Source organism: Botryllus schlosseri, chromosome 2 (assembly GCF_051294905.1).
Source record: "Botryllus schlosseri isolate E-star chromosome 2, Bs_hap1, whole genome shotgun sequence".
NCBI lineage: Eukaryota > Metazoa > Chordata > Ascidiacea > Stolidobranchia > Styelidae > Botryllus > Botryllus schlosseri.
Genome location: NC_137237.1, coordinates 4,239,544 through 4,294,592, shown reverse-complemented (window position 1 = coordinate 4,294,592; position 55,049 = coordinate 4,239,544). Strand labels below are relative to the sequence as shown.

The 55,049-nt window shown below is 42.3% G+C and overlaps 2 protein-coding genes across 4 annotated transcripts; one reads left to right on the top strand and one right to left on the bottom strand.

The window, feature by feature from the left end:
• Nucleotides 1–10,006: 10,006 nt before the first annotated feature.
• LOC145433077 (uncharacterized) lies at nucleotides 10,007–34,183 on the top strand. Of its 3 annotated transcripts, XM_080309984.1 has the most exons (12): nucleotides 10,007–11,350; nucleotides 14,213–14,287; nucleotides 17,290–17,460; nucleotides 22,477–22,611; nucleotides 23,935–24,027; nucleotides 24,756–24,893; nucleotides 26,480–26,593; nucleotides 27,556–28,701; nucleotides 28,846–28,924; nucleotides 29,333–29,409; nucleotides 32,110–32,325; nucleotides 33,125–34,183. In XM_080309984.1, exons 1-12 carry the CDS (start codon nucleotides 11,342–11,344, stop codon nucleotides 33,197–33,199), a joined length of 2,328 nt encoding a protein of 775 aa, XP_080166110.1. In that variant the 5' UTR covers nucleotides 10,007–11,341; the 3' UTR covers nucleotides 33,200–34,183. The 3 variants fall into 3 exon arrangements, with proteins under 3 accessions (XP_080166110.1, XP_080166111.1, XP_080166112.1); XM_080309985.1 differs by lacking the exon at nucleotides 32,110–32,325 and having other exon boundaries at nucleotides 10,021–11,350; XM_080309986.1 differs by lacking the exons at nucleotides 10,007–11,350; nucleotides 14,213–14,287; nucleotides 17,290–17,460 and adding an exon at nucleotides 18,968–20,596.
• Nucleotides 34,184–45,649: 11,466 nt separating this feature from the next.
• LOC145433075 (uncharacterized) lies at nucleotides 45,650–53,440 on the bottom strand. The gene is made up of 3 exons (XM_080309981.1): nucleotides 52,378–53,440; nucleotides 50,464–51,277; nucleotides 45,650–48,427 (listed from the first exon to the last, which is right to left on the bottom strand). Exons 1-3 carry the CDS (start codon nucleotides 52,891–52,893, stop codon nucleotides 48,342–48,344), a joined length of 1,416 nt encoding a protein of 471 aa, XP_080166107.1. The 5' UTR covers nucleotides 52,894–53,440; the 3' UTR covers nucleotides 45,650–48,341.
• Nucleotides 53,441–55,049: the final 1,609 nt, after the last annotated feature.

Genomic DNA, 55,049 nt, shown 5'->3' with positions numbered 1-55,049 from the left:
ACCTCCATCACAGGCACGCATAGAGGATCAAGTCCCGCACTGTGCTTGGTTTGTTTGTTGTTTTTTTCACACAATTGCGCCCGCACAGTAATTTCATAAGTTCGCGTCTTTTGAGGTCTTGCCGCTTTCTTGCGTACTTTTCCAGGTCTCTGCTGCCGACTTTCTTGAGTTCGGCTCTCTCTTCCTCTGGGCTTTAGAAGGCGCTGTATTTGCAACGGCATCGGATCCGCGATGAGGAGCCCAGATAAACCTCCGACTCGTAGAAACATGGCAGAGCCTAGACTCGAACCAGCAGCCATTGGTGTCGTGTCGCCCCCCCCCCCCCCCCCGCACTGTGCTATTCACCTACACAAGGATAATATGCTTATTTCAATCGGTTTACTACGCGCCAACAACATCAATATTGACGTTATGAAAATAAATTGGCATATATTTTCAAGTTAATCAATGGATTTGGTCAATAATATTGTTACTTGCATATATTGCATTCATATAAGTCAGGGCTCTGCAGGGGTCTGCAACCTCTGGCACGTGACCCAAAAGTGACATGCGAGTTCACTTTTTATGGCACGCCAAATGACTTGACGCACACGACACACGACCTCTTTTTGTATATCACTAGTGGAAATTTCAAAGCTCGCTGAACCCTGCATCATTGAAATTTGCGATTGATTTCACACATACAGGCACTGAACAACAATGTGCGTCCTTATGCTAATATTCATAGCAGGACCGCAACACCCGCACCCCAAACCCTTTAACGGGGAATGGGGTAGGGATGATGTGAATCTCTGATAGGTTCAGGTTCGTGTGAACTCGAACCTTTTGAAAGGTTCTGCGTGAACGCGAACGTGAACGTTATGACGTCATATTGCTACTTCCAACCGTACATTTCAATGAAGTGATAGCCTGTACTGTCTAGGGCAGTGGTTCCCAACCTTTTTCGACTCATCGCCCCCTTTCGAAGCTCCACGCCGATCATCGCCCCCCAAATATTGGAAACCGAGAAATGGGCATACAAACTGGGATCACCGGCGAGTTGACTAATAAAAAAGGTCAACTTTTCGGCGCGACCTCGAAATTACACTTTTACAGCTACATTTTCGTGAGTGGACTAAAAAATGCTCATTTATCCGACTCCACTCATATCAGGACTGTAACAGCACTTCGTCAGCCCCCCCCCCCCCCGCCCCCTTCATAAAGACGTTGGTGTAGGGCCCATATGGGGTGATAAACCCAACCCCAGACCTATTCAGCCAGTGGGCTTTACGTCGCTACATATCAGCTATACCCTATTCCATGTACTGTTTGGTGAGTAGCCTAACCGTATTTCGCCTAAACGCTCGAAGCGCGACAAATTTCTATAATTCATGTTTGAATCGGTCAATGTGGTCGGGAATTGCATACATATTGCTATCAATTTTTCATCCTCTCTCAGCTCGCGTAATCAGATTTACCGGTACAGCTGAGTGTGGTGTGTTGGAAAAGGTAGGACCGGTAAATAATATTTAATCATCTTCGGGCGGACCCGTTGTTATATAGTGACTTCGTTGCATGATGCTATTTCGTGACCTTCTATATCTGCTATGTCAAAAGATATGGAAATCGCCAAAACGTACCAATTTAAAAGACGCACATGGTTTCAAATTGATATTACTTTGCTGGCAAATAATTCTTCTCAGCGGAGATGGCATTTGTCCTGTATGGTTCAGATCGCCAGGACAGGAACATTCGACGCCAGCCATTGAGGCGCCTATGGACAATTAAACATATATGTGTATACTGTATATATATCGGAGTTTTCGGTCAGCACAAGAGCGTTCTTTTTCGGCCAAGGTCTTCTCGCTGCTTATATCGTCCTGGCACACTTCTTGGAGTCGCATGTTACATGGCCTATAACTTCATATGTCTCGGTGCGTCGTGGCGCAGTAATGGCCGTCGCCGAAGTTTCCACATCCATAAATCAAGCGTATTTTTGTTGGGGGATAGGTACCCCAAAATCATGACTTATGACAATATGAAATCGCGCGCAGCGCGAAAAATTTTCGAGAATGTTGCTTGAATTTCTAAGAAATTACTCTATAATTTATGTAATTCAAGAAATAATTTTAGGCATCATTCGATTTCGGCCCCCCAATTGTGGGTTAGGGGTGCAGCAGTTTCGGTCCTGACTCCAATATAGCCGTTTTAACGTGCCATCGCCCCCTATTGCCCCCTTCGTTGTTTTCACCCCCTATCGCCCCCATCGTCCGTTTTCGCCCCCCATCGCCCCCTTCGGCATTTTCGCCCCCTTAAACCGCTAAATCGCCCACGTTGGGAACCATTGGTCTAGGGCAAGGGTGGGCAATTATTTTCTTCTGCGGGCCAAATGAGAAGTAGAAAATACGTTGGCGGGCCGAGTAAAATTTTTTAGGTGTATTCTCCAGCGCATTTTAATTTTATTTCTAAATTACATTGCTACTAAATCTGCTCAGTAAATGTGTTGATGTTAGGTAATGAGAATATGGCGGTTAATCAAAAAAATATATTTGTCGTCATGGTTCGAAACAATGTTAAACATGATACATTTTAACCCTCTTTAAACCCCTATCAACGTCCTTCTATTAAGACATTAGAACAGTGGTTCTCAAAACTTTTTTTGGCCACGCCCCACTTTATGATAGTGAAAAATTTCGCGCCCAACCCCCTCCCTGTCATGCTATCACAACATAGTAAAAAGAGCTACCAGAATGCTAGCAATCCCAACGGATGGTCTGATGGCATGGAAAGTTATGGTTGTTGATAAGAGAATTCTGTAATATCAAAGTAGGACAATACAGAGCAATAACTAAACCATTAGCTAGGGTAAATCGCGCGGAGCGCGGACAAAATGTTCATTCAACTTCGACTTCGCGCCTACCTTCAGATGCTTTCACGCCCCCCCAGTTTGAGAACCACTGCACTGAAATGTATATAGGATAGTACAAAACTTGTCTTGGTCGCTTTATTCCGAGCAGTGTGCAGCTCAAATAGCCATGATGTTGAGCGAAGTTGCAGTTTTTCTGAAATTCGCCCTCCATTGACCTAGTGTTCCGTGTTTTTGTCATAATTAAATCCTTAATCTCGGCGACATGCTCGACAAAAACTAATAGGACGGGTTTACCCCTAACCCCAGTATACAAATATTTAGTGCTCTAAACCATCTTTGAATTTCAGCTTTCGGCTTTCTCTTTTTGACATGCCCTTTCATCCTTTATGGGTGATAGATATGATGAATCATAGTAATCGCAAGCACTGATTGACTTGTTTTACGAATTAGGGATTTGGAAACGCCTCACGGAACAATTTGAAACACGTACCGTATAATGCGTGATGTGACAATGGCAACAAAGAAGGTGTGACCTAAACTATGTGGAAAGAGTGATTTCTTGTGAATTTAATTGTTACTCATACTTTGCCATATTGCCTGTATTTTGAATCTGGATTACGCATATGCGAGGTACGTAGGCAGCGTAATCGTGTCATATTAATGAACAGGCCTCAAAGTAAACGAAGTTCCTGTTTAGTTGACTTGATACAGCCTATGATTTTAGTCCACGCATCAACATTCAAAAAGCAGGTTTAATGTCATGAATTCCAAGCAACCTTTCGCGGGCCGCACAGAATGGCTTCGCGGGCCGCACTTTGCCCAGGTCTCTAGGGATATTCAAAAACGACTTTTTTTCAAATCGTACTGGCTACTTGATAAAATAGTTAGGTTACCTAATTTAAGCCTACACACCAAATTTGGCTCAATTCCAGCCAGTAGCCGCATTGCTACAGGAGAAGAAAGTTTCGATTTGTTATCTAAAAATGAATAACAAAAAATTTGAAAATTTTCTGTTCACCCCATGAAAGTGTTGGGTTGTCTATAGAAACGATGTTCACCAAATTTGATTCAATTCCAACCAGTGGAAGCGGAGTTATTGCCGTCGAAAAATTCGGATCATGAATTAAATAGTATTTACGGTGACCAATTCTTTGATTATTTATTATAGAAATACTATTTACCCGTAAATACTATTTTATTCAAATCTAAATTTTTCGACGGCAATAATTCCGCTTCCACCAGTTGGAATTGAACCAAATTTGGTGAACATCGTTTCTATAGACAACCGAACACTTTCATGGGGGGGGGGGGGGAGAGAGAAGATTTTCAAATTTTTTGTTATTCAATTTTAGATAATAAATCGAAACTTTCTTCTCCTGTAACAATGCGGCTACTGGCTGGAATTGAGCCAAATTTGGTGTGTAGGCTTAAATTAGGTAACCTAACAATTTTATTAAGTGACCAGTACGATTTGAGAAAAAAGTCATTTTTGAATACCCCTTCGTACACGATACCTCGCGATGACTCAGGCCACATAATGACACAATGCCGAAGTACATATTGACGTTCTAAACGTCGCGAAATGTTTCCGCTTGGTAAATCAAATGATATAAAAATCCCATAAAATCAATATCTTCCTTCGCTCTGCCAATAGTTCGACGAGGACTTGCAAGGGAATATAAGCTTACGCCCTAACGGTCTAGGCCAGACCGGAAAATGTATTGCTACGTTGATATTGAGCAGAGTGTAAAACGGATTTCTATACTTACTACTGATATTACCCTATTAACAACTTATACAGCAGTAGCCAACACCCCAATTGCACTGATTAGGTTTTTATGATACAATAAAGATATGAAGTCAAAATAGACCCCGTACGCCTGCTAGATTTTTTACATCCGACAACGACATCAATTTCATTGATTGTTTGAATATTAAGCATCATTCGTTGACTGCATGTAGTGTATTTCGCTCTGGATGTTGTGTGATTGCGGGTCAAGCTCACAGCAGAGAGTCACTAAATATTCACAAACGGAAAGCTAGATATTTCAAGCAAGCTTTTGAGATTGTCAAGGTGCATGCTCTTCTCGTTTATTGTTGATTTTCTTATGCTGCCAGCGCCATGCATAGAGTGGCCCGCAGTTGAAATACAATCTATTCCAACCAAAGATGCTGTAATGAAGTGAAATTTGTAATATATGAAAAAGATTCGCAGTGCAGAACCTACCAAGGTTCGTTTGTGAACGCGAACCTCTAAATTTCCGAGGTTCACACTCAGAACGCGAACGTGAACCCCACGTTGACACTATCCCTAGAATGGGGTGGCAAGCTCGAAGGTGGCCCAAAATTATTACGTAAATATACATAAAGTAGAGTATTTTGGCGCCGATATTCGTTATATTGAAAATTTTCTTCGCACTTCTCCCGATTCATTGTCACCGATGTTGTTTTTTAGTTTTAATTTGGGTGCCCTCCGTAATCCACAAATAAATTTATCAAAATGTTTGGATAATGCAAAGAAAAGCGTCCCAACGTGTCGGTAATTATGAGCGAACGGCATGAAGGCTTCCAAGACACGCACTCAACTCATATATACGGATTATGATGACACGCCAGCCTCAGCCGTTGGTTGCACGCAATTAGGCGCGCAGGGACCGTTGGGTTTCGAAACCCAAACCTAGTCCACCATAAGTGCCAATTTTCTCTCTAAGATTTATAAGCTCATTTGCAACCACTACCTTAAGTCATGTTCAGTTTTATTCATCAAATTCTCGCGGGGTAGCTCGGGTTTGGTCCATTTATTACTGTGTTTAACTGGATATACTGTATTCATATTAAGATTTTCGGATGACACTCATCCGGGGTAACCGTCATCAACTAGTACAGAATTGGAAAGCACCATGTATGAATATAAACAGAATTATCGCCAAATATGACGTCACGTCACGGGCAAGGAAATCAGACCGGAAATTTATCGCATACTGACCGACTCACGCTGGAATATGAGTTATGACAAAGGTATCATCGACATGTCGGCGGCTCATCAATGGTCTGAGAGACTCACGCTGGAAGAGCAACTTGTCGTCAATCCACGGAATTATGGGGCGATCCCATTGCAACGCCTTGGTTAACGTTAAAGCTAAGTTAACAGAACAGTTTCCGGCCAGTAAAAACTCGTCGAAATGGTCACGCGACAACGACCGTGGCGGTAACTTACCGCCGTAAAGAGCATTGGCGCAAATATCTATAGTCTCTTGCAACAAAACGTTCCTAGAGAGACTAGAAATTTCAAATGAGCGTAGGAATAGGCTACTTCTGAATTTGACAAATCGAGGTTTCGTATCTCAATGGCGAAAGCGAAGGAATCGCGTACACATTGTTTGCCGTAAAATTCACAGACAGGTTGAAAGGAAACGTCAAAATCCATTTAGCTAGCTGAGCTTGAGCAGACGTGATCATGGAAAATATTGGTCTCACTATGGAGCGTCATCCTTGTGACTTTTGGAAAGTCATCCTGAACAGAGCTGACTACATTTCGAAAATGGAATCAATATTGCATGACGAAACAATTTATTACGCTCGGATCGGTTTGTTAATTTGATAACGCAGCCAAGATTGGAGCACGGATGCCACGCCGTTTATTAACGAGGAAGAAAAACGATTTCTTACATACATCTCCACCAGGCCCAGAGGATCGCAAAAGGCATACATCTATGGCCACTAAAAAATACAACTACCCAGTGAGGACAATACTTCCCTGATTAGATCTTGGTCTTCGGTCACAAAAGGCCTTGGAACCGGTTCAGTGTGTGCGCAATGTGTGCGCAGTTCCTACACTTTCTCTAGTGAGATACAAAACTTAGATTTGTCAAATTCAGAGGTATCCCTAAGTTCATTTGATATTTCTACTCTCGCATGCTGCACGTGCACCACACCCCTAGAATGCCGCATTCCAACCAGACTTGGACAACTAGAAAATTTTTAGCTTTTCTAAATTAGATTAGAATTAGAATTAGAGCTACATAGTATTTTCCAAATTAGATTAGAATTAGAATTAGAGCTACTAAATTTTTCCAAATTAGATTAGAACTAGAATTAGAGCTACTAAGTTTTTCCAAATTAGACTAGAATTAGAATTAGAGCTACACAGCTTTTTTCAAATTAGATTAGAATTAGAATTAGAATCTCCGAATTCGCAAAGAATTGAAAATTGAACGAAATTGTGAATTATAAATAAATATAGCGAAAATCAAGCTCAGTTCACATCAAACCACAGTACATTCTCATAAACATGAGAATGGTTGTCGTCTGTACATCAAGCTTGTCTCATTTTGCACTATACCAGGGGTCACCTGCACGCGGGCCACATGCGGCCAACGATCTGATTTGTGATTTTGGAAAACGAGATAAACAATTTGAAATGCTGAAATTGATTTCAAATATAAAATCATTGTAGTTGTTTCAAAATATTCCTTTTGCCTGTGCCAAACACCACTATTACTCACTAGCTGAAATGGTTTTGGCCATGGGAAACATCGTTGGAGAGTAAGCTGATAATAGCATATTGCCTTGACGTAACATGGCCCAGACAATGCCAAGACCGAGATGCTTAGAAAACGGCCTAGGGCTTTCCCACAAGATCAACCTTTAGGATGAGATAGTCTTTCAGCTAGTAACATGTCCGCATATCCCCAATATCGATTCGTTAGTCGCTGAAAAGCCTGGTCAAGTATCGTGCGCAGCTTATAGTTCAAAATAAAATTAAGTTTATGATCACGATATTTCATGTTTTATATGTACTTGATATAATATTACTTCTTTTGTCGTAACCAAGGATCGCCCATGTTAGTGAGCACAGCGTTGTACTATCGTAAAGCTTTAAAAACATGGTTGCTCAACTGTGTGTGGGTCATTATGTCTCGATATTGCATTATTGCATGACTGCAAAAAAGCTAATATTGAAGTCATGCCTACGAGTTCTCAAGCAGCAGCTTTAAGATGAAGAAAACTATTTTCTCCTTTCCAGTAACTCAAAACATCGCAGTCCATGATCTCATGCGCTGCTTCGAAATCTCTTTCCACTTCATTCTCTAACATAATTTCTTTGGTTAGATCTAAAGCCACCATCCAGTTTTTACTTGATGTAGTTATGGGCACGAAAGTGAACAAGCCTGTGTAAACTATCTTTTTCATCGCTACTGTACTGTTTGTGACCGAAACTATAATGATGTTCGGAGACTACAAGCTACTATGCCAGCATGGCTATTGTTCGTCACGACAAATACTATGATGGTATGGTGTATGTAAGTAATGCGATGGCGCCTTGGCACTGGATTTCCCTGTGCGAGAGGGATATTCTTGTTAACTCGGTGCAAAATGCCGCGGACAAAGAGGCATTTCCAGGAAAATAATGAATTAGATTAGAACTAAAATTAGAGCATAGAAACATTTACCAAATTAGATTAGAATTAGAATTAGAGCTACTAAATTTTTCCAAATTAGATTAAAATTAGAATTAGAGCATGGAAACATTTCACAAACTAGATTAGAATTAGATTACTGGCATTTCGCTCTAATTTAGTGAAATTAGACAACTAGAATTATCTAGTTGTCCAAGTCTGATTCCAACGACCTCAAGTGACACTAGGAATATACCGCTATTTCATAAGCGCGAATGCAGACTAAATTCTATTGTGAATTTTGTTATAATTTTATTTAATAGTGATTTCTAGGGGGTACCCATATCAAAGCCAGGAAATCTGGAGAAGCGCGAAGAAACATTTCCAGTTGAATAAATCTCCACTTTTTGTTAATGTAAGAAAATTAGCGAGATGGTCTTCGAGAGGCTAGGGCTACGCATATGCATGTTGTAGTTTGTTATAATATCATAATGATATATGTAGATTATGTAGGTCGCGTATAATATAGCACGTGAGTTTTATGATATGCTGTGGTAGAAGTGAGTCTGAATCCTTTACTGGTTATCAACTTTTACTGTACTCAACCCCGTAGTAATCAAACATAATAGTTCCGCGTTAGTTCGTTACCTGACAGCTTCAGTCTTCGACGAAAGGAAACCTACAGTTGCCTCTTTCAGACGCAGATTACTTGAGTCTAATAAAATGAGTACGGGATAAAGCATATGACCAGGACCGTAAATGTCGTTAATCGTCCATAGGCGCCTAAATGGCTGGCGCTGAATATTCCTGGCTTGGCAATCTGAACCACAAAAAGCGAAGGCCATCCCGCAGAGAAAAATTATTTGTTATAGTAAACAAATACCAATTTGAAATCGTGTGCATCTTTTAGCTCAGTACGTTTGGGCGATTTCAACATCTTTTGACATAGCAGACAGGAGGTCACGAAATAACATCATGTAACGAAGTCATTATACCAACGGGGTTCCGCCCGCATAGGTTTGATTATTATTCACGCGCCTTACATTTTCCAAGACACATGACTCAGCGCTACCAGTAAATCTGATTACGTGAACAGAGAGAGGATAAAAAAAATTGATAGAAATATAGATGCAATTCCCGATCATATTGACCGATTCAATCATGTATTATATAATTATTACGCGCTTCGCGCGTTTAGGCGAAATGAACTGAATTACTAAACAGTAAGCTACAACAAATATCGCTGGTAAGTAGCTGTAAAAGCATACAGACTTACGGAGGTATGGGGGGGCTTAAGACCAATGTTTTTTTTTCTTCGGGGAGGGGGGGCAGACGAAGTGCTTATTCGGTCCTGAGCATGACAATGAGAGAGATGTAATTAAACATTCGATAAGAAACGGATGGACAATTGAACATTTGTCTCGCGAGGCAACCGGAACTCGAATCGAATCGTTAAACCCGCTCAGAAGCGAACCAACCGTAAGTGGCGCTGGCGGTGCACTGCACACTGCCCACAAGCGGCGACTACTTTGCTTGCTCGTTTTGTCAGGAGTCTCGAAATGGATTCGCACACGATGAATAAATAGGCCATACACTGAAATTCCGTTTCAATTTTACTGTAGAAATATTCGTGTACTGCATTTTGTCAGTCTGTTTTGTCACACAAGTCATCTTTTAAGCTGCATGATTGCATAAAATTGAGTGGTCGGACTTCCGTGGAACTTTCTCTTTCATCTGCTACCTGAACAAAATTATAGACTGATATAGCGCTATTTCTGCTCAGGCTTAAAGAGGATTTCACCGCACTGGAACATGATATCAGAGATGCGGTTGGGGGATGAATCTGGAATCCCCTTTCGGCGACAGCATCTCGGGGAGTTGGCGGAGTTAGCTAATGCACTGTCGTCGGCGCGAGAGTAGTAGCACAGTTCGCAGTGTCGGAGGTTTATCTGTGCTACTCACCCACTACATCCCAGCTCGTACGGTGTCTTTACAAAGTTCATAGAAAGCCTAAGTTAAGGGCGAACGCAAGGAAGCGATTGAAAAGAGCGGGGAAAGCAGCAAAGAGTAAAACAGCCGAAAGTTCAAGATCGAACATAGGCCGGGCTGGATGTTAGTTTGATTATTATCGAATGCAAACGACCGATTTTCGTCTTCGCTGAGGCTTGATTCGGGATCACCCACTGAGCTATATAAACATCACCTAGCCGGAGGGAATGTAGGATTTCTGGCAACCCAATTGTCGGAGTCCAGTTTGCAGAATGTAATGAAACTGCAGGTGTTGGTCAAAAGCTACCGTCGCACTGATTCCGGCAATATATATTGAAATCTGATCGGAGAACTAGAACCACCCCGGATTCTGAAATACCGGCATTTGTGAATAATCGGACGCCGCAATAGGTCATTCTTGTGGTCAGTAAAAGTACTGCGTTACTGACCGCCTCTGGACGAAACAATGAAACCGCTGATTGTGGTCATCATGAATTTCATGCTCTCTGAACTGAAACATATCGCACGTTGGCGCTATATGACTAGATTGTTATTGTCGTTATGCATCATTGATCGCGCGAAGTTCACAAATTTTGTGCAGGATATTGCTTGAGCCGGCTCAGTCGACATCTGCTTTATCCAGAGTTGCAGATATGGAACGGGTGTCAATTGTCAAATGTATTGAAGAAGATTACTTATCGCAAGCATATTGTGTGGTTTCTCGGTTTATAAATATCACGGAAGCTCTTTATGAAGACTGATTTCAGTCTATACTAGATCCCTTTTTCTTAACTTGCCTAAACTGTGCATTTCATAACTCATATTCATAATCATTCCCGAATGTTTTGTTGATATTCATAGCCGGCAAGATCTCTGTTGACGCAGAAGCACTTATCCGTAAATGAGCTGTGGCTAGTGCTTGCTGATCTCTAATTATCAAATATTTTGTTTTGATATGCTCATATGGGTTGAAATTTGAATCTTTTGTCTGATAGATATGTCTTTCAAGCACGACAAGCAGGCCAATGTGCACTGTTGTTCAGTCTTCTTTTAGGTATAGTTAAAATTTAGTACCCAGCAAGTCGACAATTACACCTTATTCAGGATGGTATTGGTAAGTAAATCTATTTATTGTTTAGTAGGATAATATATCTTCTGTCCCATCTCCATTCCATTCACTGATATTACTATGTTTGGGACTAGGTGAGGCGGTTTTAACTTCTATTACATAGCAGTCCGGTTGGGTTGGATTAGGGTTAGGTTTTGAGTAAAACGAGTGAGAACTGCCTTACTATCTTGATTGTCTGGGAACAGCCAGTAGAGCTCCGTAATTGCTTTTTGACGACACTGACAAGTCACGAAAAATTCAATAATTGTTATTACTACCGTAGTTGAATTCAGTTCCTACGACTTGATTATCTAGCCCAGGGTACCTGCGCCCCGCGGGTGTCGGGTTGGATGGAGAGGATACCTGAAAATATTGAACAAAGTGGATTATCATGTGAAACAATATAAATTTTGACATATTCATGAAGATGGATTGGTGGTGAACTGGTGATCATCTTGGGAGCCACTTTTAATGTATGTGGTGTAGTGTACCAATGAAGTGTCAGAAATTTCAATTTATATTGGTGTCAATCGAGTCAAGTCGAGTCATTTTCAGTTCACCATTGAGTCCAATTCAAGTAGAAGAGGGTCTAGTCCGAGTCATAGTGTTTTGACACGAGTCCGAGTCCAATTCACTGTGTTCACTGTTCAGTTTTCAGTTCAATTCTGTTCAATCCCCTTTCTTTAACTCTTCCCGAGTGATCTAGAATGGCTCACATTCATAATATTGTAATTTTCCTGATTCTTACCAGTTTCTGGCCATATTTTCCAAGTATCAGTGTCTGATACTGGTACTGGTACCAATAATGTGATAACTTTACTATTCTTCGAAGTTACGATGAAATGTCTGTCTTGGCCGTCCTAGTCTCGAGCCGAGTCATTTTACTCCTTTCAAAAAAATTACTCGAGTCAAGTCGAATCACCAAAAAATCGCAGCTCGAGCCATTACAACCCTGGTTTCTAATATGGCTTATAGGGTGAGCTGAGCTTGAGTGCGGTAAGAGGAGGGACAAAAACTAAGATCTTGGCTATGCTAACTTTATGTGTAACGCCCGACCGATTATCGGCTCGCCGATAATATCGAGTCGATATCACGCTTGGAGAGAAATATCGGTATCGGCCATTAAAGGTAAAAAAATATCGGCCATTTTCGTGACGTCACAACATGGTGACAGGGAGTCAGAGAAGTCGATAGAAGACGTGAGGACGGTAAATTATAAAAGTGAATGGCCAAGCTGCATATAGTGCATACTGCATACAGAGCAGTAGGCGTGCCTATCTGAAAAATAATATAGCTAACTAACCCCCGTTATGCCCCACTGACTTCGTGGGAATCCCCCTGCAGTAATCGATCACCAAAGCAGAGAGCAGCTGGATGGATATTGGATAGTTGTCTGCAGAAGATTTCAATCAGTAAGAGAAATGAGAACTTCAATTATGCTGGACTGACCCTCGTAATGATAGAGAAAAGCGTCGCGTCGAAACATTTCTCGATTCGGTACCCAACAGAGCTAATTATTCCAGTAATGTATGAAGTCGTCTGACTGAGGCCTGCGGGCCCACCATGATAGGAAATATGCAAGCATAGAGGGCAAGACGTGGAATAAAGCCAATAATTGATACGAAAATTTTTGATTCCATGATGACATAGGCCAATTCTGACAAAAGAGCGTAAAATGTTGATCAATTGATTGTTGAAATGCTGGTCATGGTCAAGGCCCAAGGGATATGGGTGGAGCAGTTGCAGACGTGGACAATTTGAGTTGTTTTGCACATTCTCTTCAGCTATTTGTTAAAGATGTGTTGAAGGCTCCAGGTGCATTGCTAGAAGAATATCAATATTAATATCAATATATGGTGAAACCATTGAAGGAAAGATCCCCTGCAAGGGAGCGGTGGAACCGAAATGAAGAAAGATTTCCAATTCTTGCTGTGCCACTAACTATGGTACCAAGTGAAAGACTGCTCAATGTGTTTAGTACTATATACATCATCTATGGAAGACCACAGAAGTTCACTCCGAGAAATTGTGCTTCGTGAACTGTAATCTGCAATTGCTGGATTGGTGCTTTTGATATATTTTTATAGTTCCTGGATAATTTATTTCATGTTCAAGCATATCAATGGCTGTAAAGTTGTTGAAAGAAATACTCTGATGCGTTAAATATGGGCCTTGAGCTAGATTCCATATCTTTTGAATATCGGCTGAATATATCGGGGTTATCGGTGGAGGTACTAGATATCGGTCTTATCGGTATCGGCTCAGAAATCCAATATCGGTCGGGCTCTATTTATGTGTGAATATTTTTGACGATATTAATTCTTACTGTGCTGTGCAGTTTGTTATTGAATTCTGTTATTAGTGGGTCATTTTTAATCAAATGAGAAGCCTTGCAATGCCTAGGTTTTCACTGTACAGGCTGCACGTTATTTAAATCTGGCAAACTGATTAAAAAGTTTGTATAGGCTACATATGGTGTAGCCTAATTTATGCATAGCTTGAATATCAAAGTATAAAATATAAATACAAATATCTTGGATTTTATTAAAGCTAATAAATTGGCTCAATCCCATCGTTGAAGCTCGAGTCAGTGGGAAAGCTAAGTCTTTTACTTAGACTTTAGAACCAGTGAAGTGTGTTCTTTCGATAGTGATTGAGAATAGATTTAAAAAATCCGACCATAATAGGTCCCCAAAAATGCTAACTCTAGAAAGTGCTATGATATGCTATGCCATGTTCTGTAATGCCGAAATATTAATATCATTCCAGGTGATATCTTCACAGCATTATCAGTTCTTGACCATTCTCAAACTATGTGGGCTAAGTGCACTTACTATTTGTAGTGAAATTACTATATAATTATTTCAGGGAACTGGGAAATCTTCGCAATGGATTCATAATCCTGATAGCCTTGTCAACGGACGAATAACATATTCAGTTAAGGTGAGATTTTATAGCTTGGTGCTAACACGTGTTACAATGTCAATAAGGGAAGCTGTGTATTTCCGTTTTCGTAATTGGATTTGAACAATGAGATGTCATCTTGGTGACGACATCACTTTTATCGCTAGAATTGTTTACCAACCTTCAACATTATAATTTGGAAACCCAGTGTGGTGAGTTGAACTCGGGATTGTGACCAAGTCACAAGTCATTTTTCAAATATAAGAAAATACCTCGAGTCACGGTGAGTCGAGTCGTTAGAACCCTGGTTGAACTATAGGCCATGATAGGCAATAAGAATTTTGTTTCTAGACTGCAACCTATACAAGCGATTGATAGTAAATTACCCACTTGTGCATAATTCAAGATGTTCCCTTATTCATTATTCAGCAATGACATATTGCTATATACATAGTCAGTGGCGTATCCAGGGGGGGGTTTTAGGGGGTCGGAACCCCCCCCTTTTCAAAATTCAAAAAATTGATGTCAAATATAGCCACTAATATTTGCTAATTTATTAGTTTAACATATCCGTTTTTTCATATGAGAAGGCGAATATGGTGTCCTAATGTTATTTAGGGGGTTTATAACCCCTACAAAATATTGGAATTATGCGCCGAATTAGTCGAAAGGTTAAAATAAGTCATCATATTTCGCAAATTCCATACGAATTCTGCCCTTGTTCAGCTACATTTCAGCTGTGGCAGTTGCAGACGTTCTCAACTTTCTTCCCTCGATTTCTCTCTCGCCTTGCTAAAATGAGAGACGCATTATTGGAAAATCTAATCTAATTGGTCGACGCGATACGTAATTGCCAAGACGAAGTTGTCGGCAATCAACAGCGCCCACGAATTCGCTGCACCTGCTCGCCTTGAAATCCTAATTAAGAATTGCACGGCGTGTTGATTGATCAGCGAGACGCAGACACGGCGGCACCAGTACGACAATGCTGTTCTCAAATCCACATTGTCTTCGCGATTATCGGCGAGAAATGGCCTACGATTGACAGTCACATTCAAAATACAAGCCTAGCAATCCACGTTCCCGATTGTTAGGTGGCTTGCTGTAGTTGAAATACAGGCCTATGTTGCCGCTGAACGGGAGAATTGAGTAGGCCTAGTAGTAAAGTTAACCTAATTATATCGGCTGACAAATTTCTCTGTCGATCAAGTCATTATCCCAGTGTGTACTCTGTAATAATTGACTGACTTGCGTGCTTGCAATTAAGGCCTAATTATTCTTCGCGCGTACTACACGCTCAGCCGTACGGCTGGTAAAGCCATCGAAAAGCACACATTCGTGTACGACGTACACTGTTCACACCACACCTCTGGCGATCGCCCTCGTTTATGCTACCGCCCTATTCCGCGCTTGTTCGTCCGCTGCGATACCACCGGGCGTGCGCATAATGTCGTCAAAACCTAACAAAGTCGCATATCTCTGGCCGGAAGTAGGCGCTTGGAGACGGGCGGCGTTTGCCGGCTCATGACTAAATGCGAGCATTTACGAATTTCTTTTAATCATACCATAAAAAAACGCGATTTTCAGGCAATGTCTGCATCGTGTTCGTGCATCTCCCACTCACCGCAAATCTCTTTTTATTATCAAACTATACATTATCGTATATCGTTGATATTCGCCATGGCGTGAAGACGAGTGATCGCATTGATGACGTCATAATAGTCAAATTCGTAACGCAAACCCCCCCCCTTTTTCGCGCTCTGGATACGCCCCTGTACATAGTGCATATTTAATGATATCCTGAGTTTTGGAAATTTTTCTAATTTTCATTCCTCGTATAATTTTCACTATGGTTACTGTTGCTCAAGTTACATCCAACCTTTTGTATTTCCTGCTACTTTTAATTCTTGAGCAATATTTGCGATGCCCATTAAATTTTTTTGGGATCTTGCGTTCTCTTCGACCATGGTTGTATTGTATTATATACATTCATACATAATATAATATGCTTCTTCACAAAACACGTCACTGATCTCTCCTAGCGTGGCCTGTGGCTGTGGGATACAAAAAACATAGGTGGATGACAATAAATTGATATTGTAATATTTTGTCGTCCTTTTGTAGTAGTAAAATGTGTAAATATAATCTATAATTACCCATTCACTTATTTAAACTTCGTTTCATTGTTTAGGCCTACATCCGCATGACTGTAAGTCGCATGCAGTTGCAACGTGTCAAATAATTTGTAGATTCAAAATATATTTTATGGTAACGTCATCGCAGCTCTGTTTTATTGTGACGTCTGATCATTAAATTGACGGAGACAAAGTGTGAAATTTAGAAAGGAAAATACCTTTTACCCTGACTCGCACGTTAACCTAGCCTGCAGGGGAACATGTGACACAATGGAAGACGATATGGCAGTTGAGCATGGGGATACGACTTTATAGCTCGGGAACACATGAGCATGCGACACTTTAGAACACGATCCTTGCTCAAGTGTACAATTATCTGGTGTCACATGCTCAATTTCTCGTGCTCGTATTATATCACCATGCTCAAGTCCCACATGCTCATTACGTGACCTCATGCTAGTGTATTCCCATGCTCAACACGTGTCGCTTGCTAGAGTGTTGCATACTGATATGTCCGCGGATCAGGGTTGGACACATAGAAATGTTTCGGCAATTCCAAGTTAGATTTGGTTTAGAATTATAGCTACTGAATTATAGTTACTGAATTCGCTAAAATTCCAAAATTGATTTACATTCTGAATTTTAAAAAAAACACAACAAAACTCAAGTTCAATTCATATTAAATCAGACTCATATATAACACGAGAATGGCAAATGTCTGCACACCAAGCTTGTCTCGTTTCGCTCTATACAGCTGTGTAGCATTATCATGAAAACCAGAAATTATATTAGAATTAAAAATTAGAGCATAGTTAAACATTTCAGAAACTAAATTACAATCAAATTACCTCATCTGGCTCCAATTACTCTAATCTAATTAGAATGATCTATTTTTTCCGTTCACAGTTCCTCGGAAAGGCGGAAGTTCCGGAGCCCAGAGGGATGGAAATGGTGAAGGCGGCTCTGCAGAAATTGAACTTTTCACGGCAGATCAAACGAACGGAAGGGACCAAACCACCCAAAGTGGAGCTTAGCATTAATATCAACTCCGTCACCATCAGCAATATTAAAACGAAGGCAAGTCGTCGGCCGCGTGTTTTTGTAACTGACTATATATCGCGCTGGGTTCACTATTTGTTAGCAATGACATTGGATGTTTATTATTTAGCGTCAGCTGAGAGTGACTTGTCTTAAAATGGCATCGCTAAATTTAATGGTTAGATCCGAATCCGACTTTCATTGGCCTGCTTTCCGATATGATTGTGCATTAGGGGTCTTCAAAAATCTTTTTTTTTCTCAAATCGTACTGGCTACTTGATAAAATTGTTAGGTTACCTAATTTAAGCCTACACACCAAATTTGGTTCAATCCCCCAGTCCAGAAAATAAATCAACTAATCACAAGCATGGCGTGGTGATTAGTGATGGTCTGGATATGTTCATGGGTCATGTCAAAGGTACAGGCAGCGTAGTCTACCACTTGGACACAGAATTGCGAATGATTCATGCGCTTGGTTTTGATAATTAAACAGTAATCAAACAATCAAAATCACTAAAAATCGTACAAATCACTAAAATTGTGAAATGACTATGATTGGAAAAACCGAATACAAATAAGGACAGTTGCATTGGCGAACTGATTCCTCTAAAAACGTACTCATATAGGATAGAAAAGAACATGCGCAATCGCAAACATCATGTGCTCATCCAATTAGCAGATGCATCCTGATGTAATCTGTGGCGTAATATCTGCAAAATCTTACAAAATTACGTTATATCGAATAGCAAATGTCCGTACATCAAGTTTGGCTCGTTTCGCACTATACGGTTTTACGGTATCATTTTATTTCGCAATTGAGATTAGAATTAGATTACCAGCTCTGCCTACAACTACCCCGTTTATTGGACCACTTTCTGCTGCCTGGTCACTTTATAAATTCGCTCTCCACACGTGATTGTTATCCCAGCGGCCTACCCAGTACCTAGCGGCGTCTATTAGCGTTTCGCGTGAGTGCATGCGACCCCAGCTGCTTATAAGATGATCGGAAGGTTTGATCGCTCCAAATTCCCACGAGTGCCAACTTGGTTTGGCTGCTTCGAGGTTGCGTCTAGATTCTAGGTTAAATGCTTCCCAGCCGATTTACTGCAGATATAGATAGAATGCGTGCTAGTGTCGCGATATTATTTCAGCACAAATAGGCAGAATGGCGCGTGTGTGAATCAGGGAAAGATTGTGGTCGCGTCTCTTTTCGTTAGCCATTTGTCGATAGCGTATAGCAGTTGTTCCGGCGATCGATATAGTTCGTGTTACTCTTTCCACACTGTCTGCCATCGCGACATCATGAATTGAACTGCTTGCGATCGATCGTTGACATGTCGCGGGTGTCATGCAGATGTCAGGCTGGAATTCTCGCGCCTTAGCATTATAATACAATGCCTGTCGATTGAATAGTGCATTCATATTGAAATGAGCCCGAATATTTTCGGTAACACTCGTTATGGGTTATCGTCAGCGATTAGTGGATAATAATTGGAAGGAACATTGTATATCGACTTCGACAATCGTATATCACCAAATTCTCAATTCTCTACTAGTTGCTGACGATTACCCCTGACTAGTGTCAGCCTAAAATATTCGGGCTCATTTCAATGTGAATATAATATGCAATTGTGTATTGAAGTTCCGTAACTCCAAGAAGCTCTTACAATGCCAAGCCTTGATTTGCTTCCTTTTGTTATATTCACGTGTTTCAGTTTCACTCTTTTGTGTCGTAAAATAACGTTATACTGCGTGTTTGATGCAATTATTGGTAATCTGGAGGGGCGTGATGTTCAATGTACAGTTGAATAGTATATTCATATTGTATATTGAAGTTCTGTACCTCCAAGAAAATGCTCCTTTAGTACTGTTCCACAACCGGACTGATCTATATCCAAACTAGGCTATTTGTGCGTGTGATTCAATATCCCAACAGCCCACGCTTAAATGTTTTGATAGCGAGACATTGACCACTAGGCTATTGGAAATCTTCTTGGTTTATCGTTTTTGGGCTGGGCGCAATGACTCGAATCCGAATCGTGTATTCATTGTCATGATTCCACTTGAGTAGTGATAGGCAAATCTTTTCCGGTATTTGGAATCATACGCCCCGTTCCACTATTAGTAATATTATCAACAATAATCATAGTTTTAAGGCTTTTTCCCATCCTGGAATCCTTGAAACATCAGCCAGTGGTGTCACAACATCCAAAACATGAGTACAAAGCGTCGCTCGTTATCGGAAATGGCATGAGTGTGAAGTCGCGACCAACCCAAGAAATATCAAATTGCATGTATGCGGTGCAGAACTGACGTCATTTCAATCCCTGTTTGTTATGTGACGTGGCGCAGTGGGTTGTGCGGTTATCATGTGTAATGGGCATATTATGCGTGTGTGCGGATGCGGACCTATCATTTATTCCGTGTCGTTCGATCACCTTTTTGGACGTATTCGAGTTTGAGCAGCAGTCTTTCCGAATTTCCCTGCGTGTGTTCAAGCCTTTACGCCAATTGACACGAGTGACGTGGTCCAATCGAAAGTAATGTGTTTACCGTCATAGAACTCTGCTAGGTGCGTAGGCTGGATGCAAGTAATTCATTTGTTGATCAATTCGCTGTAAATCATTGAACATGAACAGTGAACACGCGTGGGTAGTAACTAGCGCTACCGGTCGGCGACTGCGTCATTTTAATTGATTGCGACCACGATTTTGTGGAGATCATTAAGGCATCGGTTACGATTATAACGCTCTGGCGCACCTTTCTTCACACCATCCTTTATAGTAGCAAAATTGACAATAACCCGATCCGACACACACCGCAAGTCCGCAACATCTTACCATACGTAACCGACTCGGGTCAATTATAATTATATAACGGTGGCATATTCGCGGTAGCCGATATTGAAGATGGTGTGAATCCTTTTATGTTGGTGGCAATATTTAGATACGGAATAAAAGCGCAGAAGGGTTTCGTATGAGCAGCAGTTGAACGTGGGTCAGTCGACACTAAGGAACATACGAACGCAGTTTTAGATTGGGGCTTTGCTCGTCTTCGCCCACGCGGAGGCTTAGCGGAAATCTAGTTAACATCTCCGGGTCTCGAAGCGGATATTGGCGCTTCGGCGCGCAGTGCGGCAACGCAACTGAGCCCGGAGACGCTTCGCTTCGCTTCTGTGAGTCCCGGTGAGTGAGAGTTTCTGTTCTTGGTAAGGGGCGGAAACCCTGCCGAGTTCTCTGAATGTCTAAGTGACGGAAATCCAACTTAGCACGGATAAACGGCGGGAGTGACTGGTAGCCCGTCGCATTAAATCAGTACCCAAGAAGTAGGCTACCTCTTCGTTTCAAAAAGGCTGATGACCCCTGCATTACAGGGTTGAGAACCAGACCTATCATAGTCGCATGCTTCCAGTGCGATCTAAATCTTTGGAAATAGCAGCACTGGCAATTCTATTCTGCCCTACTGTGATGCAGTCTTTGCAATGATAATACTAGGGCTGGGTATAATGATTTGAGCAATCAGTCGACTAGGGGATGCGATTCTTCGGAGTACTGTATTTAAAACCCCTTTCCAGTAAGAGTATGTTATCAAGGTGAATTATAGTATCGATACTTTTTTTGCCAACGTGGAAGCTTTGAGACCTCGATCTGTCGTATCACTTATCACAGTATCCCAAACATGCAGTAAAGTCGTGACCAATCCACGATATTGTCACAAAGTACAATGAGTGGGTATGATCACGTGATGGAAATGCCATAATGAGTGAAACCATAGTGTCCTACAATAGTGTGGACACAAGCAAATCTCACGGTCTACTGCGATTGGTTTACGTCACACTTTCCATTTGGCTAAAGGCAATTTGACTGTACTTTTGACCGGCTTGCCGAGCGCGAAATTTGATGAAATTGGTATCAATCGAAAGCTACCGGGGTGCTGATTACGAAAATATAGATTTTATTGTGGTCGTTGCCCTAGAACCCCCAAAATCAGTCGCAGCAATGCCGTCTGGAAGCAAGTAAAGAGCAGCGCAAACCGCCAGCGTTTTGCCATTGTTGCGGCTGCTCATTCCTGACGACATTGCTGCATCACAATGAAAAAACTCCGTAACAATGCAAAGTGAAAGTCTGTTTTTGAGGCACCCTTAATAGGCTACTGGTGTGTACTGACCGAGAAAGACTGAATTGAAGCCTTACCGTGGAATGTTCCCGTTCATTGTGCTGATACCAATCTCCACATCGGGTTCGTCGCCGGTCGTTTGCTAGGTGCCGTTTCCGATACTTCTCCGAGTGTCAATTACCTCCGTTCGGAGGTCGATCTGTTCGCGCTATTGAGACGACATGGCTATGGTATCAAAATCAGTTTTTGTCGTCACGTTAACGCTAGTTTACATGCACTTTCGGTAAGAGATATGCCGGGATTTCATAGCAGTACCGTACGCTCAGAGATGTAGGCAATTCGGAATGGAGTACGGAAGGGTGCTTGAAGGCAGACTTTCCAACTAGATAATTTTAGATAATTCTAGTAGTTAATTAGACTAATTCGAGCGAAATGCCTTTAATCTAATTATAATCTAATTTGTGATACGTTTCAATGCTCTAATTTCTGATTCAAACGTAGTTTCTGGTTTTCCTGAAATGCTGCATGAGAACCTTATAGTGCGGAACGAACCATGCTTGGTGCACAGCCATTTTATATTCTCATGCATGTGACAAAGAAGATTTGAGACATGAACTTGAACCGGTTGTTGTTTCATTTCATCCCTATTCGAAGTTTTCGCGAATTCATAATCTAATTTTAAAACTCTGCAAATTCTATAGATGTGCGACTCGGTGAAAAATAACCCTGACTTACGTCAAATGTTGGCTTCCTTTTCACTTTTGAGACGTAAAGCTGGACGAAAATAATTGAGCGTATGAATGAGATTCCCACCTGTCAACGCGTAACAGAACGCGTTTTGTTTTAGGTGTTGTGTCAACTTGTTTAGTCATTGCACTCGCTAAACGCTCGCGCGTACTGACCGTGTTTACCTAACCGCGAGTAATCTTGCCATTTCAGGAGACTTGGCATGACATAGCGCTTCACAGGGTTTCGTTTTGCGCGGACGACAAGACCGACAAGAGACTGTTCGCTTTTATAGCGAAGCTCGACGACAACAAGCATTACTGTTACGGACTGGACTCCGTGCATCAGGTACTGTTTAGAGACCGCGGGTATTCAAAGTAGCCAGCCTCGCTACTTGAGTGGAAGTAAACTCCATTACCAGGGACGATAGAGGTGTTCAAAAACGACTTTTTTTCTCCAATCGCACTTGCTACTTGATAAAAATGTTAGGTTACCTAATTTACGCCTAAACACCAAATTTGGTTCAATTACGTCGAAAAATTCGGATTATGAATAAAATAGTACTAACGGTGACCAATTCTTCAGTTATTTATTATAGTTGTGCCCACCGTAAATACTATTTTATTGAAATCCAAATTTTTCGACGGCAATAACTCCGCTTTCACTGGTTGGAATTGAACCAAATTTGGTGAACATCGTTTCTATAGACAACCTAACACTTTCATAGGGTGAACAGATAATTTTCAATTTTTTTGTTATTTATTTTTAGATAATAAATAGAAACTTTCTTCTCCTGTAGCAATTCGGTTACTTGCTGGAATTGAACCAAATTTAGTGTGTAGGCTTAAATCAGGTAAGCTAACAATTTTATCAAGTAACTAGTACGATTTGAGAACAAATAAATTTCTGGATTTCGTGAATTCGCGGATTAAGTTATTATGTTGGATTAAAAAACGTTTCACACCAAATTTGTCCCAAATCCAACTGGCAGATGTCAAGGTGCAGGACTTTGAATATTTTTATAAAATATTTTAAAAATTCAATTTTTTCTATCAACCCCATGATATTGTTGAGTCGTCTCAAAGAACAACGCACGACAACTTTTTCTCACTTCCAACCGGTAGAAGGGAAGTTATTGCAGTTGGAAATTTTGGAATTGCAAAAATAGCGTTGACGGTGGGTAATCCCAAAATTACGAATGAAACTCGAATCACTTCGCTTCTACGGGTTGGACTCGCGTCAAATTGGTTTTGCATCGTTTTTTGAAGACAGGTCAACAATTTCATGGAGTTGACAGCAAAATTTGACGAAAAAAAGTTCTTAATTTTTTTGAATAATAAATTCAAACTATTTAACTTCCTACGCGTTCACTGCCTACCGTTTGGAATCGAGTCAAATTTGGTGTGCAGCGTTTTTTTTAGGCAACCTAACAATTTGATCAGTGAATCCCGGGATCCGGAAAAATGATGTCTTTGAACAACCCTAGCTCACAAACTACAATCGATACAATCATCACTTCCTAAGATATATTCCGTCGCTGTTTATGAGCAGAGTCCTTTCTCGAAATTGGGAGAAATAATATGCTGCAGTAGGCCCGATTCCTGATACTCGATTAGGATACTATGCGTGATTTCATCGTTCTCGATTGAGAAGAGTATTGCGCATTTACAGGCCAATGATATCACACTGACGATAGGACAGGCCTTCGAAATCGCTTACGAGAAGTTTATGAAAAAGAATCCTTCAGCGCCGAGTAGCAAAAAGGTGAAATGGTCTTCGAACGTGGTGCTTTCTACTATAGTTGTTTTATTACTAACGTATCTTCGTGCGTTACAAATGTTGAAACTTGACTCGTGTATACTTTTTCCCGATGAAGCTACAGATAGCCTTCGTGCTAGTATCAAACGTGTGCCAGTGACAGTTTTAGTTCTGTCTAATTGTACATGCTGCCCCGGTTAAAAATTGTTGGGGCCGTGCGTTTCCTTGCAGCCCAAAACAGTATTTTATGACGTTTACCAGATTCTGTTTAACCATTAAAGTCACCACAATAAAATATGTATTGATAGATCTCATGTTCTTCTCACCCATTGTAGAATTGGGCAATCTAGAAAATTTCAGCTTTCCAGAATTATATTAGAATTAGAATTGCAGCTACACAGTTTTTTTCCACAACTTAAGTTAGAATAGAAATACTGAATTCGCAAAAACTTTGTAATTTAGTAAAACTCCGATTTGGGTGGAAATGCAACTAAAATTAAGTTCAGTTCATGAACACGTGAATTGCAAATGTCTGCAAAACCAAAATTTAGGTTGGAATTTGAGTTCAGCAACATTTCAGCAATTAGATTAGAATTGAATTATCAGCATTTCGCTCTAATTAACAAAATTAGACAACTATGATTATGTGATAGTCCCAGTCTGGCCGAATGCGACCACACTGTCCAAAAGTCTAGGTATAAATTCGACAAAATATAAATTCTTCTCTTGAACAGGTTAATGACATGAGCAAACGTATCAAAGAACTTGAAAGTGAAAATGATAAATTGCGAAAGAGAATAGCAGAGTTGGAGAATGCCGCCAACGGCCGACCGGCGCACGAACGCGCGGACACGACACCAATGTCTTCGCAGGTATGAGTCACGTTAAAGTACATATATACTACTAGGGTTGCATTTAAAACAAACATGTTTAGAGCATGGCCCTTGTTTAAAAAAGGTATTTTATTGTTTTTTTTTTAGCCATGACGTCACATATCGTTAGTTGTGACGGCACAGTGAATTGACATTGACAATCGAAAACCAAGGGTGAATATGGCTCCTATGTCGAAAAAGGCTTCCTAACTCTGTCATAAACGGACAAAAAATATCTTTATCCGCGACTCAGCCTCGAGCCTTCTAACAAAGCCATATTTTATTGATCGCGCTAGTGAGCTCAATTAATATCGGCCAATTTTATCACATTTTGGCCTTTACTGGTCTTATCAATTTTCACCGCATGTAATACGCAGCCTGACGTGTAATGCCACCTGATTGTAACTTGCTTATTTTGCATACTGCGTTCGGCTATAGTCTGGATATCCGTCGGCTATCGCGAAATTATTCTCGCGCCGATGTGGATTCGATTGCATACTTGGACATTAGCCAGATGAAATTAATGAGTAACGAAGTCATACCACAAACAATGCACTGCACAGTTGTGCAGTTCGCGGTATGTCATTCTACGGACCGAGGGTTACGTGGTTTTATGCGTGTTATGTATAATGTATCTCCCTCCAATCGATGTGATCAAAATCTGAAATTGATTGATTGAAACCCGGCGCGTATCTATGACGTGGCCTATGTCGATTCCGGTGTTGTAGCAAGGTATTTCACGAGCTTGCACTGCACTGCCAATGCACGGGCCGGAAATATGTGTCTTCATCGGATTTTCACCGTAGCCTGGGGTGCTAATCAGGTAAACGGAACTTTCAGGTACAAAATTGTGCGTTCGCACCCTTCCAATGGATGAAAATAAGTCGAATACCTAGTCCTTAGAGAGATATATCCCAGGGTGTGGTGGATTCTGTGTACGTGTGTCACCTTTTGTGGATTTCTAGGGGAGAACCTAACTCAGAATTATATCGCGGTCACAAATCGTGCATGCCAACGTGCACGTGCATAATTTGGATTGAAATGTTCTACTCGATTTATACCGCGGTATAAGTTTGAGGTCGGCTCTGGTTCCGTGCGCCATGGGTGTATTATATATTCACACCCGCGTTTCAGGGGTGGTACACGGGTGGAAATACACACTTTTTTCGCTGAAAGTGTACTTCGCTTAGGAGCGATAAGCGCGTAATAAGTGTCGCTGAATAAATAGTCTCTTCGTTCATTGATTGATTGTTTGGTTAGTTGGTAAACTCAGCGCACAGAGAGAGCTATAAATTAACGAATTTTCCCAAAATTTATCCGTAGAACATACCGCTCTCAGGTCCCAAGTTGTGGGCAGCCCCCACTTTGGAAACCGCTGGTTTACCGTATGATCCGCAAGATAAGATCCTTAAAAATTGGTGTATTGCACCCGTTGATAGGCTTTGGAAGCGCGATTTGAATTTAAAAGTACGATTTGGCACCATAAACTGTCTCCTTGGGTGCGGGAATCCACGAAATACACGAATTTTGTTCACGGTATAGCCTAGATGCCATGCCGACTTGTCTCAGCCGATTTTGTGTTCCAGCTTTTCGCCTCATCGACCACCCCGGAGCGGTCGGCCAATCTTGACGCGGGCAGCGTGGCTGTGCCGCGGAGTGCCAGCCCGCGAACGACGGACGTGACTAGCCCGGAAATGATCGTAAGTAGTTGAGGTGGATTTCGAGCGATTGACCCTTTGCAGCGCGGTACAAACGGAGCGGTTTCCTGTTTACTTGTTTCGTGCGAAACTCGATTGTGTGCGTCTGTGATGTAATCCAGGTTGTAACTTTATGTTGAAGGCAGTGGTTCTCGACCTGACTTGGAATTGACTAACTAAAGGGTGAAATGCCGACAATCTGAATCTATCGTAATCTAATTTGTCAAATATTTCTATGCTGTAATTTGTTCTGTCATGTCACAATCGCGATACGGAAATTCGTATTTAGGAGCTGATGACTATACCTGGCTGGCGAGGCTGGTTCTCGCGTACAAATCCTTTCCAATGGTGATCACCGGGTATATCGCTATAACGCCTCTGTGAAATGAGTGAAAACTGTTATTAGGCCTAACAGCTGACTTTCATATTATTTTGGGCCTGATAAGAAGTTGAAATTTGCCATGCTCAATTTAGCCATTGAAATTGATACAGTTATTGGTGGAATAGGTATGCAAGGTGTTTCCTCGTGTATTGCGTGCGTACGCGCGCTTGACTCACGCGCAACGTCCATATCTAAACTTCAATAGTATACTCATTGAAATAACCCGAATATTTTAGGCTCACACACGTCAGAGGTAGCAGTCGGCAACTAATAGAGACGATCGTATCACCAATTATGACTCGCGGACATGGAGATTCAAATAATTAAGGCCAACAGAGCTTAAGCTCAGAAACAGAATAGGCTTAGGCTCAGTGTACTATTTCGTGATCTACACAAACTCCTGTTGGTACAAACTAGGTTGGCGTAACACACAAATCTTATCTTGATGAATAACACAACGCTTTGATTTTCCTCGGTCGTGCACGACGTCATAGAGACGCGGGAGAATTTCGCGCGCTTTCTCATGGGAATATTGAATGTCTTTCACATTTTCTTGTGATTTTTTTCCTTTCATCCTTTCCAGATCAATCCTTCTCTTTTGCATTCGATTTCTTCCATCTTTCCTCCTCATCCTCCACGCGGAAACGCGCTTCCGGGAGATCAGACGCACCGCGTTTCAGTCCCGGAAACGGATTCCGGCGAAAAAATCAGAAAAAGCGGGAAACGGCACAGGAGATCAAAGGCGCCGCGCGAAGAGAGGCTGAAAAACGTGCTATCCTCGCTTCTCCCCGGTTTATCAACAAAGAAACCGAAAAATGATCAAAGCGAAGCGGCGTGCTTTGATCGCCTTTCATCCCCCGCCGTTTCGGAAAGCGCTGGAACTTACGCCAGTATGGACGACGTGATCGCAACTTTACATAAAATGATGATAGACCCGCGGGCTAATCATCAAGCGCACTCCCCCAGCGAGCTGTTAAAAGACAGTGACGTCACAATGCGCGGTTCTTTGAAGAAAAGATCTAAGGCAGACACGAGGATACCGTTTGATAACAGTTTGAAAGCAATGCGCGCGTATTACGACCAGACTGATTCAAGCGACGAGCTGACCAGCGTCAGCAGCAGCGTTACGTCCGGGTCGTCGTCCAAAGAATACTCTTACGTGTTGCGCGAAAGCGGGGACTGCACGCGGGGCGCGAATATCGACGCCACTTTGCGTCATCTGAGTGGAGAAGATGGTTACATGATGCTCGCGGGGCGCGATTATCCGCGGCGCGATCAAAGCACCGTAGACACTACGTACGATAACGTGAATAGGTTGATGGAGGCCTTTCGACATGCAGCTAGTAAAGATGCTTCTTGTGTTGACTGTGTATCTTCTATAGCCTTGCCGAAAGCTGTAAAGTCTAGTCGATACTTAGAAGCCAATGAGTTTAAATCAAATCAAACGAACAAAACTAGGCAGTCCATCTTCGAAACAACGCCGACCATCTCATTACCAAGGGCGGGAGAGCAAACTCGGTTACGAGATCGGAACGTTCGTGAAAATGGCGCGCTTTTCGATACTGAAAAGGCGTCGTTTCGTGGCGGTGTCGAGAAGGAGCCTGCGCCGCGCCCTGACACGACGGGCGCCGCGGAGTTTCGGCTGAACTTGCTAGATTGCCGGGAGAGCGATATTTTGGATAGCGCGGGTTGCGAGACGTCACGCGTTTCTGGGGGTTGGGAGTCTCAGGTTATACTATACTGTGGAGTTGTTCCGCTTCTTTCTGATCTTGGGTATTCCTGTTCTGTTCTACACTGTTTTCTCTGCCCGCGTGTCGCTTCAGCCGGATTTACACGCGCGTGTCTGCTTGTCTAATAGCTGTTTCGTTTTCAGGATCCATTCAACATGCGGCCTTTTGTGCCCACGATACCGCAACCGCCTTCCAGAGGGACCCGACTAGTCGCTATGCAAGGTAGGTGGTATGCTGTGAACGAAACCCGTATCTAACTCAGTATTCTCCGAACTCACATTCGGGTGCAATGTCTGCCTCTTACACCCCTTCAATGGATGAACTTAAACATGTTTCAAATACCAAAATACTTATGTAGACGCATCCTAGGAGTGGAGTGGGTTCCGTTTACGAGTAGGACTGGTGTATTTGATTAGTTTTCCCTCATTGGAATGACTGTTGAAGCAAAATTTAGCACCGAAGGTTCTGCCAGCCTGTTTTACACCCTGGGCTGTGGTGGAAATTAGGGAAATGCACCGATTTTCATCCACGCAATTACAGCCTAAGCACGAGTGTAACCCGTATGTATATGCGGAAATCCTACACGCGCGTATTGCTTCTTTGTTTGAATTTGTGTTGTCTTCGTTACAGCGAATCCGTTTCCCGCCGAACCGTTCGCGCCCGCGCCCCATTCCTGCGTCAGCCCCAAAGATATCCTGGACATGCAGGTGAGAAAATTTGCGCTACCTCGAAATGCGTAGGGCTGCGGTAAAATCGGCAGTACATGGTACTTAGATTCGGATTATTCGAGTATCGCTTATTGTGACGTCGTAGCAGCAGCAATAATTGGGTTCAAACGAGTTTTCCGTTGATGAAATATGGCTAGCGGAGGCTTCGAGGCTTCAACTGTAGAATTAGTGCTCTTGGTATGAAGGCGTATACTTCTGTTTCTCTGAAAACTCCACTATTCCACTCGAGTACAAATTACAATCGATGCCCGACTAGTATTGCGCTGATCGTTGTGTCCGGCCCTAGAAATGAGCCGACCGTAGCGTAACCAGTTTGCTGACATGAAAGCAGCTTAATTGTGTTTGTTTATTGCCACATACTGCGCAGTGCACACTGCACATGTAGAATTACGTCAGCCTACATACAGCAATGCGGCTACTGGCTGGAATTGAACCAAATTTGGTGAGTAGGCTTAAATTAGGTAACCTAACAATTTTATCAAGTAGCCAGTACGATTTGAGAAAAAAAGTCATTTTTGAACACCCCTAATGACCGTGGTAGTCGCCAAACATCATGAACACCATAACAACAACACGGTAAAGGAAACATTACGCAGCCGCTATTCCAATTAGTAACGTGAAAAAACCAGTTTGCGTCAGGCTGACGTATTGATCATATATGATGACATTGATCATATACGCGCATTGCGCAATACAGAATCCAGTGTAAATGCAGGGGTCGGTGTGGAGTGTAATCGTGATTATGCCGTTTCCGCGCTGACGCGATCTGCTTTATGTATATTCAATACCGACTCCATAAAAACCCTCATCCTGTGCTGTGCACCGGGTAATTTCATTGGAAAATCTTCAAACCTGTGTCGGGTTCGGTTTGATTCCCGGGAAAGTCGAGTATCACTCATAATGACATCACACTAGCATGAATAATAGGGAAAATTCAAATATGTACCTTTTGATAATAATCCTATCGCAGTCACTCAAAATCTGACACGGCGCCCAACGCATTCTCTTTTGCGACGTCACTACCATGGAGTGTGTAACTTCATATTTGGGATTCTGTTTCATTGGTTATTATCTTCTCATCTCCTTCTTCCTGCCAGAGCGGAAAAAACATGAAACCTTCCAGCTTTTCCGAATTAGAATTAGAATTATAGCTACCGATGTCTTTTTTAATTCGATTAGAATCAGAATTTCTGGATTCGCAAATGAAACGACTTGGAAATCGAATTGAAATCCAGGTTAAAAAGCAATACGGCAAAACCAAGGTCACCTCGTGTCAACTCGGATCCCCGTTCTCGTAAGCGTGAACATGACAAATGTCTGTACATCGCTGACGGCTCGTTTCGCACTGCACAGTTTTTTCGGTAGCATTTTTGCGACAACCGGAAATTTGATTAGAATTTTGCTAATTAGATTTCGCGTCGTCCAAATCTGCTCGTGGCATTATCCTTTTATATCAGGGATGTCAAACATACGGCTCGCCAGAGGATTTCATCCGGCCCGCAAAGCGATTCTGAAAAACGGCTATATCATCCAGCACCTTTCCGACAAATGTTGGAATTCTGTGCGAAATACTAGCATCAAATAATCCCTCAAGACGGCAAGTGTCGAGTAGGTTCACAGGCTACGTTACAACCATCCGACAGTGGTGTTGTAGTTTCACTCTTAGTCACCATCGGCAAGAAAGAGCCGCCATTTACACTCAATTCAAAACGGACCAAAAAGTAGTTATTCGCAGAAGTGAAAACGACATACTTAGAGACCGCTGTATGCAAGTTACATGGAGAATATAATTGTCATACAAAAATATAATTCAAATATCTGTGGACGCACTCCTATTTCGCTAATGACTAACGCTCCTCGGCATACGGTGAAACCCGAATCTCGCGTATTCCTCATAGCGCATACACATGACTGTTGCCAGATTACGACTAAAGCAAAGCAATCGTAGCAATATGCTAACGCATATCGCCCATAAGGCTACTATTTTAGCAGTTATATTACCGTACCGTTACTTACAACTTAATTTTGCTGATTTCATTGTCGCCGAATAAAGGCGTTGCTAGAGTAAAACCCTATGATCCGTTATATAATGTAATATATTATTGTGTAGGCTTCATAATTGAGTATTCAAGCAAAAAACAAGGGCATGGAATTTGAATCATTTGAATGATCCGGCCCGCGACGCAAGTTGAGTTTGACACGGTCCCAGTTTTATATCCTTTTTAGTTCTTACGGTGACCCGCCCTCACTCGGACAACTTTTCGAAATTAGATCAGAATTAGAATTATTGCTGCACAGTTTTGTTTTGTCAAATTAAACCAAATTATAACTGCTGAATTCGCGAAAGCGTGGACACTCTGTCACGTTCAGTTCATATTAAATCTGAGTTGATTGTCATAAGCACAAGAATGGCAAATGTCTGTTCAGAAAGCTCGGCTCGATATGCAATATACAGTTCTCCTGCATCATTTTCAGAAGAAACGGAAATAGGAGTAAAATTAAAATTAAGGCATAGAAATATTTCACAAATAAGATTAGAATTAGATTATCGGCTTATCGCTTTCATTAATCTAATCAGACAATTAAAATTATCTAGTTGTCGAAGTCTGGACCAGCCTGTCTGTATTCTCAATTCTGCTTCTCTCTCCTTTCCCTCTTCTCTTCGACTCTCTTTCGCAGAACCCGGAAATCTCTCGCTGCCCTCTGTCGCCAATTCGCGGTCAAAAGAACGCTCCCGCGATCACCCGCCCGCCAACGCGTAAAAATAAAAAGCAGAGGCGCGGCGCGGCCGGTACGAGATGGAGGGGGAAATATTTTCCGCGCGGTCGCTGCAAAAGACAGCCCCCTAGTAAGGGTGGCGGCGATTCTGCGGAGAAGACGAGGCAACTTGCTGTTGTGAGTTGGCGTGAAACGCGTGCGGCCTTTCTGGGTCTGACTTGCGGCATTATCTTTGCACTGTAGCCAATTCTTGGTATTCTTACTGTATGAAAGTCACTTTTTATCGGTTTTCCGAAAATATTGAGTCGACATCACGCTTTGAAATAAATATCAGTATCAGGTAAAAAAAAATCCCGGCAATTCTCGTGACGTCACAATGTGGAAGTAGGGAATCGGTATTATGATCTGAGGCTGTTAGACCGGGAATATTGATCTATTTCTTGTAGCTTACACGCTCTGAACCTGGGCCTACGATAACTTGGGTTATGTCGACAGATATCGTATGAACTTTTAGAAATCAGCCTTGCTTTGAGGCTAAAATCTTTTGAATCTCGGCCGATGATATCGGGGTTATCTGCTAGCTATCAGCTCAAACATACGATACCGATAGGACTCTGGTCTTGACCCTCATCATTATACTACATCTACTGCGTATGTTGTCACAATGCACTTCATATATTTTGTTAATCTGGAACCCAACCAACGATTCTGGTGCTCGCATACGATTCTGGTGTCAATTGTAACGGTTCCATCGAGTATCGAAAATATAAGCCTTACGAGCGAATCATTGTTTCAATTCTTTATCCAATCCAAATTACAGTATATAGAAACATTTCACGAATTAGATTAGCGACAATTCGCTCTAATAAAACAGTTATAATTATCTAGTTGCGTGCGTTAACGTATTGATGGCGCGTCCCGTGGTAAAAAACATATCTTCTCGTCACACCGTCGTTAACGTTACGTTCCTGTTTAGAGCGCGTTCGGCACAGGCCTGGCCGTTTCCGAGGGCAGTTTCACGCTGGACGCCTTCGACCCCTTGAAGCATTGACGGCGAGGGTCCGTTTATGCCGTCGCCGTCTCGTACTGATCGGCTGCACGTATTCCGCACATAACGGGGACGCCTTTACTGGGACTTGTATGGAGTCATGGCCGATTTATCTGCAGTACTACGCATGTGTGTTGAAAAGAGAGCGACGGAGATAATGTGTGTTGTAGTCCTTGTCATACGCGCTTTCGAACGCTTAACATTGTGCTGTGGTATCGTGATCGTCACGATTTTTCTTGGTTGAAACATTACCTTGCCTTTGTAAAAAAAATTTGTAATGAGATGGTAAAAGTTGTCAGCGTTCTGCTCGAGAAAATTTCATGCCGTAAATTTCAATTTGATCACGAGTAAAAGTAGCGATTTCATCGCTTAAAAACTAGTAACTGCTAAAAACTACTTCAAGTGGAATAGAAAATGGAAGTTATGGAAGTTGTAGTTCAAAAAGCAGATTTGGTTCATTGGGGATCGTATACCTTTAGCGGTTAATCGGGGTTGGCTAGTTTCGGAAAGTGCTTCGTTACTGACCACCTGAGTATTGATGATACGCGTATAGTGTATATGTCGATGTCGGCCCTTCTCTCAACTTTTCTTGTAATGCTTATTTCTTCATTTCTACGCCACCTCGCGATTCTTGTATTCAATTTTGGAAGTCTGACGGCTTTTATGCTACTATACCGTTGATCTGTAGAGAATACCGTATATCACTGCGATCTTTTTGTTCTGTAGACTTGTTTGTCTTTGAGTCTCTTCGATATTTCAACGTTTGTTGTAACTGCAATGGTTGCCGACGTTTCGTTGTGGCTTGTTGATTTGTTGCGTCACTATATCTGCCTGTTTCACTTTGATACGTTGTCAGTATTATCAGCGCTGTGGCCGTGTCGACTTTTCTTACCGATATGGCAGTGATTTCCTTCTTGCTTGACTTGATGCTTTTTCGAAGTCCTGATATTTCTTCACGCAATGAAATGGTTTGAGATGATTCTTCAATGTCGGTGTGATTTAGTAGTGATCGCGATTGGTTATTCCGATTATTAGACGCTTACGCATAGGCGTAGGTAGATGTGGAATATTACATCATCATCGGTTCAGTTTAATATGTGAGATCAAAACACCGGTAGATTGCAATCCAATGAAAAGATAGGAAGGTGTCGAAACGACTTGGAGTAGTCTTTAAATCAGACACCCAACTGGGCCTAGGCGATGAAAAGAAGAGGCACGCACACTGAATGAAAAGTGAAAGAAGGTCACATAAAAGAACAACCGACCGCGCGGAGGTGGCATGTAACGGAAGGCGAGATCGACATGTCATGTTTTGGGGGCTGACTGACATCTAGTTGCTTCGACTTGGATGTGGACATGCTCGGCGACTATCGGATAGCCGGCGCGAAACAGACTTGGACAACTAGAAAATTTTCATCTTTTCCCAATTAGAATTAGAGCTACATCGTGTTTTTTTTTTCAAATTAGATTAGAATTAGATCTACACAAGTTTTCCAAATTAGATTAGAATTAGAGCTACACAGCTTTTTTCTAATTGGAATTACAGCTACACAATTTACTCTTAAATTAGATTAGATATACTGAATTCGCAAAAAAAAATTGGAAATTGAATGAAATTGTGAATGGAAAATGAATGCAGCAAAAATCAGTTTAAATCACAGTGCTATCCTATTACTATGAGAATGGTTAACGTCTGTACAGCAAGCTTGGCTTGTTTTGTACTATACCAGGGGCCACCGCAATCGCGCCCGGCGTGCTGATTTGTGATTTGGGAAGACGCTAGGTAAAGCATTTCGAAATGCTAAAATTGATTTCAGTTTCAAATTATTGTTGTTTCAAAATAAGCTATTCGCCTGGGCCCAACAATACGATTCCCCACTATAGCTGAAAAGGCTCCGGCGATGGCAACGGCATTGCATCGATGGAGAGTGAGCTGATATCACTAAGCATTAGCTAAGCATAAGCAAGCATATTGTCTTGGCGTGCGATGGCCCAGACACTGCCGTGACTGAGACGCTTAGAAAACGGCATCAGACGTTCCGACAAGATCAAACATTAGGATGGGATAGTCTTTCAGCTAGTTACAGGGGCGGGCAACTTCTCGAGTCAGCGGGCCGGATATAGGAAAATTAAGTACTTGGCGGGCCGGATTGCTGAATCGATACATTATTTGCCCATTTGTTCACATATACATTTACATGGAATAAATCGTATAGTATTTTAACGAAGCAATGTTGTTTCGAAGCAATTTCTCGCCGATAATGACGAAGATAATGTGGATTTGAGAACAGCATTGTCATGTGGTCAAGCTTTTTTGAACACGCCCCTTTTTGATAGTGAGAAATTCCGCGCCATCCATGCTAGCCATCCCAACGGATAGTTTATTGGCATTAAAGGTTATGGCTATTGATGAGAGAATTCTCAAATATGAAATTCAGACAATACATACAGTAAACAGCATGAGGTTGTGGTATATCGCGCGAAACGCGAAAATTTTTTCAGTTAACTGTGACTTCGCGCCCCCTTCAGATGCTTTCATGCCCCCAGCTGGAGAACCACTGTCATACATGCACCGCTATATCCGCTTCTCTCTGATCAATCAACACAAGGTGCAATCCTTAATTAAGATTAAGTTGCTCGATAAGCCCGATACCCCAAATTTACCAAGATATCAATCCATATAGGCTTGGGTCGTTGGGTGGGTGGCGAGTTTGCGCAGTGGTATAATCCACAGCTACAATACCCAATGTGTTGTGGGTTCGAGTCCGACACTAGAATTTCTACTTAAGTGTTGGAGGTTTATCTAGGCTCCTCCTCGCCATTTCATCGGCATAACATAACTTTTGTCTCACAAAAGCCTGTACTTGTGCCGTGCTACCAGTTGGCGGTTACGGGGGTCCGTGGACATATGAGCATGCGACATTACAGCATGCGAGACTTCGGCATGCGACAATTTGGCATGCGACACATGAGCATGTGGGTTAAACTACGGGTTAGGGGTAGTAGGTTAGGGTTGTATTTATGGTTGGGTTAGGGTTAGGTTGTAGGTTAGGCTAGGTTAGGTTAGGTTAGGCTATGTTTCGGGTTAGGGTAAGTTTTAGGCTTATACAGTCACATGCTGAAGTGACGCATGCTGATGTGTTCCATGCTGAACTATCGTTTTCCACTGTGTCGCATGCTCATATGTCGGGCAACCGGTTACGGGATCAAAAATAAGAAATATCGGCCTGGTGTAAATGACCATTGCAGTCCACAAACACCATGATTACCACAAACAACATTGGAGTTAAGTACACAGTAAATGCTGACAGTGCAAGTGTTCTCGCTTCGACGAACTTACCCGTAAGCTCCACTCTGGCACGCTGCGAAGTGCGCACACACGAATATAGGCTATTAACATACAGTCACTAAAATTTGACGTAGTAAGCAAGTAGTGGGGAATCTCGGCAGTCTGATCGGCCGCGGGCCACATTATCATGTAAGACGAGAAGCTGACCGCGGGCCGGACAAAATGCCGTCGCGGGCCGTATGTTGCCCGGCCCTGAGCTAGTAGCATGTCTGTCTATAGCCCCAATATCGATTCATTATAGTTGCTGGAAAGCGTCGTCAGGTATCGTACGCAGCTCATAGTTCAAAATAAAATGACGTTTATGATCATGATATGTCTTGTTGTGGGCCCGTCTGTACTATTTTAATAAAATATTACTCCTTTTGTGGTAACCATGCCCGTTGCCCATCGCCCATGTTAGAGAGTACGGCGTTGTAGTCATGTGAAGTTTTAAAAACGTGTTTTTTCAACTGCGTGGCCTAACCATCGCCCATCATTCGTCGAGTGATCGTCGCCGCGTGCGGAGCTCGTAATTGTCTCTGCTACAGGTAGATAATTGGTCGCCGAAAGCGTTCGAATACCGAAGAAAGTCGTTACGTGGAATTGCTTATAGCTTGTTGTACCCAGATAAGTGCATTAAGTGAAGGGACAGATACATTGCTCCCTTGTTGTTAAAATGGAGGTGTCGGATCACACTTCCCTAAGGAAGCGGGTCCGACCAGAAGACGAGAACCTTGGCGATAGCGATGAGAGTTGCAGTACAGATGCTAAGATTCCTGCCAGACACTATGCGCCACCTTCATCGTCCAACAGTGCTGAAAACGTAGCTAGTGGGGCGCTGTGCTCCGATGGAAATAATTTAAAGGTTTTGGTGACCGGTACAAATAGGCCGTTAAGGCAATATCACCCCACCGCAGTCAACAGTGCAATATTTCACCTTGTCGGTAGTTCGGAAAGCATTCGCATGCTTAACTCTGGCGATCTGCTTATATCTTGTGTTAACGCTAAGCAAGTAAAGAAACTCCTGGAATGCGATACGCTCACCCACGCAAAGACTAACATCCCGATTAAGGCCTCCGTTTTCTTACCCAAACCCCCAACATCTAGGGCTGTGATCTGGGGCGTGCCCATAGAGATATCAGATGACGAGTTGCTGGACGGGTTCCAAAAGTACAAGGTTTCCTATGTCAAACGATTTCGTAGGAAGACAGACGAAGGCTTTGAACCTTGCCAATCAGTTCTTTTGAATTTCACTAGCACTACAGTCCCCCGGTTTCTAACATTCGCCTATCTCCGATTCCCAACCCGACCGTACAACCCGCCACCGACCAGATGCTACAACTGCAACCGTTTCGGCCATACAGCGACGAAATGCCGTGGAAAACATTGCTGTACCAAATGTGGGGGATCAGATCATGAGCACAGCGACTGTAAAAATTTAGTACAATGTCTCAATTGTAACAAACCGCATAGTGCCGCTTACGCAGGCTGCCCTAAATACAAGGAAGAAGCGCGGATACAAATAATTAAAGAACGCAATCAGGTTTCCTACTCCGAGGCGAAAGAAACCCTACTACTACGCGAAAATCCTAGCCCGATTACGCCAGATGTAGAGCTCGCTAGTAATAACGTTCCAAGCCGAGACCTCGCGTACTCGCAAGCGCTTAGACATGGTAGAAGGAATACATCGCGCATTACGACACCAGCCCCCAACGACGCCGACCTACGCTACTTCGTGCCTCGTAATAACCAACGTTTCGATAATGAGCCCATACCCCGAGAACCCCCAGTCCGAGTCCATAGCACAGCTGCAGCAATAGCACAACTCGATCCAATTCGCCTACTAGCGCTTGTTGCGGAAATCGTACAACTTGCTGTTACAGCATGCAAAGACGGGAATAGCAATGTATTTAGCCTAGTCGCGGAAGTTTCCTCCAAATACCTGGGGTACACAGTTGAGAGTGCAACCCTTAAATCAGTCTCTGATACTTGCAACAACCGTTGTCAGTCCTCTGCTCTGTCTGCATCAGAACAGCCTTCAGCTTGACCCAATCGCTGAACCTGATGCAATGGAACTGTCGCGGTATCTATCGAAAATTGCATGAACTCAAACACTATGTCGCGACGCTAGAAGCGAAACCTGACGTTATAATTCTGCAGGAGACGCATCTTGTTGAAAGGTACTCTCCTAGGATACATGGCTATACCATATATCGGCAAGACAAAACTCTTCACTCGGGTGGGTTATGCATTTTCGTCGTTGAAACTCTCTCATCAAGTCTTCTTTTTACAAAACAATCCAAACTCGAAGTTCTCGCGGTGAAGGTTTGCAATATTACCATCTGTAATGTCTACATACCCCCAGACTGTACGTTGAATCGATGCGACCTGCAGTTTTTCGATAGTTTATCGTCAAGGGCCATTATATGCGGTGATTTCAACGCTCACCATACGTCGTGGAGCCACATGAACAACCAACGCGGAACGCTGCTTTATGATGTTATGGACCATCATAGCATGGTGTTACTGAATTCAGGGTCTCCTACCAGACTCAACATCTCAACTAATGCAGTGAATCGCTGGTCCCTTATCGATTTAACACTGGTCTCTAGAGATATTGCGGCAAAATGCCTGACTACGGTATCAGAGCGACTTCTTGGGAGCGATCATCTTGTCGTCTTCACCACCTACAACGACAGGATCCTTCGCAGAATACCAAGACCGCCAAGATGGATGTTTAATAGAGCAGACTGGCCTACATTTTCGAGACTTGTGAACGACCAACTATGCTCATATGACCTTCGAGATGTCAATGCCGAAAGTTTGAACGAAACCATAACAAAATTCCTGCTCGTCTCTGCTGAGGAAACAATACCGCGTCTGAAGACCCCCGAAAAGAACCCAGTGCCTTGGTGGACTGCAACGTGTCAAAGAGCAATCCGTCGTAAAAAAGCAGCTTTTCAGAAAATGAAGCGGACATTCTCCACAGCAGACGTGGTACAGTTCAAGAAGATGAGAGCAGAATGCCGAAAAACGATCTTGGCAGCAAAACGCACATGCTGGGAGGAATTCTGTGCATCCTTGAACGAGCACTCGGGTTTTAAAAAGGTATGGAATGTGGTAAGGTCAATCTCCGGTCAAACTGCATCTCGAGCAATCACACATATCGTTGACAATAATATCACTATTTCGGACGACTATGAAAAAGCTAATGTATTCGGCAAACTCTTTTGTGATGTCAGCAGCTCCAATCACTACACAGAGGCATTCCAGTCGCACCAAATGTGTGATAGCATGATTCAGCCTATTTTTTCCTCTTCTACTGCGGACCCAATTAATATCCCTTTCAGCCGGGAAGAAATGATGTCCGCAATTGCTTCACGTGGTAAATCGTCTCCCGGCGGTGACTCAATTTGCTATCAAATGCTTAAAAATTTATCTCAGAACTCGCTCACTGATCTTCTTGCGTTGTTCAACAGATCGTTGAACAAAAGTGAAATACCCGAATCCTGGAAGCGATCAGTTGTCGTCCCCATCCTGAAAAGTGGAAAACTTAAGTCTCAACCCAAGTCGTATAGGCCAATCTCATTAACTAGTCACATTTGTAAAATAATGGAAACCATGATTGTGTACAGGTTGAAGTGGTACGTTGAATCGAACAATCTATTATCTCCCAGTCAATCCGGTTTTCGTCAACGTCGGAGCACTCTCGATCACATTCTGCGTCTCCACGATACCGCCTACAAAGCGATCAACAATCAGAGATCAGTTGTTTCCGTTTTCATCGATTTCCAGAGTGCATACGATATGGTATGGAGAAAAGGTTTGCTGTATAAACTTTCCCAGATGGGAATACGAGGTAACATGCTTTTGTGGATTGAAAACTTTCTGACGGAGCGGGTGTTTCAAGTGAGAGTTGGAAACTCTCTTTCGGCAGAATATACCCTTGAAAATGGCTTGCCCCAGGGTTGTGTGATTAGCCCGATTCTGTTCTCGATTATGATTAATGATCTACCACAGATTATTAAATGTGACCATGCGATGTATGCAGACGATGTTGCTGTTTGGGACAGTGGATTGTCTATCCCATCACTCGCTGATAATGTGCAAATATCCCTCAACGCCATACACGACTGGTGCCAAAAGTGGGGCTTCATTATTTCGGAATCCAAGACCGTGGCCATGATATTCTCTCGCAAACGAAAATTCCCCCAGGTGTCCTTGCATCTCGGAGGTAAATCCATTTTAGTGCAAAATACGGTGAGGTATTTAGGAGTGACTTTCGACAAAACATTGTCCTACAAATACCACATCGACAAGATCGTCGATAAATGTAGCAAACGACTCAACCTTATACGAACTCTTACAGGGACGGCATGGGGCGCTGGTAAAAGATCCCTCTTGATGCTATATAGAGCATTGATACGTCCTGTCATAGAGTATGGGATGGTAGCATACTTCTTTGCCCCGAAGTGTCACCTTGCGAAAGTCCAAACAATCCAGAACCGTGCACTACGTCTCTGCTGTGGGGCGATGCGAAGCTCACCTATATGCGCGCTACAAGCTGCTTGTAATGAGATGCCGCTCAGTCTTCGTCATATCCAGCTATGTCTCAACCTCCGTTGTAAATTGCAAACGGTGCCATCGATGATTCCGTACCATGAACAGCTCATAGAAGGAACTTGGCACGAGATTTATCATCTAACAAACCCCAACTTCAGAACATTTAATATAATCACACAGATACCCTCACTGCGAGCAGTTAAACTGCATACCAAGCCAACCTCTCTTCCCGCCCCATGGACCGCGCCGTGTCTAAACGTCGATCTCGAACTTTGCGAGACTATATCGAAGTGCTCCACGCCACCAGTTATCTTATCTAATAGCCTGGATTTCATTTTTGAAAAATACGCAGGTTTCCTAACGATGTACACTGACGGATCCAAGACCGAGAACGGTGTTGGCTACGGCCTGTTCATTCCCGCCCACTCCGTTCAATTATCCAAAGCGTTACCGAGTGCATATTCCAGTTATTCCGCCGAATTGAGCGCCATTCTTCATGCCTTGAAGTGGATTACAGAACATGGCTCATCGCACTCTCGGTATATCATTCTGTCAGATTGTCTCGGTGCCCTCAAATCTATTTCAAATGTATCGCGAACACAGCTACCGTGCAGCACCAACGCTATTTTACTAAATATTTTCGAATCCTTACTTCAGATCACCAATCTGCGCCTCCATGTAACTCTGGCTTGGATCCCAGGACACAGTGGGATCTCGGGTAATACTCAAGCCGATGAACTTGCTAGGACGGCATCGTTATGTCCTCCTCCAACCGATGCAGCGACAGTTTCGCTACCTGAAGCCAAGGCCTTAATCAGATCCCTGTGTGTTGACCTCTGGCAAGAACAATACCGTTCTTCGGACACCGGGTCGCACTACCGTCAGTTCCGAGAATCAATCCTCGCGCCTGCGCCGATGCTCTCCAATCGTCTATTCGACTCCATCATGTTCCGGCTCCGCACTGGACACTGCAAGCTGAAGAGTCACCTATTTAAAATCGGTTGTGTTCCGTCCCCCCTTTGTGAACGTTGTCACGTACCTGAAACGGTGTACCATTTTGTTATTGTATGTCCGGAATATCAATTTTATCGCAGATTTCTGCGCGACGAGTGTACTAGGCTCAATCTTCATTTCACTTTGTTTCACGTGTTGTCTAACCCAGCCTTATCGCCCGCTGTTGCTGAATTTGTTCTATCAAGTGGTAGATACATCTGAGTGCCGTTGTCATGCTGAGTGCCCTTTTCTTGAATTTTCTTGAGTGCCCTTTTCTTGATTTTTTCCTGATCTTATTTGCGTCCGTGGCACACAAGACCTTAACAGGTGATAAGTGCCACTGAAAACCTTTAATAATAATAATAATAACCATCGCCCATGCTAGCCGGGAGTCAGTACGGCGTTGTACTAATGTAAAGTTTTAAAAACTAGGATGTTGTTCGCAGTCTACAGCTACTATGCAAGCAGGCTAGCCTATTATTATTCGCCACAATATCTACTATGACTGTACGGTGTAAGGCGATGGCGACTTGGCATTGGATTTCCCTTCGCGAGAGGGGTATTCTTGTCAACTCGCTGCACTATGCCGTTTTCCAAGTCTGACGTGAACTGCTCCTTCCAGAAAAGTAATGATATGTCCATTACCCAATTGTTCTTGTCCAACTCGTGGGTCGTGGGTAGGATCCCCGGCCGGGTCAGGCCAGAGACCAGATTGGTAACACTGGTATCCATTACTTCTCCGCTTGTCGCTCAACATTATCGGGATCAGCATGATGGAAACGTGGAGCAAGACTTGGAGAAATCATTACAAGGCTATTTCTGCAGCTGCGCCTTCCTTGTCCAGCGGCATATGATATGCATATCATGCACTCGTGGTATGCACAGGGCCGTAACAGTACTTCGCCAGCCCCCCAAAAAACGTTGGTCTTGGGCCCCCCATAGGGTGATAAACCGGACTTCTGGGGGGCTTCGCCCCCCAGACCCCTCTTTGTCTACCCGCTCTTTGCCGCTACTTGTCATTAATAGTGGGTGTTCGTTTAGTGAGCTACCTATTCTAGCCTAGACGCCCGAAGCGCGAAAAATTTCAAAAATTCGTGATTGAATCGGTCAGTATCATCTGGAATTGCATATATATTGCTATCACTTTTTATCTGCTGACGTAATCAGATTTACCGATAGAGCTGAGTGAGATGTATTTGAAAAGGTAGGACCCCTCAATATTAATTGAACATCTTCGGGCGTATACCCGTTCGCAGGAACGAAACAGAACTTCATCAGGTCCCAAAAAACTTGGGTCTTGGGCTCCCATAGGGTGATAAACCGCCCCCCCCCCCCGATGTATTGATCGCTTTTGCCACGAAATCAGTCGTACTGTTTAGTGAGCCAGCGCTACGCGCAAAATTTTTCGATAATTAATGATATAATCGGTCAATAAGATCGGGAATTGCATATTTATTGCTATCAATTTCTTGTCCTCTCTGCTCACTTTATCAGACTTACCGGTAGAGCTGAGTGAGGTGTCTTGGAAACTGTAGGGCGCGTAAATAATAATTAAACATCTTCAAGCGGGCGGACCCGTTGGTATACCTTCGTTACATAATGTTATTTCGTAACCTCCTGTCTGCTATATGAAAAAATATAGAATCGAGCAAACGTACTAAACTAAAAGACGCACACGATTTCAAATTAGTATTTCTTTACTGGCGTATAATTCTTCCCTGCGGGATGGAATTCGTCTTCTGAGGTTCAGATTGCCAAGACAGGAACATTCGGCGCCATTCATTTAGGAGCCTAGGCTATGGACAATTAAACCTTTATGTATTTTGTATATATAACAAAGTTTTCGGTCAGCGTAAGGGCAGTCCTTTTCGGCCAAGGTTTTTACGCTGCCGATCGATCGTTCTGGCACAATTGGAGTCTCATGTAATATGTCCTAAATCGTTATATGTCTTGGTGCGCTGTGTCGCGGTATTGGCCAACGCCGATAAGCCAATTTCTAAAAGTCTTGCGTGTTCTTTTCTTTGGAGAAGAGTACCAAATAATAATGATATGTGGCACCTTGAAATCGCGCATAGCGCGAAAAAATTTGAAATGTTGCATAAATTTTCAAAAATTACTCTATAATTTACGTTAATTCACGAAGTAATTTTGGGCCCCCTTCGAGCTCGCCCCCCCCCCCCCAAGTGAGGGGTTTGGGGTGCGGCAGTTACGGTGCTGGGTATGCATATATGCAGTATGCACACATCGTGTGTATGTCACCTCATGAGTCGGTGTATATGCCGCAAGAACATCAAGGACAAAAATAAATATGCGTGGCCGGTAATGTACACATTGTAGATGCCACGAATCAACCCAGGCTAGGCGATTACTGATTTCAGAAAGACCGGCATGTGGTTTCATCCAACCTGGTGCGCAGTCCAGTAATTCATGTATCTGGCCCGTACGCTAATCTACAAGCCTTCGGCGAATTCCACTAATCACAGAAGCAAAATAACACCACATTACACATCTATAAGTACATTAGTGTCTGTAAAATGTTGGTGCACAATTTGAACTGTGCGTCAAAAAAGTGTTAAAAGAACAAAGTCATTAAAATATTACAAAAAGATTATAATGAATAGTTACTACAAATCAGTGTGATTTCTGGTTCGTGAGACGGTTGTGTGTTTTGACCTCCAGCGAACTCCTTGGGTTCGTGCGAAGGGTGAACCCGGTTGGGAACCACTACTACATTAGGTCTCATCGCCTGATGTTTTGGCTCCACCTACAGAATGGGGATTTATTTGACTGTAGTGCATCTTTTCTACAAACGGTTTGATACAAGACGCAATGTTTCATTGAATGGTCTGATCAAGTCGGTGTTTAGTGAACTAGTGACGTTGGTAGCAGGACTATTAGTGACAAACACTACTTGCGGCATCACCTCATGTTTATCCATCTTGATTCATACATACTTCACAGAAACTGCCGGCCTGACTGGCACGCTCCAAACAGTCGCGTGCACAAGCTGTTTGTTATTTTGTATTCGGTCAGAAGCAGCAAACAGTTTGTCAGAACTACGAAAACCACAGCGGTATCACAATATTCTTTGTTGTTGCCATGCATCCAGATTCCAGACCGCTCTGTCTACGCAAATGATGAAGTCATTTCCATTCGGATTTAGTTTCTGATTGGATCCGTTTCGAAAGCCAACTTACGCGCAAGCATTCCTCCTTTAATCTTCGCGTCATTAGCGGGCCTGGGATATTTCAATTGGTGTCAGTTTAATGTAATCACAGGGGCGTTATCCAAATTGTTTATCAGCCTAACGAAATCTCTTATCTGTCGTCGCGGCGTAGGGTAATAGCGTGTAGCTAGAAATCATAAATATTATTCCTTCTAGTAATAGCGAAACTGATTGATTACTCACTAACGTGGAGCCGCTTGTCAAACGCCTCAAAACTATCCTCAAACATCACCCTACGTTTTGAGTTCATGAGGCCGATGGGGGATGTGCTGTAGCCTACATACTACCTAAATCTGTTACGCCATGAAACTACTGGCAGCGATAATATGTGAATCAAAGGAGCTGTTGCAAAACTGAGTTTTTATTTCCCAGAATTAAGGCAATGATCGGTAAGTGATGAAAATACATAACGCTTCCGAAATACACTACGCAATGAACAGACGGTACTAGAAGCGACTATGAAAAATTCTGCAAGCGAAACAAAAATTCAAACGATATACTCAAGAAAATGCAGTTGTCGACATACCACCGGGAATACGGTAGAAGAGTACAATTTACCCACAAATTCTTTTGAAATGTTTTAGTCATCATTTTAGATTAAACCACGCGGTAATGTACCATTTGCACATTCAACTGAGCGCTTGGCAATATACATAAGGTAATGTTCTGACATTTCGTCTGCTGATACACTTCTAGTTATATCAAACAGTATCTTAAGCCGCGACATATATTATTTATCAAGATGAAAATGAAATGAAAGTGTGGCAAGAAACAACGCCGAAGTAATAATGAATTTGCGTTATGGCAGACTTGGACAACCAGACGATTTTTAGCTTTTCTAAATTAAATAGCAATTAGAATTAGAATTACTGAATTCGCCAAAACTTCAAATTGGGTCAATTTCAGTGCATATCAAATCACAGTTCATCCTCATAACAGTCATAAGCACGAGCATGGTAAATGTCTATACACCATGCTTGGCTCGTTTCACACTATGTGCAGATCTCCTGCAGCATTTACAGGAAAAACAGATATTAAATCAGAATTAAAATTGGGGCAAAGAAACATTTCACAAATTATATAAGGATTAGATTACCGGCATTTCGCTTTAATTAGTCTAATTAACTAGTTGTCCAAGTCTGAGTTACGGACGGTAGTATCGTCCAAGTTCACTGTTCAGTTCAGTATATGGATAAGTTCGTCATTTCGATACACGACAAGACTGCGATAAAATGAAAAGATAGAAATGAGTCGAAAAACAGAAATAAAAGGCACGTAAATTGTACACTGATTAAAAATAACAAAGAAGAAGGCAAAAAAGTTAAGCGTAATAGATAAGGCAGATCGTGGTTTTGCAATCTGGGGCGCAGACTATAGTATGTTCAATTGAAGTTCTATACCTCCAAGAAGCTCTTCGTTGCTTAAATGCTCATGTTACCCCACTGTGTGGTACATTACTACTCGACGGACTTGGTTATATGAAATAAGGAGATGGTATACTGGAAATTGAACCAATAGCATTTATTAAGAACATCGAAAACAAATTAACTTCACCGAAATTCTACAACGCGGTATCTCGTTACCCAAATCGGACACGCCCTATGTCGAGCAGCTGTGATTTGAAACGGTCCAATATTCTCGATTGAATCTTTGCTATGCATGTCATATTTATCACGCTTAACAAAAATTGGAAGAGCCTGCAGAGGTGCAGAACTTAATATACAATTGAATGGTGTATTCGTATTGAAATAAACCCAAATATTTTTAGCTTACACTCGTCAGGGGTAATCGTTAGCATAGAGAATCGGAAAGGACATCGTGCATCAACAATCGTATCACCAAATACGACCTCAACGCAGCAGAAATTAATCGACTACTCAATCTAGTTCGCAACGGATATCGTCCCGGTTATGTTATCAAGACATTAATAAACACGCAGGAAATAATATTTTTCACGGCGAGACAGCCACCAGTAATAATAAATTAGCATAGACGTTTCGAAAGTCACTTCCTTTGTATATCCAGGCACATCACTTCCCAGACGGAGTGATTTATCGACGGAAAATGTTCGAAAATATGGGACGCATGTAAAATTATGCAAGACGCTCATTCGTTGTCGGGTTACCACGGAAATAGCTCTGTATTTATCGTATATCTATTTATCATGATAAAATACAATGTCGACGTAATGAAATGTGGATGACAACGTTTCTGGGATGTATTTGACGAGATGCTTGGAGGTACAAAACTTCAATAAACCATTGAATAATACATTCATGTTGAAAAAAAACTCGAAAATCATCTCGTATATCAACAATCGTGTCTGGGATGTGAAATTGGTCCTGGCGTACCCATTTTCACATTTTCAGTAGTTGTAATATCTTCATGTTGAAATAGACCCGAACATTTTCGCCTGACACTCGTCAAGCGTAATCATCAGCAACTAGTCGAGAATTGAAATGAAGTTTTTACATCAATAATGGTAAGATGATTCTAGTTTCTGTCGACAACCCCCTGACGTGTGTCAGCCGAAAATAGTCGGATTCATTTCAATATGAATATACTATTCACTTGTATATTGAAGTTCGGTACCTCCAGGAAGCTGTTATACGACGATTGTTGCTAATCGACAGTCTACGGGTTCTGATAGGAGTTAGGGAATTGGCAAGAGTTTAGCTATTCGGCACCACCTTGTTGAAATCGTAGAAATGATTGAAGTAAACTCATACTCCCTACAAACTTCAAAATGGCTGCGCGCTTTTATCGCGGCAGCGTTGATTTATCACGGGATAAAGTTGCGACATGTACCAATACAGTAAATATAAAAAGTCACCAAATGCGTGTGGCTCTCGGCACTCGGAAGCAAAAATAGACACCGTCGCTGTCGGTGACGCAAAATATTACTCATTCATACCCGTCCCTGCGTTATCAAGAGTTCTGACATTTGATTTCGGTTATACCAAACCGCACATCCTGATACATATTTGCGGCGGGTTCCCGGCAGTGTGTTTTCGCGGTTTCGAGTCTGCTGACTTTTACGCGGTGCAGCTCGATTCTACAACTCTGGTGGCTCCAAAACACGGCAACTCCGCGTTTCCGGACGCGGTGAATATCCCGGAACCTGCAAAATGTACCGTTTCACAGTCCACATTCAAATCGAAATACATGCAATTTCTACTGAATGAATACTAGTCAACTTTCGAGGATAGTGGATCTCGATGTGACTTATCGATACATGAATCATTCATTTTCATCACTAGCCATTTTATGTTCTCCCTCATTTCTTTTCTTCTAATCGTCAAGGGCTAAGCCCTGGTGGGTGTCTGATTTTAAAGACTACTTCGGGGCCTGCGATAACTTAAGTAGGCCCCGACTACTCCAAGTCGTTTCGACATTTTCCTAACTGTTAATTGCATCGCAGTCTTGTGGTGTTTTGAAATGAGGAAATTTAATAATTATAATGATACTGATCAGTGCGTGTGCCTTGAGATATCGCTATAGTGTATAGGCTATATGCGATCAGAGCACAGAATAAAGGGAGTGGCCGTGTGTGCACTGAGTAGTGAGAAACTGCGCATTGTACATCCATCACGCTGAATTAGTGTATTTTGTTTTAACAATCCCACATTTTCGTAAACAAATGAATCATCGCGAACCTTTTAAATTTGACTTGCAATTTTGATACGAGGATGTGTAACTTGAACTCGATGCGGTCTGAATATAATTTCATGTGTACGGATAGAGCACCAATACGGGTGATACGGTAAAAACGCACTCCGAATAACTTCGAATCGTAAAAGCATCCAATTATCATAAACCGTTTCTTCATTTTATGGCCGCGTGCGTTTATCAGAAGTAATGTTATACTTGGAAGCCGGTCAAAGTACCACGTGAAGGATTGTCCCTGAGGATTTCGAATAATGCGCTGTGTGGTTAATGGTTATGCAATTGTAGTCAATTGAGTTCCGATGTCTTGTGCATTGTGTTCGAAGTCCTGCTGTTTCGCTAAATAGACGTTGTATCATTGTCATTTATAGCTAAATATCGCTAACTTTGATATCAATGTAATCGTTTGAAATCGGAGTTTGATCGGAACAATCGTCAACATACCGTGTCGTTTTATACGAGCCGCTGAGTCAATGCATAACTGTTCAAGGCTGAGCTTATGGATTGCAACCGTGCGTGTGCGATGCACGTTTTCAGTTTTCAAATTTACTGCCATGAATATTAGGCATGTCTCGTTAATCAGTGGTGGGATTAGTTTCACAAGTTCATAGATTTGTAACCCTACGACAATGTTTTGCGTTCCCACCCATTCCGACGGGGGAAAAGTCAAATCAAACAGTTCTTATGGCGATATATCATATGTCGGGGCTCTGTATTCGAGTACGACCCCGACAAGGCGCCGGAAAATGGCACAGGCAACGTGATACCACTTGGATATATCTTTATATAATTGATGCATGTGTGTAAAAGTGCAGTTAGATGATAGAAACTGCTGATCACATGATTCGGACCCTACGATGTAGCACAAATTTCGTAATATACCTATATTCAACTCATGCTGCTGCCGTTTCAGTGTTCACGGTGTTTCCACTATTTTGGGCATTTTACACTAGGCCGATAGTCGCCATCATTGTGATTCCACATTTTCAACATGTATTTAAATCGTTGTTGTGAAGTTGTAGAATTACCGCTGTGAATTATCGCTCAATTGCAAGTGGCGGAAGCGATTTCCAAGACATGCCAATACAGAAATGCTACTTCAAGTCGAATAGAATATATGGAAGGCATGGAAAGTTCCCAAGTTGTTTTCGAAGTAGATTTGGTTGCGGGATCGCATACGATTAGCGGTTAATCGGAGATGGCTACATTCGAAATTAAAAGATTCATTGACGCGACCAACTCAAAATGACTGATGACACCACGAATGGGTGCAATCTTTGAAAACGTACGCGGCTACCGCGATACAGGGACTATTTCATTTATAAACGTGACTTTCTACTTTTCAAATTCCAAATCGGAAAAAGCAAGTAGTGCTCCCTGAAAATCTGTTGGATAGAATTGGAAATAGACTACAAACATGGTTTGACTAAGTAGTGCGAATATGTACGTACAAGTACATGTACAGTATACCCTGTACAGTGTACAGCTTACCGTTTACAGTCGATGTCGATATCCTTATGCTGGCGGCCGATACCGTCTTCAGTTCCGCGAACTTGCTCTGCATCGATTTGCTCTCTTGCATCGCGCCTACTTCATTTTCAGCTTCCCCCCATTGGTAGTTTCCATCGGGAATCAGCGTTATTTCAGCCACTACGGACGATTGCAGGTCACCGCCAGCGTCTTCAACATTGTTTTGATAACATCCGGGCTCATACGCGGTTGGTCCAGCTGATTCGATCGTTGGTAGGCTTTGTAAATTCGCGATTTGATAACCTTGTTGCTCTGAGTCGTTCGGGGGAAGGAATTGGGAATATCGCCTGCTAAAAGACGACGCTCCGGGTAGAGGAAGCGGTGCGTATGGTAAATATGGCACGAAGTCGTCGTAGGTCGCGAATGATTCGCTGACATATCCCTGGTTTTCGCGGATGGTGGGTATAATACTGTATCCAATCAGTGTGTTACCGTAATGATTACTTATGGTCGGGTTGTGACTGAGGTCTTGTTGACTGGTCGGCGATACTTCTCCGTCAAAATGCGGCGTTGGATAGTTTGTGTAGCATTTGTGAAGTTGCGGTTGGGCTTGGTGAGGGGTTGATGTTATGATGTCGGGATGCGCGGGCGGTATGTTGTGTTCTATCAAGGACGGGGGGATGTTTTCGAGCTCCATGGCCCAGACAGCTTCTGGCCAACCTGTGCGTCCTTTCTTTCTAAGCGATATGTCGTCACATAGATTACGGTTGCTTGGGTAGCTGTTGTTTCTTTCGTGTCCCGGGTCTTCGGGTTTTGTCGCTACACTGGTTTGCTTCTGTGTAAAGAATTATGCTTTGATGTGGCGGGATAGCGTAGTGGTATAAGCCAATACTGCAACGCCAATGGGTTGCGGGTCCAAGTCCGACCGAGGCCGACTTCAGCTCGCCATATCATCCATGCAAGCGGTGTCTTATAAAAGCCTAGAAGTTGGCCGTGCTACAAGTCGGCAGCTACAGAATTAAAATGAAACACATTGGCCTGGTGTAAATGACCAATTGACCATTTAGTAGTCGACAAAAACCATGAATACCACAAACAAACAATCATGCTTTGATGAATTGCAATTTGCTAACTCGTTATTGTAGGTATTATTCGCTGTGTTCTGTGAGAGATTAAATCGGGATCTCGATCCGCGGTATAGTGTACCATAGGATACAACCATGGAACCACGAGTGAATGCGATTTCATTTCCCTATCAGAATTTTCAGTGGCCTCTTTTATTGGTACTACATGCAGCACATTGCAAGGCTCACGTGACAGCGTGCCGCAAAAATAAATTGAATTGAAACGAAAGCAATAACCGATGACACATGACAATCCAAAAATGCAACTGATAACCCTATTAGCTATTACTAACAGCGAATGCGGTGTCTTAGAAAGGCCTAGAAAGAAGGTGGGGCGTGCTACCAGTCGGCAGGCCAGGAAGCATGATAAAGAACTATGGTCCTGTTGTAAATGACCAATTGACCGTAGTAGTCCAAACGCCATTAATACCAAAATAACGACTCGTTTGTACTCTTGAACATAGAATATGCGTATTTTTAATGGCAATAAGTGTTACATTCTTTCGAACGGGCCTCTACTAAATTATTCTGGTACTTGGGAGACATGCTAGGCGCGTGTCTATGGATATATATGAACCGGTTTCGTATAAACCACAGAAATTGGTAGCACTTTTCATCTTGTAATTACATATTTTGATAGAAATCTAATAATTTTTTACCTAGTACAATTTAAAATTACTATTTGCGACCCTGATTTTGAGCTCGTCGTTAAAGGGGGGCCATTTAGATCCAAAAGAGGAGCAACATCGCTCTCGAAGTGCAAACATATTTTATTATAAATAAATCAAAAATTAAAATACAAAGGACCTACCCGATGCAGTTCCCGTCGTCTTTCTCGCGACCTCAGCGCTTTCAAGTCAGCGCGAAATTCCCTCCCGTCTCGCACGTCTTCCGGGTCCGAGTTCCGCACGATATCCGTCAGGTATTGGATATAAGACGTGGCCAGTCGCAGCGTCTTGATCTTGGACAGCTTCGTATCGAGAGGCACGTTCGGGATACGTCGTCGCAAGTCTGAAAAGGCGGAATTGATGCATTCCGTTCGCTTCTTCTCCTTTTTGCATCCTCGCGATCGGACGAAATTCGTATCGTCTGAAATCCCGGTGGGAGGTGACACTGTGTACTGTGTGCCATCGATACCGTTGCCGATGTAATTCATAATGTTTTCTGCGTTTGCGTAGTCTGTTTTGACATCGTAGTATTTTCCTGTGATCGAATCAAGATTCGCGCTCGTGCCGTCGTTGCTTTGGCATAACTCGTTGTTTGTAGACTCGACCCCTCCCGTCGGACTCGGGCGATGCTGAGGTACATCGTCTGTCAAAACTCCCATTCTTGACAGAACCTATCAACTTACTGGTAGGAAATAAACGCGTTGGGCGAGTAGTAACAGTTTCTGTAAATTTGAAGTCACGTTTAAAAGCCCGGTCTATATTGTCTTATCGCTGCAATCAGCCTCGAATAAAATCATAGGTATTATTATATATTATATGACTTCTATTTCGATCAATAACAGAACCTCTCCGACTCGGCACTTGACGATACACAAAAATATTACCTATTTGCATTCTGCTGTACTTTCTCACCGTCACCGGTAAAGGATATCGCTTCTATAACACCATATGCATAAGTGTATGCTTAGGAATCTATACTTGCTCCATTTACTCTGTCAGTTGATGTATATCTTGGCATACAAAATGGCGACCCTTTACTTTCTTCTTATCACTGAAAGTAACATGGTAGCGCAGTTTGTGAGGTAATAAGCACACGCTGCCTGTCTGTTAGTCTTATATAGCATTTCTGTTAGCAATGAAATCATAACTATACAGACAATCCCAACTTTTGCCCTTTCTTGAATCGCCAATCTCTCTTTTAAATAGGATATGCTGGAAGGATTTCTCATTTATGTCTGGCATATTGTTAAATAACAGTTTGGTGATGTGACAAGAATCATCAACTGCAACTGAAACATCTGACTACATCTGAATTGGTTTTTATGTGAAGAAAGCGATGTGGGAAAAGTCGCTTACTTATATTTCAGAGTCATTCACGCAACATGCAGACGTACTCTTAATCCTATGTATATCCCGTGGTTCCTATATACAGGAGTGCTGATTTGAGTTTACTATACGGTAAAATAACGAAGCGAATTAGGGAGTTGACAATAAAATGCTTAGATTTCGCTCTTTAAATTGTGAATCAACTGTCAGAAGTTTGAGCAAGGTAACCTCGGAATGCAAACATCAATTGTGAACACGGTAGCTCCTATCATTTAATTGAGTCCGTTTCTAATTGCTTGCTAGATATTGCACGATTAGAATTCCACAAATCTTTTAGACGGGTAGGCTATTCATTCAACCTATCTCCCAAGGGAACACGCAGAGACTACCACAATTGTATAGAAAACTGCTTGGTGAACAAAATGCACAATGCTGATGGGTTTTGTGTACATCGTGATTCCACTCTTGTTGGGCATCCAAATGATATCCATTCCATGGTTTTAATGCTATTCCGATTAATTTTGCTAAGGTAATTTAATAGGGCCGGGCACAATGATTCGAGTACTCGAATCCGAATCGAGTATTTAATAATGATTCGAGTCGAGTAGAAAAATACGATATTTTCGAGTACTGAAATTATACGATCCTCGTCACTGAAATGTATATTTATCAACGAGAATTATAGTTTAGATACTATTTTCCACTGTGGGGGCCTTGTAACCTTGATTGGCCGTATCGCAGCATACAAAACATATACCAAGGTCCGAACGTTACTGGAAATAAAACATTTCCGAAGTCATGATCATCCCACAACATTGTCACAAAGTGCAATGAAATCGGTATGGTCGAAAAAATACAAAACCATCTTTAATGTGATTATTATTATTATTATTGATGAAAAGATGAGTGACGCTTTTCGCCTGTAAGGCCAGGTGCGTCAGGGACTAGAATGAGCGATATACCAAAATATGGGCAAGAACCGATTTACAAGTAAGTACCACAAGATATAACAAATTCTGCAACATGGGATAACATTTCGGGGATGATCAGTAGATTTTCGAGTGTTGCAGTGATTTTGAGCTCGCGCGCCCTGTCGAATAAAAAGTTCCGATGAAAATCATATCGATTGCAGTGCAGCAAAAAAATGCTCGACTGTTTCAGGTACTGTACAATGGTCGCATAGGTCGGTGTCGCTACATCCAATTTTATATAAATGCGCTTTCAGGCGGCAATGGGTCTTTAATGTGATGGATAACATGCGTTATATTCTTTTTGGCGACATAAAAGGTACAAATTTGAACTTTGACATATTTATGTTCTGTTATGACGTCATAGTGAGTGATACTCGAATACTCGACTCGAAGCATAATACGTGATTCAGAATCGAATCACGCAGGTACTCGATGAAGACCAGCCCTATAATTTAAATATACACGTCAATATTTAAATCGATTTAATTAATTAATCTCCCTCTCACGCACGAATAGCT

Excerpts from the sequence above, each read along its gene's own strand:
- LOC145433077 (XM_080309984.1), top strand. Across the intron at positions 28,702-28,845 it reads CTGGGGGTTGGGAGTCTCAG|GATCCATTCAACATGCGGCC; the intron begins GTTATACTATAC and ends TTTCGTTTTCAG. Across the intron at positions 32,326-33,124 it reads AGACGAGGCAACTTGCTGTT|AGCGCGTTCGGCACAGGCCT; the intron begins GTGAGTTGGCGT and ends GTTCCTGTTTAG.
- LOC145433075 (XM_080309981.1), bottom strand. The coding sequence starts at position 52,893 with ATGGGAGTTTTGACAGACGATGTACCTCAGCATCGCCCGAGTCCGACG. Across the intron at positions 51,278-52,377 it reads GACGACGGGAACTGCATCGG|AAGCAAACCAGTGTAGCGAC; the intron begins GTAGGTCCTTTG and ends TTCTTTACACAG. Across the intron at positions 48,428-50,463 it reads ATCGACATCGACTGTAAACG|GTTCCGGGATATTCACCGCG; the intron begins GTAAGCTGTACA and ends TACATTTTGCAG.